Source organism: Armigeres subalbatus, chromosome 2, assembly GCF_024139115.2.
Source record: "Armigeres subalbatus isolate Guangzhou_Male chromosome 2, GZ_Asu_2, whole genome shotgun sequence".
Classification (NCBI taxonomy): domain Eukaryota; kingdom Metazoa; phylum Arthropoda; class Insecta; order Diptera; family Culicidae; genus Armigeres; species Armigeres subalbatus.
Window position 1 is genome coordinate 417349783 of NC_085140.1, and position 72089 is coordinate 417421871.

The window sequence follows — 72089 nt, forward strand, 5'->3', positions numbered from 1 at the left end:
CAAATTTTTACTTTCTACAAATGCCCTTTGGCAATTGTCATCCCAAGCATATTTCGTATTATTCTTTAATAGGTTGTACAAATGATGTAGTTTAGTGGACAACCGTGGGATAAATTTGTGATAATAATTTATCAATCCCAAAAAAGATTTCAATTCGCTTTCATTTTTTGGAGGATTTGCTCTTTTTATTGTTGATATTTTATCTGGACATGGCTTTAGACCATCTTTACTAATAATATGACCCAAATGGGTGAGCTCTGTTACAAAAAATTTACATTTTTCAAAATTTACTTTTATATTTGCCCCTGCCAGTCGCTCTAATACCAATAATAATTTTCTTAAACACTCCTCTGAAGTTTTGCCAGCTATTAATACGTCATCTAAATAACATGACACATTGTCAATTCCTTCCAATATCTTATCCATTACTTGCTGAAAAATAGCAGCACTAGATGACGCTCCTTGTGGAAGTCTGTTGTATGTGTACAGCCCTTTCATTGTATTAATGACCACAAATTTCTTGGACCTCTCCGTCAATTCCAACTGTGTGTAAGCACCTTCCAGATCTAACGCACAAAAAAAATCGCAACCCGCAAGATTTGCAAAAATGTCTTGGGCTGTAGGTAATGGATAAGTATTTGCGACAATAGAACGATTTATGGACACTTTACAATCAATTACTAGGCGAATATCATTATTTTTCTTCATCACTATGACAATAGGCGACGCCCATTCACTTGTGTCTATTGGTGTAATAACTTTCTCTTTCTCTAATTTGTCCAAATAGTTGGCAACTTTGTCTCTTAGTCTATAAGGGACGTCGTATGCTTTTTTTAAAAATTGGTGTATCATTCTTCATTTCCAACTCTGCCTTAAATCCTTTGATAGGCATTGTGAAATTCTTTTCAAACACATGTTTATATTTACTTTTCAACTCCTCTACAGCAAGTTTGCTTGGCTCATTTTGTAAATTGTTGATGATCATTGATTTTGAGAAAAAAATTCTCCATGTAGGATAAAACACATCCAACCAAGTCCGGCCTAGCAAGGGATAGAAATTATTCTCACAATCTAGAACCAATAAGTCCATAAAAAGCTCCTTACCCCTGAGTTTAACCAACACATTTGCCTTTCCTTCTATTTTAAGTTTGGATCCATTAACGACTATCAATTCATTATGCTCGACATCTAAAGGTTTATCAAATTTAGCAAAATATTGCTTCTTGCTTATCACAGAAACTGAAGCACCACAATCGATTTCCATTTCAAGGTCATTACCTTCCACCATAACGTGTACCAAACAGGGATTGCTAATCTTATTTATGGACGATACCAACATACATTCCAAATCACCTGTATCGCTGTTATCCTCGTCTGAATCAGTAGTTTTCATCCTACTAAAGAGCTCGTTAATATGACGATCTGCTGATGGCCCAGGTTTATACGACTCCACCAGATTCACTGCGTCCCGATGGAGATTCTTCAATTTGAAGCATTTCTTTTTGATGTGTCCCTTTACACCGCAATAGTTGCATACCATCTGCGTGTAATTCGGCCGTTGTCTCTGTCCCATTGAATCATCTCGTCTTCCGCCTGTTCTGTAGTAGCCACCCCTTGGTCTTCATGGTGAACATCCTCCTCTTCCTGGTGGTGTTGCAGCCTCATAGGGTCTGCGGTTTTTTAACTTTGATATTAACTCATCAAAATCAATTTCTTCGAAATTGCCTGTCGGGTAGAGTAATTTAATCTCTTTAAAAATTGTAGGCCCACTAAGGGTTATAAAGAAAGCCATCCTATCGTCCTCTTTTACGTTATTTACTCGGAAAAGGTACTTTAAACGGGTGAACCAGTCGTAAAATTTGGTTCCCTTGCGGTAGGGCTCCATGGTCAAGGCTACGTTATTACTCATCACGGGCACTTCAATATGATCAATGTATTTTAATTCAAATCAAATTCAATAGATATCGGCAAATTATCACAATATAAGTTCAATGAAATAAAATATGTTACCCAGGCACGTTTTGAGGCCAATTGAAACAAAGGAAACAAAAGGAAATATAAAAGAGGCCAATTAATAAAGGCAAAACTGCAATTGTTCACCGTTGAAAGTATAATGTCCAAAGGAAACAAAAAAGGTAATAATTAAATGACTTACCGACCAAATCCAACTACCACAATTCGCTTCTTAGCTACCAAACCGGTTTGTTCTAGTCGCCTCAACACGCCTTTGAAACGACCTTGGCTTATAACTTTGAAGGGATTTGCCTCAAGATGAGTACCACTTCTCCGATTCACTGCGAAAATGTTGATTTTTGTTTTTGCTGGTAATTATGTTGTACAGTGATAAAATCACCAAATATTATCCGCCGCTGCTATACCTATCTATATTCGTACAAGAAAAAAAAACACTCTTAGTTTACTCGGTAGGATAAAAACATCTGGTCACTCTATAATCTTTAATAAGGAACAATCAAACTGAACAATGGCCTGCTTCTCAAAGGAACAATAAAACGACGCTATCAGGCAAAATGGCTGCCTTGTAAGAAACAGTTTCTGGATTTTTAACTTACACTGTGCTCACAAAAATGAAATAGGATGCAGTGGCTCCGGTGATCAGGTGAAAAGGAAGATCCAGAATAATGGAAACGCTTTGTATCTCCGCTCCTCTAGGTCCCCCGCGGTTGTAACCAACTGGTGATACCGATAAATCCGGCAATGCACTTCCACCGTAAGATTACAAACTGGCTGGAAAGCCAACAAGGTGAACTGGCTACCGACTGGATTAAATCAGTTTTACTGCACGCGAAATTGTTCTCACAGTTTGGTTATACTGCTATTCTCAACTTCTTCTCGTCGCCACTTTTGAGTTGAACAACTGAGACCGTGACGGAAAGGTTTCTTGTTCGATTAATAAAAAAACTGTCTTCTCAGTTTGAAGTCACAAATCAGACTACTCATAATCTTTTATTTTTAATACCACGAAGATAAATCTTCAGAACACTTCTATACGAAGTAACACGAAGTTTGACATTTATGATTTCTGTTTAAACATCGAATGCGCAGGGTACGCTGAATCCATAACAGTACTATTAGCCAATAACTCCAAACTTATGCACGCAAAAAAAAGCGTTCATGAATTCGTGAACTAACGAGTTCACGGTGTATTTTTTCGTGAACAACAGTCACGGATTCGGGAATACAATCACGTTTTCTGGAACGTTCTGGAAATCGTGACTAGTGTTCACGAATCCATGAATAAAAATCACGGTGTATTTTTGCTGGTTCACGAATTCGGGAACGCTTTTTTTTGCGTGTGACTTTGTGAATGCTGCAACGTTTTTGAGCTTCATGAATGTTGGATATCTCATCCAAAGGGTAATTCCGCTACGACTACTAAGTCAGCATATTCCAAAATAAACTTCAAGCTAATATATTAAGCCTTCCAAAAAACTTTGTAGCATACGATAGATCTCCATATCTCTCAGATTTCGTTAGAACTAGCTTAACTAGTAGTCTCATGTACACTAAAGTCGCCAAGTTATACATTTCAAACTAAATTTATTTTAACCAAAATCAATGCTTCCATGACCACCCTAGGGATTTTCTAGATTGTCAACCCTTTTCTCGGCAGTCTCCCAGACACGCCTTGTTGTATTGCAAACCACAATCCATTTCCAGCGGTCTTCCAGACACGCTTTGTGATTTTCTAAACCACAATCCATTTTTCAAGACGCGCTTTATGATTTTCCAAACCACAATCCATTTTCCGGCGGTCTTCCAGACACGCCTTGTGATTTTCCCAACCACAATCCATTTTCCAGCGGTCTTCCAGACGCGCTTTGTAATTTTCCAAACCACAATCCATTTTCCAGCGGATTTCCAGACGCGCTTTGTGATTTTCCAAACCACAATCCATTTTCCAGCGGTCTTCCAGACGCGCTTTGTGATTTTCCAAACCACAATCCATTTTCCAGCGGTCTTCCAGACGCGCTTTGTGATTTTCCAAACCACAATCCATTTTCCAGCGGTCTTCAAGACGCGCTTTGTGATTTTCCAAACCACAATCCATTTTCCAGCGGTCTTCCAGACACGCTTTGTGATTTTCCAAATCACAATCCATTTTGCAGCGGTCTTGAACCACCTTCTTTATGATTATTCAAACCACAATCCATTTGACAGCGTTCTACCAGACGCGCTTTGTAGCAATACAAACCCATTGCCTTGTGTTTTTGACGTAGAATACGTCTTACGGGGAAATAAAGGGGGGTCATTCTGCAGAATCAAATTTGAGACCGTCACGAAAAGTGGTCAGGAAGTATGAGCTAATAACTCAGCCATCTTCCAACCGATTTTAATGATATCAATCGATCGACAAACTCTTTAAGATTTTGCACAACTATTAGGAACAATAGGAATAAAGGCGCTAAACTATTAAAAATTTGAATTTCGTCAGGCACTATTGAAAACTTGTTATAGAGAGTTAATTGCCTACATTTCGGTTATTAGTCATCTGGTGCGTGAATTGATGAATGATAAAAATCAAATTCGAAAAATGATTTAAGCAAGGAACCTTAATTACTGTTCTGAGTCACTGCACTCTAATACGTAATTCTACGTTGATTTTGCGGTCGTGTCTCTGATACATCCTTCCACTTTTTTTAATCATCAAATATTTTAGCACATTAACAATTAAATTCAACTCACCTTTTAAAATCAACGTCAGGATCCAACAAATAACCTGGCAGAATCGCCAAAATGTGGAGCCCCAAATGGTCGGAGCGAATGGTTATGACAGCAGCTCTCCGTGGGTGCGTGTGCACTAAAGTGATTCAAATTTTGACTCTTTTGCCCCCCGATGCTTAAACGATTGCATTTGCCGTTTTAATTTTTAAATTTTAACAAATTTGGATGTAATTTGACTGTGCACATGTATTTTAAAGTTTGTATGGAAATTACTGTGAAAACTGATCCTAATGTGAAAGTCCGTTCCGTGAGGTGGCACATGAACTATTTAAATATAATGAACACATTGAGTAGACAGAATTCTTCTCAAGCTGAAAGGCAGTTGTTTTGAAGCAAAGTTATGAAGAAAACGAAAATGCTCATTATTTATATTGATGTTATTCTTTTACGGGTTAAATCGAATTTACCACGATTCAGTATTTCTTTAATAACTTTTCCTACGAGCATCAAATCGTTTCGCAACAAAGATGGCCCGTTTCCTTGTAAAATTTCATGTGTTGCCGATGTACTTATATGTTTTTAGAGCTTAAAGGGAAGCGTTGGGGAACGATTTTCCATGAAAGTTACTGTTATCTTAGTAATTTTCATACAAACTTCAAACCGCGCGTGCTCGCTCAAATTACATCCAAATCAGCTAAAAATTTGGGATGATTATTGAAAAGGCAAATGCAATCGTTTAAGCATCGGGGAGCAAAAAAGTCAAAATTTGAATCACTCTAGTGTGCACGCCACGGAGGTCTGACCAGAAGAGGCCGAGTCATGGCTTGCTGCGCACTGATCGACACGCTGAGGTGTTAATGTATAATAACACGCTGATGGTAACTGACTCAAACCCCACAATGGACAGTCCCTTAGCATTTAAAAATGTTAGAACCTGATAATCCAACATTTTCCCAGCCTTAAACAACGGCTTTCCCCGAATCCTCCCAATACTCATCACCAATATTGGACAGAATAGCAACTGAGAAGCACTGAACCGTTGAAAAGACGTGCATATCCTTCCAACCACCCAAATGTCGTACCACCCTATCCCTGTGCTAACTATATGAAAATAGAGAGAATCGAACATCTGCAAGCGTAGCAGCGACCGATACTAATGTGCGCCATCATCGTCAGCCAATTCCACGAAGAGAGAGCATAAATCAGCTTCCATACGTGCCACATCACAATCGCATTTTGAAACTCACCCATCAGCCACACGAAACGCCAGATGGTGGAAGTCTACGAAGAAAAGGCGAGAAAATCAAAAATGGAAACACTGTAACAAACCGAATAAGAAGATTGCAGCTGCCATCCACACCGAACAACCGAAGTAAGGTATGTCTTTATCGTTAGTGTGACAAGACTAGCAACAAGAGCTATACTTCTCCAATGTAACCGAACCAATGCGAGAAAAGGCAATTAAGCCACGCCTGCTGAGTTTCCAGCTTGAAAGCATGAGAGCACATCATCGCACACTCATACATAGTTAAACTATATGTGATCAGAAGAGATTTTCAATCTGTGGCGATGTTTTTTGGTCTTCGTATAGAGGGCTCAAGTATTCAGATGTTCAATATGATTGAAACATTTGCTTCGTTCCAGTGATTGGTTTGATCCGATCGTTTTTACTCCGGTTTTCACAGAATGGAATTTACAACTTCATTGATGCATGTCCTAATAAAAAATCCCAAAAGAATTACAATAGAAATTATTGTAACAGTACGTTGAAATTAGAGGCCTTTATAAGAGAAACGCAGATAGAAAATGTAGCTCTGACAACAGTTCAATCTTCTTAATTAAAGAACAACACATGATAAGGGAGAAATGTTTTATATAGGTAAAGTTTTACATACCGCTATTTAATGTTTTCACATCACATGACAAAAGAATCCAATAAACAAAGCATTTTAATTTCATAATCTATCATTGATTTGATAACAAATGCAAAATGCATTCAAAATTTGTTCTAAATCGAATTTGGCCCAATGAGGGCATTTACTCAATTGATCATATCAGTGCCGTTCGACGGTATAAAATTCGGGATTTTACTCCAATAAGCGATTGAAACTCATGGCGAGTATTTCCAAATGAGTTTGGTCACCCTCAGATGGTCAACCTGGAGTCGGTTCCGGTGGAAATTGAAGGAGGTCACTTACGGATTTGATCATATTGGTGTCGTTCGACGGCTTATATTCCATGTTTTTTTTTTCACGAATAAGCGAATGGAACTCATGCTGAGTACTTCAAAGTGAGTTTGGTCACCCTCAAGTGGCCAAATTGGGGACAGTTCCGGTGGGAACCATACGACGGCTTAAAATTCGGGATTTTCCACGAATAAGCGATTTGAACTCATGCTGAGTACTTCCAAGTGAGATTGGTCACCCTCAGGTGGCCAACTTTGAGCCGGTTCTGGTGGGAGCCCAATGAGGACATTTACGGAAAGCTTTAGGTGGTTTTAGAGGAATTTCACATGAGTTTTAAAAGAAATTCACAAGAAATTTCTCGAGAGCTCTCAAAACTTGTGTTAAGTTATCGAAGTGTAGGTGTTCACAGAGCAATTTCAATGGAGGAACATCCGGAGCAATTCCTAGAGGAACTTCCGGAGGGATTCCAAGAGGAACTTCTGGAGGAATTCCAAGAGTAACTTCCGGAGGAATTCCAAGAGGAACTTCCGGAGGAATTGCAAGAGGAACTTCCGGAGGAATTGCAAGAGGAACTTCCGGAGGAATTCCAAGAGGAACTTCCGGAGGAATTCCAAGAGGAACTTCCGGAGGGATTCCAAGAGGAACTTCTGGAGGAATTCCAAGAGTAACTTCCGGAGGAATTCCAAGAGGAACCTCCGGAGGAATTGCAAGAGGAACTTCCGGAGGAATTGCAAGAGGAACTTCCGGAGGAATTCCAAGAGGAACTTCCGGAGGAATTCCAAGAGGAACTTCCGGAGGAATTCCAAGAGGAACTTCCGGAGGAACTCCAAGAGGAACTTCCGGAGGAATTCCAAGAGGAACTTCCGGAGGAATTCCAAGAGGAACTTCCGGAGGAATTCCAAGAGGAACTTCCGGAGGAATTCCAAGAGGAACTTCCGGAGGAATTCCATGAGGAGCTTCCGGAGGAATTCCAAGAGGAACTTCCGGAAAAATCCCAAGAGGAACTTTCGGAGGAGTTCCTGGAGGAACTTCCGGAGGAGTTCCTGGAGGAACTTCCGGAGGAGTTCCTGGAGGAACTTCCGGAGGAGTTCCTGGAGGAACTTCCGGAGGAGTTCCTGGAGGAACTTCCGGAGGAGTTCCTGGAGGAACTTCCGGAGGAGTTCCTGGAGGAACTTCCGGAGGAATTCCTGGAGGAACTTCCGGAGGAATTCCTGGAGGAACTTCCGGAGGAGTTCCTGGAGGAACTTCCGGAGGAGTTCCTGGAGGAACTTCCGGAGGAATTCCTGGAGGAACTTCCGGAGGAATTTCTGGAGGAACTTCCGGAGGAATTCCTGGAGGAACTTCCGGAGGAGTTCCTGGAGGAACTTCCGGAGGAATTCCTGGAGGAACTTCCGGAGGAATTCCTGGAGGAACTTCCGGAGGAATTCCTGGAGGAACTTCCGGAGGAATTCCTGGAGGAACTTCCGGAGGAATTCCTGGAGGAACTTCCGGAGGAGTTCCTGGAGGAACTTCCGGAGGAGTTCCTGGAGGAACTTCTGGAGGAGTTCCTGGAGGAACTTCCTGAGGTGTTCCTGGAGGAACTTCCTGAGGAGTTCCTGGAGGAACTTCCGGAGGAGTTCCTGGAGGAACTTCCGGAGGAGTTCCTGGAGGAACTTCCGGAGGAGTTCCTGGAGGAACTTCCGGAGGAGTTCCTGGAGGAACTTCCGGAGGAGTTCCTGGAGGAACTTCCGGAGGAGTTCCTGGAGGAACTTCCGGAGGAGTTCCTGGAGGAACTTCCGGAGGAGTTCCTGGAGGAACTTCCGGAGGAGTTCCAGGAGGAAACTTTGAAGGAGTTCCTGGAGGCAACTTCGGAGGAGTTCCTGGAAGAACTTCCGGAGGAGTTCCTGGAGGAACTTCCGGAGGAGTTCCTGGAGGAACTTCGGAGGAGTTCCTGGAGGAACTTCCGGAGGAGTTCCTGGAGGAACTTCCGGAGGAGTTCCTGGAGGAACTTCCGGAGGAGTTCCTGGAGGAACTTCCGGAGGAGTTCCTGGAGGAACTTCCGGAGGAGTTCCTGGAGGAACTTCCGGAGGAGTTCCTGGCGGAACTTCCGGAGGAGTTCCTGGAGGAACTTCCGGAGGGGGTCCTGGAGGAACTTCCGGAGGAGTTCCTGGAGGAACTTCCGGAGGAGTTCCTGGAGGAACTTCCGGAGGAGTTCCTGGAGGAACTTCCGGAGGAGTTCCTGGAGGAACTTCCGGAGGAGTTCCTGGAGGAACTTCCGGAGGAGTTCCTGGAGGAACTTCCGGAGGAGTTCCTGGAGGAACTTCCGGAGGAGTTCCTGGAGGAACTTCCGGAGGAGTTCCTGGAGGAACTTCCGGAGGAGTTCCTGGAGGAACTTCCGGAGGAGTTCCTGGAGGAACTTCCGGAGGAGTTCCTGGAGGAACTTCCGGAGGAGTTCCTGGAGGAACTTCCGGAGGAGTTCCTGGAGGAACTTCCGGAGGAGTTCCTGGAGGAACTTCCGGAGGAGTTCCTGGAGGAACTTCCGGAGGAGTTCCTGGAGGAACTTCCGGAGGAGTTCCTGGAGGAACTTCCGGAGGAGTTCCTGGAGGAACTTCCGGAGGAGTTCCTGGAGGAACTTCCGGAGGAGTTCCTGGAGGAACTTCCGGAGGAGTTCCTGGAGGAAACTTCGGAGGGAGTCCCGGGAGGAACTTCCGGAGGAGTTCCTGGAGGAACTTCCGGAGGAGTTCCTGGAGGAACTTCCGGAGAGTGCCTGGATGAGCTTCGGGAGGAGTTCCTGGAGGAACTTCCGGAGGAGTTCCTGGAGGAACTTCCGGAGGAGTTCCTGGAGGAACTTCCGGAGGAGTTCCTGGAGGAACTTCCGGAGGAGTTCCTGGAGGAACTTCCGGAGGAATTCCTGGAGGAACTTCCGGAGGAGTTCCTGGAGGAACTTCCGGAGGAGTTCCTGGAGGAACTTCCGGAGGAATTCCTGGAGGAACTTCCGGAGGAATTCCTGGAGGAACTTCCGGAGGAATTCCTGGAGGAACTTCCGGAGGAATTCCTGGAGGAACTTCCGGAGGAATTCCTGGAGGAACTTCCGGAGGAATTCCTGGAGGAACTATCGAAGGAATTCCTGGAGGAACTTCCAGAGGAATTCCTGGAGGAATTTCTGGAGGAATTCCTGGAGGAACTTCCGGAGGAATTCCTGGAGGAACTTCCGGAGGAATTCCTGGAGGAACTTCCGGAGGAATTCCTGGAGGAACTATCGAAGGAATTCCTGGAGGAACTTCCGGAGGAATTCCTGGAGGAACTTCCGGAGGAATTCCTGAAGGAACTTCTGGAGGAGTTCCTGGAGGAACTTCCGGAGGAATTCCTGGAGGAACTTCCGGAGGAATTCCTGGAGGAACTTCCGGAGGAATTCCTGGAGGAACTTCCGGAGGAATTCCTGGAGGAACTTCCGGAGGAATTCCTGGAGGAACTTCCGGAGGAATTCCTGGAGGAACTTCGGAGGAATTCCTGGAGGAACTTCCGGAGGAATTCCTGGAGGAACTTCCGGAGGAATTCCTGGAGGAACTTCCGGAGGAGTTCCTGGAGGAACTTCCGGAGGAGTTCCTGGAGGAACTTCCGGAGTAACTCCTGGAGGAACTTCCGGAGGAATTCCTGGACGAACTTCCGGAGGAATGTCTGGAGGAACTTCCGGAGGAATTTCCTGAGGAACTTTCGGAGGAATTCCTGGAGCAACTTCCGGAGGAATTCTTGGAGGAACTTCCGGAGGAATTTTTGGAGGAACTTCCGGAGGAATTCATGGAGGAACTTCCGGAGGAATTCCTGGAGGAACTTTCGGAGGAATTCCTGGAGCAACTTCCGGAGGAATTCTTGGAGGAACTTCCGGAGGAATTCCTGGAGGAACTTCCGGAGGAATTCCTGGAGGAACTTCCGGAGGAATTCCTGGAGGAACTTCCGGAGGAATTCCTGGAGGAACTTCCGGAGGAATTCCTGGAGGAACTTTCGGAGGAATTCCTGGAGGAAAGGAATTCCTGGAGGAACCGGAACCATTACGAAAATTCACGCCCTCAAACCATTTCCTTAAAATATATCAAATTTTCGATCCAACCATGCCTGTTTTGCTAAAATCGGTTGACCATTGACGAAATTGAAGCAAATTGAAAAAAAAATTCAGTCGTTTTAGTCTGCTGGTATCGTAACCTTTTCTCATCGCTGGGTACTTTATTTCTTCCATTTGAGTGATTATTTTTCAGCGTGTATTATTTCTTCTATATATGCCCTCTAGTAATTTCTTATATCTATCGACTACGGTGTAACGTGTAACGAACGCGTTACTCCGGGGCTGCTCCGGGGAACTGTCAAATCATCGACTCAAATCGAACACGTACTCGCTGTGAATCAAAACAAAACAGTTCCTACCAAAAATAAATTTAAAAGTGAAAATCACTCATAAGGTGACGAAATTGTTAAAAATGTGAGTATTCATTTTATTTCTTAACTGTAGTTGTTATGTTTTCACTTATCAAAGCGTTTTCAGAAGCCATCAGTTTCGCTTCATAATGAGCGACATTCAAACCTGGTACAAACAGGTGCCTCTGTTTACCCGACTGTGGCTGTCGGCTACCGTCGGAATCAGCTTACTGTCCCGCTTCGGAATCCTACCGCCTCAGTACCTGATTCTACAGACGTACCCTCTATTCAAACAATTCCAGGTTGGTGTGTAGAATGTATTCTAAAATGACGACTAATAAACCTAATTTCAGTTATGGAGACCGATGACAGCGGTGTTTTTCTACCCGTTGAATCCGGCCACCGGATTTCACTTCATGTTGAACTGCTTTTTCCTGTACAACTACTCGCTCCGCCTTGAGACGGAACAATTCAAGCAAAAACCTGGAGACTACTTTTTCCTGCTTTGTTTCAACTGGATTCTATGTGTGTTGATTGGTCTGCTCATTGACCTTCCGGTATGAATCACTCATTTAGGATAGGCGTTCATTGTTGAAATAAAACTTTTTATTGCAGATCTTGATGGATCCGATGGTGTTATCCGTGTTATATGTTTGGTGTAAACTGAACAAGGATGTGATCGTTAATTTCTGGTTTGGTACCCGTTTCAAAGCCATGTACTTGCCTTGGGTTCTTTTGGGAATGAACCTGATTCTTTCTTCTGGGTAATTTTCAAATCTAGTTTATAATAGTTAAGAGAAATTCAATCTCAATTGTATTTGCAGAAGTATCTTTTCAATCGTTGGCATTTTGGTGGGTCACGCTTACTACTTCTTGAAGTTCATCTACCCACAAGAGCTCGGAGGACCTAGCTTGATTGAAACTCCTTTGTTCATGTAAGTAACGATTCTATTTCAAATAATGATGAAAAATTACATTGTTTATGTCACGATAGTAAACGCTACTTCCCCGATGTCTCCGGTGGAGTGCACGGTTTCGGTGTACCTCCAGTTGGGCAGCGAGCAAACCCACAACAACAACAGCAGCAGGGCAATGGTTTTGGATTCCGGCATGCATGGGGGCGTGGTCATGTATTAGGTCGCGATTAAGGTAAGTCTCTGGAGATTGTAAATACATGCAAAGTAGCTTTCTACTCATCATCAACCTTGTGGAACACCTACCGAAGTTCTAATCTCGTCGAAATTCACGCGTTAGTTATGTATTTTTTTAATGTAAATCTATACTATGGATAACAGTATAAATCAGAAGAGTGCAGACATCACGAATAATATTCTAAAGTAAATTTGATGTTTGATCACTTGAATGGGATTAATTGAACTATTTATTTTATATCACATTTTCATTAATATGCACAAATTTGGGCGAATTGCAATCCAAGTTCAAAGTTTAGAAAATATAATTGTTTTTGACTGTTGCAGAATGAGTTCTTCTTTTTTAACCCTTCCTTCGGAAGTGTCTATAATTTCTCTTATCTATTCATATATTTATCAATTTATGAAATAAAATGTATGGTACTTAAAACAAATTTACTTTGATATTGAATATATAACTATTACAAATGATATGATATGCAAATATAATTATTTTTCTAATTTTTTTCATAAAAACATTTGATATTAATTGAGGAACGTTTAGAAGTATGTACAAAATTATCTTCTTAGAAAAGCGATCGCCATTCCAAACGCCTCCTACAATGTGATATTCTGGAACATATTTCATCGACTGTTGCCCGTAGTTAGATCGCCCTGATATCAGATCTCAACGTACCATCTCTTCCTTGATTTCGAGCGATGGAAAATTATGGACGAGAACAGCTTTTCCGTGGAGCTTACTAAGAGGCAAGAATGGTTGGTTTTTAATTTACTTACTTACTTATGGATCTGTACACCTCCGGTGGTGCAAAGGGCCGACTTGAAAGATCTCCATCCTGAGCGTTGCCCGGCTATCGCTTTAACCTGTTGCCAGGTTAGATTTCGGTCGACTTCTTTTATTTCTTTATTGAGGCTTCGCCGCCATGAGCCTCTGGGTCTGCCTCTGCTGCGATGTCCCGCTGGGTTCCAGTCTAATGCTTGTTTACAGTTCTCGTTTCCGCCCCTACGTAGAGTGTGACCGACCCAGCCCCACTTCCGATCCCGAATTTCTGTTGCTATCGGCCTCTGGTGACAACGACGATGGAGCTCGTTGTTTGAGATCCAGTTGTGAGGCCACCAGGCCCGAATTACCCCCCACTGATACACACCATGTTTCGCTAGCGTATAACAGCACAGATTTCACGTTAGAGTTGAAAATTCGTATTTTGGTGCGTTCACTTATCTGCCTGTTTTTCCAGATATGTATTTCTTAAACTCGCAAAGACAGCCCTTGCTTTCTTTATCCGTGCGCCTATGTCGATCTTGGTACCGCCGTCTGACGCCATTTGGCTACCAAGATATTGGAAGCTTTCAACATTCTCCACTGGTTGCCCGGCTACTGTGAAACTGGAAGGAGTCACCGTGTTTACATCCAACGATTTGGTTTTGTTGACGTTGATGACTAAACCTGCCGAAGAGAAGCGCTCGGCAATGTCGTTGAGCTTACTCTGCATATCAGAGCGCCGTTGCCCGAGGAGTGCAACATCATCCGCCAATTCGAAGTCATTTAGGTGCTCCATGGTTATAGGCTGCCATAACAGCCCGCGGTTTGGTTCACGGTCAATCGCATCTACCAGAATCTCGTCGATTACGATGAGGAACAGTAACGGTGATAGAATACATCCTTGCCTCACACCAGCTACGACCCGGATAAGGTCGGACAAGATCCCATTGTGCAGCACTCTACACGAGAAGGCCTCGTATTGTGCCTCGATGAGGCCGATGATTTTCTCAGGAACTCCCTTGCGTCTCAGGGCGCCCCACATATTTTCGTGATTGAGACGGTCGAAAGCTTTTTCGTAGTCAATGAATACCAAGTAAAGGGACTCTTGGAATTCGTTGACCTGCTCCAGAATGATGCGGAGCGTTACAATATGGTCCACACAGGATCTTCCGGCACGGAATCCGGCTTGCTGCCGCCGGAGAGTCGCATCGATCTTCTCCTGAATCCGGGCTAGGATAATTTTGCATAGAACTTTGAGAACGGTACACAGCAACATAATGCCTCGCCAGTTATCGCATACAGTCAGGTCACCCTTTTTGGGCACCTTCACTAAGATACCTTGCATCCAGTCGATCGGGAAAGTTGCGGTGTCCCAAATATTACGAAATGAACGATGCAGTAGTTGAGCGTACGTCATGGGATCAGCTTTGAGCATCTCGGCTGATATGCGGTCGACCCCTGGGGCTTTATTCGATTTCATGCTTTGGATGGCTGTTTGAATCTCTAGCAGTGATGGAGCTGCGGTATTGACGCGTGTTATACGTCGGATCCTAGGCAGATCATGCCGAGGTGGTGATGGCCTGGCTGGCACCTGAAAAAGTTGTTCGAAGTGCTCGAACCAGCGTTTCAGCTGGTCAGTTGGGTCGGTCAATAACTGATCATTCGCGTCTTTCACAGGCATCGTTGCATTCATCTTCGCCCCGCTTAAGCGTCGTGAGATATCGTAGAGGAGGCGAATGTCCCCGGTCGGTTTGCACACAATTAAAACACCCCAGAAAGCGGAGAACCGGGTGTACCAACAAAAAAAACACTAACTTTCATCTACTCAGTGACTGAGTAAAATTGTATTGTCGTCTCTTTTCTTTCCATGTTAATTTTACTCAATTTCCGTTTTGAGTAGTCCCGCTTTCGACGGAAATTGAGTGAAATTGCCGTGAGAAGAAAAGTGAGGGCAATAAAATTTTACTCAGTCACTGAGTATGTGAAAGTTAGCGTGGATGGTACAATTTCCAACAGATTCAGCCAATTTGTTTGCTTTGCAGATGATAACGACAGGGTCAGTCGAATTTTTGAATAGGCGGTTATTTTGCTTTGTTTTGAAAATTTCATTTAATTTACTTATATTTACTTTAATTATCTTAAAGATAAGCCGTCCAGTTCAAATCTTTGTAAGGGTATGAGGTGAAACCACCATCATCATCATCACTAGGTCCGTACACACGTTTCAAGCGTGAGGAACCAATGGTTGGACTGGTGGTGAATACGTCGGGTGTCCTACGAAAGGCAGAAACACGAAAGGCAAAGAGCACATAAGGCGGTATACGAAAGACAGAATGAACGAAAGGCGGAACGATACAAAAGGCTAACACGAAAGGCGGAATCACAAACAGCATAATCACGAAAGACAGAATTGCATTAAGCTGCTTTAACTTATGCGGACATTTTGAACCAATAGATCCAATGGCGTGATTCTCTTTTCGCTATAAAAAGATATACTTTGGCCGTTGTTCGGCCAGATGCATGTTTTCTTGTTGTTTAGTGTGGAGACCTTCCGTAGTTCAGCGATAAGGCATATGGCTTTGTACGAAGCATACCATGCTGAAGGTGACTAAAATCGAATCTATATACAGTCTGTTTTTGGGTTGCAAATTTTCTCGCTTTTCCGAAGCATGGAAATCGTACACTTTGCTTAATAGATACTATGCTAAGAGACTGTTAGTGTTTCAGTTGTGAGATGAGATTTCAATGGAATTAAAGGGGCTACCCCGTTAGGCATAAAGTCATTTGATATTAGGCCGTTTGGCATAATGGACATTTGGCATAACGGTCGTTTAACATAACGCAATGAAAATGATCTTATTTTCAATAATTATATTCTTTACGCAACTTCAAACTGGACATCAACATAGACTTCTTGATATTTACAATGAAGAAAGCAAGATGCATGCTTTCAAAGAAGGCGTCATCAACTCTCTTTTCCATTATCCGGAGCAATCGCGTATCACGGTGCTTCCAGAAGCGAATATTATCGCACTTTCATGAACCTCCGTGGTTTTCTCACAAAAAGAAAGCTTTGAGCACCAGGAAAAGGATACGGGGAGTTTTAAAATCTTTCATCGGTGAAATTTTGAATACGCCCTATTTTTAAATTGTATGGTTTTCCCCATATACATACATGTTAGCTGCAAAATATAAATATATAGTGCTTTCCTTTTCAATAGTAATTAAATCAAGTATTGTTGAAATGCCAGTAGCAATACAAATAAATGAATGTTTTTCGACATTCGGGTAATGTGTCCAGCCCAAGTGAGTTTGTCATACAATAAAACTGGTCGAACTATGAATGTGATGGAACAACAGTGCTGAACGCGTAAGTTTTTGCTCTTAATTGCAAAGTTTACTCTCCAGATTAGACAATCCAATGTTTTCAAGGTAATAAACCCATATGTCAAGACATGTTATAATATTGAGTAAGTGATATGTTCCTAATGATCATGAAGATCGATCACGAAAAGCGCCGCAACTTAGTTTACGCTCTGTGTATGGAAAGGAAATTCTAATAAAAGATTGAGCAAAGGCCAATTCACTATTGCATTATCACGAAAAATTCAACGAATTTTATTAACATAATAAATTAAAACAAGCATAAAATATTCGCTTTCCTAATGCATCAGTAATTGTCTGAGCACAGAGATGTAAAATTGAATGATTAAAATAAGAACAAATCACTGGTTACAAAAACTTACAAGGACAGATAAATCAACCCAAAACATGAGTTCAAAAAACCTACTGATGAGAACATCGCAACAAAATTTACCCAAAATTTGGGTAGTTTTTCCTGTCTTTGATTCTGATAGAACGAGAGCAAGATGCAAGCACCTCACTGGGGTAGTTCGGCCCAATAACCCAAATTTGAGTAAATTTAATATTCTCAATTTTCTGTGTATCAAAGTTTACTTTGGGTAAATTAAACTTAGCTTTCAGTATTTTTTTTACATGTGATTCAAGGCAAACTACCTAGTGCTAGAGAAGTAATTTTATTTAAAATTGGGTTATTGGCCAAAAGTACGGTTTTGACTAAAGACAACCCACTTTCGGGTAGCTTTGGTTTTCCGTGTAGCAAAAGACTCAATACTTATGCAATCTTTAAACGATCAGCTTAGCAAGTATTTTCCATCAAAATTACTTGATTTTTAAAACATGGCTAGTTTCACTCACTTAAATAAATAGATCCTTTCACTTTCCCGAAATGGGTAAATTTCCCAGCAGACGGAAAGAGATAGCAAACAAAAGTACCCATTAATGGGTAAACATTGGCATTTGCACACATCTTTTATTAGGATTGGCTTTCCAAACACAGAACGTAAACTGAGTTGCGGCGCTTTTCATGATCGATCTTCATAGCTATTGGGAACATATCACTTAGTCAATATTATAACATGTCTTGACCATAGTTTTACCATTATTAATGTATGACAGACTCACTTGGGCTGAACATATTACCCGAATGTCGAAGAACATTCATTTATATGGAAGATTTCGTATTGCTACTGGCATTTTAACAATACTTGATCTAATTACTATTGAAAAGGAAAGCCCTATATATTTATATTTTGCAGCTAACATGTACTGCCGTTCTACGCATGCTTGTACCAAATTCAAAAAACGACAAATGAGAAAATGGCATTTGAAGTTGAACACTAATTTTCATTGCTGGCGTATAACCATAATGTAATATAAGATTATTACATCACAGGACCATTCAGAAGACTTATTTTCATTGAAATCATTCTTATTTTTAACTCACAAATAGAATTTGCGACAACGATCATGAAAATAGTTTGGCGGGACAGTTATGCCGAGAAATAGAGCACTTGTTTTATGGTTTATACGCATATCAGCCCCGTTCAATGTATGATTTTGTGAATGACTACTGCGATTGACATATGTCTCCACATACTTTATCTATGGAAGTGAACCTGCCACGTGGTTGAAGTGATTATGTCGCTTAGAATGAGTATTGTACAAATTGCCTCCATTAAACCAGTGTAACAGGCTAAGATTGCAAGATCTAAACAGAAAATGCTATTTCAATGTGTGTTGCTCCATAAAATAACAGAATCCGCCATAATAATGAATTTAATCACCGCGAGACAATTATGCGTAGAAATTAAGCAATGGGACAAATAGACTTGATGTTGTTTTCAATGATTTTCCGAACAAAGTTCGAAATCTGTTAGAGTTTTCCAAAAGTATACATCAAAATAGACTGATCTATGATGAAAAGTCAAAATCCACAAAAACTAACATGGGACAACTATGCGTAGAAGGGCAGTGTATGTATATGAGGAAAATCATACAATTTTAAAATAGGGCGTATTCAAAATTTCACCGATGAAAGATTTTAAAACACCCCGTAACCTTTTCCTTGTGCTCTAAGCTTTCTTTTCGTGAGAAAACCACGGAGGTTCATGAAAGTGCGATAATATTCGCTTCTGGGGGCACCGTGCGTATATTTAAAGAAAAAATAATCTCCTCCCTTTTTGCATTGCACAGAGCAAATGCGTGCGTTGAAAGAAGGTCGCATCAATTCTTTTGCATTATCCCGAGCAATAGCGTAATATAGAAGGAGGCATCATCAACTCTGTTGCATTATCCTTAGCAATCGCATAATTTAAAAGAAGGAATGATCTCACCTTTTGCATTGCTCCGTGCTTTAAATGGTCTCCTTGGAATTTTTAAATTTATTCTGGGAAAAAGATTCAAATGCAATACATTTTTCGACAGACAGTTTTCTGGGAAATTGAAAAGAACCTAAATCGTTGATAAAATTATCATTTATTAAAGTGTAGCTATCTAAACTAAAAAAAAACAGCCTATGTGCAGGTGAAGGAAAAAATCATTTTGTAATTAAAATTTATATAAATGCCAATAATAACTATTCTGAAAAAAATTTAATTTTTCGGGGCATATATTATTTTTAATCAATTATGCCAAACGACCATTATGTCAAACGGCTATTATGCCAAACAACTATTATGCCAAATTATTTTATACCAAATGACGTACCCCGATAGAAAGTAGAAAAATATACGGAGGGACGTGCTTTTAAAGAAGGAATCATATCCTCCTTCAACTTAGACCGGGCATATGCGAGTCTTCAAAGAATAAAATATACCCCCCTTTACCTCAAGCAGACGGCTATGTAAACCTAAGAAATGACTGAATTCTGACTTTTGAAATTTCGCCTTTTGCAATTACGCCTTATGATATATTCCGCCTTTTGTTACAAGTATAATAAGGTCTGCCTTTCGAAATTCTGGCTTTTCTGAATGGAAAAGGTGGAACCATCATCATCATCATTAGGTCCGTACACACGTTTCAAGCGTGAGGAACCAATGGTTGGACTGGTGGTGAATCCGTTGAAGACAAAGTTCATGCTTGTTTGGTGAAACTGTGAACGACAGGGCTCGCCTAAAATGCAGTGTAATGATAAACGAGGATACTTTCGAGGTAATCGATAAATTCGTCTTCATTGAATCCTAGGATATTGGATCCTTGCTGACAAGTGCAGAGAACGGTGTATATCGGCGAAGAACATTATTCAGAAGGTGACTAAACCTGGAAGGATATGATGGGCAGGGCATCTTACACTAGTGCCGAATAGCCACTCTGCAAAGATGGTGTTCACTGGTAGAAGGTATAAGAAGAAGGAATGTCAACCCAGGCAAAGGGAGTTGATGTGCCTTATTATACAACCAAAATAAGTCATGTATAAATTGCTGTGACCAAATCGGACTAAATTGTGTTACAGTCGCCTCTCGACATCTCGATGTTGAAGGGACTATCGAAATAAGGAGAGATCAACGAATGGAATGTAAATTGAAATGGGTACAAGTTCCAAAAAAAGCTCGTTGCTATGAAAAACGCCCAGAAAGCCCAGATGAATGTAGATTAAAGGGACTGCGGAAAGCATCAACATAGGGAAAGATATCGAGATATAGAGAGACGACTGTACTAGGAAAAATATTGATGCAGTGTTATCTTTATAGATGAAAGCTATGTTAATTAGTTCAGTGGTTCTCAACCTTTTTCTCGAGAGGTATACCCCTTCGTGTTTTTGTATTAATTGAGGTACCCCCTATTTTAATAAACGTAGTTCATAAGATTATCTTGAAACAGTGCTTTCGAACCTATTGAAAAGAGACTTTTGAGCATATTGAAATGACGTTTCTGAACCTTTTGAAAGTAGGCTTCCTAGCTTCTTGAAAGAAGTATTCGATCCACTAGAAACGAAGTTTCTGAGCCTCTTGAAAGTGGGTTTCCGAGGCTCTAGAAAGGTGGCTTCCAAACCTTTTGAAAAGAGGCTTCCGAGCCACTCGTGGGGGTTGTCTAAAAGAATTCTGAGCTTCTCGGATGGAGGTTTCTGAGCCTCTTAAAAGGGGGCTTCCGAGACTCATGAAAGGGGTCTTTCGGACCCCTTGAAATGAGCCTTTGGGCATCTTGAAATGACAAGCTTCTCGAAGGAAGAATTCCGAGCCCCTCTTAAAATGGGGGCTTCCGACCCTTTTGAAAAGAGGTCTCCGAACCACTTGAAAGGGGGCTGGCTGAAAAAAATAATTCCGAGCCCCTCGACAGGAGCTTTCCGAGCCTAATGAAAGGGGTCTGTCAAGCCTCTTTAAAGGAGGCTTTGACTATCTGAAAATGATGTTGCTGAGCCTTTTGAAAGTAGTCTTCCAAGCTTCTTGAAAGAAGAATTCCGAGTCCCTCGATAGGGTTTCCGAGCCACTTGAAAGTGAGCTTCCGAGCCTCTTGAAAGAGGGCTCCTGGGTCTTTTGAAAGAGGGCTTTCAATCCTCTTGAAAAGGAAGCTTGTTTCCCTCTTAAGGGGGCATCTGAGCCTCTTGAATGAGAGCTTCCTATCTTTTTGAAAGGGGGCTTCCGAATCTCTTGAAAGGGGGCTTCTAACCCTCTCGAAAAGGGTGCTTCCGACCGTTTTGAAAAGGTCGAAAAAAGAACTCCGAGCCGCTCGAAAAGAGGTTTACGAATTTCTTAAATGGGTGCTTCCGAGCAACATGAAATAGGTATTTCGAGCCTCTTGAAGGGAGGCATTGATCATCTAGAAATGACGTTGCTGAGCCGTTTGAAAGTAGACTTCCAAGCTTCTTTAAAGAATTCCGAGCCACTCGAAAGAAAGTTTCCTAGCCATTTGAAATGGGCTTCCGAGTCTTTCGAAGGGGGCTTCCAACTCTCTCGAAATGGGAGCTTCCGAGCCTCCTAAAACTGGGCTTCTGATCCTTTTGAAATAGGCTTCCGAGCCACTTGTGGGGGCTGGCTGAAAGAATTCCGAGACCCTCGAAAGGAGGTTTCCGAGCCTTTTAAATGGAAGCTTCCGAGTCTCATGAAAGGGGTCTTAGGAGCCTCTTGGAATGACGTTGCTGAGCCTTCTAAAAGTAGGCTTCCAAGCTTCTCAAAGGAAGAATTCCGAGCCATTGGAAGAATGTTTCCGAGCTGATTGAAAACTCTCCTGAAAGGGGCCTCCCGCCCCTTCTGAAAAGAGGCTTCCGAACCACTTGAAAGAGGGCTGATAGAAAGAAGAATTCCGAGCCACTTGGAAGGAGGGTTTCAAGCCTCTTATAACGTAATTTGAAAGGAGGCTTTCGTACCGCTTTGGAACAAAAAAAAACGTTTATGCCTCAAGGCTTCTGAACCTTCAAACTCAATATTTTAGTTAAGAAGTATATTCTTAACATATTTCATAATTTTGTTTCGATCAAGTAGATTGCTTTTGAAGATTTTTTTGATCTTTTGTCCCACAGCCTTTCATATACTGTGTTGGCTGTGGTGGACATAATTCGATATGTTTTGATTTACTGATTGCAATTATATTTTGATTTATATAATTATTAAGACCTTACCAATAATGTTTTAATTGGAATTGTAATACGTCATTATGCATTTTCGTCCGAGGTACCTCCTGGGGTCAGCGAAGGTATCCCTGTGGGTAAATGTACCCCAGGTTGAGAACCGCTGAATTAGTTCAATTTGAATGCAATAAAAACCAGTTTCGCATAATTACGAATTAGCATTTTTTGTCAACAGTCAGTCTGAGTTAGAACAAAGTAAGAATACGCCACACAAAATGTTCACAAGAATATATTCAACAACAAAAAAAAACATCTATAACACTAATTAGCAGCCTTCTATTTTATATCACATAATAATGCAACACCTCGTAGAATCCAATGATCTGGTGCCTTCAATGTTTGTAACCAGAGGGGTGTGATGTAGTTGAGGTCAGTTCGATTCGATTTCTTATAAACTGGACATTCATAGAGCTTGGGATCTTTCGGTGCAGTGGAATTAATTGCATATATGTGTATAACGGGCATGGCAGTGTAGAGTACTTTGTTGATCGATTCTTGCAGTCGGTTGTTCCGTCGATCCCATCCAGCCCCATCCAGATACAAACCGTAGACAAAAACGCCCTCGTCGGGATGCTGCTTGCACTCTTCGGTTAGCATCTTGGTAACGTCATTATGCAACGTTACAACATCCAAGGCCCATCCTTTATGGGCTCGGGCTACTTCTTGTCGCATGGCAGTAAGGAAACCCTGCGGGTTGAAAAATCCCGTCATCCAGAACATATTTGGGCGACCCTTGAAGCACCACGTATAGAACTGGTTATTCCTCTCGATCAGCTCAGTAAACCAAAATCCCAACGAAGCCGATGCCCAGCTTCCTCGCTTCCAGACTTCTGGCACGCGAGCATCGTAAATGTTATCCAAGGCATCTCGCAGTTGCTCATTCATGATGATTATACCATCGATAGCCAATAGCAAATCCTTCAACGTTGTTCGAACCAATAGAATTATCTATAAAATAATAATGCTAAAAATTTGCTCAACTTTTTGAATGGAGTATAGCGGAACCTTTTGAATACGATCGATTTCCTGTCGAAGGAAAATGTTCATCGATCCCAAGTGACCCATTATCTTGAGGCGTTCCTTCACGGCGTATGGATCATACGGAGCGGGCACTTTTGTCAGCATATCGGTTACCAATCTGGCAACAGTAGCTTCGCGAGTTTCTCCGCCTCCACCGGAGGATTCTGCAATTTGCAAAATATAATCAGATAGTTATGCAAAATATTATTCAGTTTGGTCTGACTAGGCACTAGCCCTACAACCTAGAGACCTTCCCCAGAAGAAATGCTAGGAGGCAGTTCCTGGCAGAAACGATGGGCACTAGAACTATCTGTTTTGTACCTAAAAGTCGATTTCATTGGAAAGTTGAACTCCCTAACGACCACCAAGTTTGCGCTAATACTTAAGTTTTCTAATCTACCATTGAGCTCGAACTAATTGATTCTATATTCAACATTACTCATCTACTCAACAAGAATTTGATAATGGACATAAAATTTACCTTTTGGTTGAATGGACACGATCGTATCGAGAATCTCCTGCGTAGTGTTACTTTGATACGTGATATCGGCATTCGCATGCAAACCATAAACCTGCGGAGGATCTACCAGCGGCATCAGCTCGATTGCTTCCATGTACTCCTCCAGCGATTTGAATTTCATGATTCTATACTCTCTGAAGAAGCTGAATTCCTCCATGAAAATAGCATCGGAGAACCAAACCTTGGCAAACGTATTCAACAGTCGTTTATCATAATCATCCGTCACGCGACCCCCGTATTGCACCTCGCCCAACATGTAGCGCACAGTTTTCCAGCTGATACCACGTTTCGGATCCAAATCGTCCAAATGATTTTGAACAAACATACAACTTGCCAACCAATCCGCCGAGTTGAACTCATACGGGATGTTCCACCCCAGCGGGCCGAACTTTCTCCGCTCTTGGACCACGGTATGCAGAAACGAAATTCCAAAAACTAACGGCACATAGAACGGGGATTCGCTGTACTCAAACATTTCTACCGTCATCGACCCGTAGGTTCGCTTCAAACCGGCCTTCACGCCCGAAGGCGGCTCGTTGGTGAACTTTACCGACGTCTGGAGGAACGTGATCGGAAACCGTGGGTGTGGTTCTGTGGTCACCCAAACTCGGAAATCCTGATGAAATCCCGTGCCGGTTTTCTCGAGTTCCATTATCAGAAGCATAAGCTCGCTGACATATTCCAGCCCCAAATGACAGTTTTGCAAAAGTACCCAGGAACCTTCTTCCAGTGATGTCGCTATGAGCTTCCGGGCATGTACTTCCTGCCCTTGGCCCATCGAGATTGATCGACACTTGACGGCGTTTTTCTTGGCCAGTGCTTCAATGCTCGGTGTAGGATCCGATCCCATCGACAGGAAGCAAACCAGAGGAGTTAATGGGCGACTTTCCTCCAACATAACGTCGTAGTTTATAATAACCGGATCAGCAAACCTCTCCCCTAGCGACATCGCAAGGTACTTTCTGCTCTGAGATAGGGTTCTGTCGGGACACCAGGCTCGTATCAGAAGTAGTTTTCTAAATGCATCTATATTCTGGTAGCCGTCTGGAATAATTTCTTCCTCAGGAGCTTCCTTCGAGAACCAACTTTTCCAACCCTTCTCGTTGAGATCTATATGGTCTAGAATTTCGCTAAACTGTTGCAATGATGAAAGTTGAACCAAGTTCAACCACGCAATATCTGCAACCCATTTAAATGGCTTCGGTGGGCAGGTATTGATGTCTAATGCAGCTCCCCCTTTGATGAAGGCTTGAAATTCCTGATGTGTGACTGTCTTCTTCTCCAGATCAATGTTCAGTGCCATTAGAAGGACAAACAGATATTTGTGAACTTCGTACAATCCTCGACAGATATACTTGAAGATATCGTACGTTAAGTATTCGTTTATGTTGTTAATTCTTCGAGACGTGACAATATGTTTGTCCGAACGAGCCATGGAAACGTCGAAACGCTCCAAGAACTGCACCAGCGATGTCTGATACATACAGTTAACCATCGACATACTGCAAATCAAGAAGTACAGTACGCTACCTCTAGTCGCAACGGGTCGGTATTCCTCACGGGCTTTGTTGATCTTAATCTCCGTTTCCCGCGCAATCTTCAGTTTCTCTCTGACTTCAATTGAGGTATTTTTGCTTGTATTCAGTACCCCAATGACTGTCACATCATCGACCAAACTTCCTTCGGTTGTCGAGAGTTTGTGCAGCAGATTCGCCTCCAACTCTTGCATCTTTCTACGGTTGGATGTGACGTCCTTGATCAAGTTGGTTCTTTCCGATTCAAGTTCTTTCTTCTCCGTTAGAATTACTCGTCCTAAAAGCTGATCTTCCAAACCCTTGATCGTCACAGTGAAGTCGATTATCGATGTTCGTGCCGATATTTCTGGCGTATAAACTGGATTCGGAAGCTTCGTTGTGATGTACAACCGGAAATCGAAGTGAACGTCGACCTCTTTATCTCCGACCTTCACTTTGTACGTGTTACCCATCTTGATGTAATTCTTCTCAAGCACATTGTCCAGAATTGGATCCAGCTCCTCGCCAACATCTTCGATAAGCAGTGGCACTCCTTGTGATACGCAGTCTTCGATATGATTTCTGAAGAAACGGTGTTCCAATGAAGTAACGATCAGGCCATGTTCCTTTTCCTTATTTTTAATCCAGATTTTACCCTGGGACTGTGGATCAATCAACAAAGGATACCGTGCCGCTTTTGTCACAATGATACCATTCTGGACAGACAGTTCATCGTTTGGCAATCCTTGAAGATTCCACTCGCCAATGGTAGCATCATCTGTAAGTTGTTCCATCACGTTTATATTCAGCGAAACGGGTATTTTGCGATTTTGCATTTCCTGTTGCCAAGCCTTTTGCAACAAATTTCGATACTCTTGATTGAAAGGACCCGTGTATGAGAGAAAGCCGGTGAGAATCAGCACATCACCAACTAGACGGTCTGTTTCGCTCTTGAATTGAGACAGTTGCTCTGTCCAACGGACCCTTTCATCTGCTAAACCATTGATCAAAGCCGTCGCAGCATCCATTTTGTCCTGACACATTTTTGCGTCATCCAAAACAGCTTGCTTCTTAGACATTGCTTCGTCGAACTCCTGCTGAACCTGAGCAAGTTCTGCTTCTTTGGCCAACAGTTGTTCTTCAGCTTGTGCTTGCTGGGCTTGAGCTATTTTCGATTTCTTTTGCTGTCTTGCCAAATTCGCTTTCAAAGGAAGTACGTCTTTGTTGATTTCGAAAAAGTTACCCATAGCTACGGTCCACTGAAGAAGTCCAGCAACATTACCGCAAGCTGCCCTGGCTGCCTCAATAGTGTACAGTGGATATTTGTAGTACGGTATCAGAAGATCTATCATTTCGGCATTGATCAAATCTTTCTTGAAATTCTGGAGTTTATTCAACAGACCGGTTTCTGACATGAGCTTCAAAGAGGCCTCCCAAGAAGCGGACAGGAACTGGCGTTCGGGATCTGGTTTCACAGACAGTACTCGTTTCTGGAACAGGATCAACACAGCATCCATAATCAGCGTGATCAAGTATGGGGGCTTGCCAAGTTTTCTGACAGTCGCGATGTCCGACTGTTGGATGGTATCGAGTGCAGCTGCTGCGGCAAGAAGTGCAGGCTCTGCAGCTTTCAGACTTTCGTTTGCTATCGCTTCATCAACGGCAATTTGAGCAACCAAAATATCCGCTTGTTCTTTAACAGTCATGACTTGTGCCTTGACAACCTCTGCGTCTTGCTGTGACTTGGTTACCGACGCCAGCACGATTTCCGCCGCATCAGTAGCTATGATTATGTCCTTCTCTTTTTCTTCCAATTCGACTCGCAGTATGTCCACCGATTCAGCAGCTTCAATCAGCTTGACCATACCGGTTTGCATCCTACTGGCCAGTACCGCAATATTGTCGTGTTTCTCCTTGTAAATTACTTTGTAGCCCTCCAAGAACGACAGGAACGACTTCGGCGTAACGTGAGCTTGCCGTCGGAAACGTTCGTAGTAATCAACGCATATTTCTGCAACTTTATCCTGCACGAACGCCATGATCTCAATCAGATCCTTCTTGACTTCCGGTTTGCAAACCACGCTGTAGTCTTTAAGGAAGTGATTCGATACGGCTATCAAAGCATCCTTCGGCCAGCGCTGGAACCAATCGATTGTGCATCCGGATATAAGGCCAGGGAACTTCAACGATCTGTTGCGGAACTTTTCTCCAACCTGAAACGACACACAGTTGAGTTATGATCTGAAATGCGTTTGGCTTTTGTACAACTTACTGGTGAAAAGCATAGAACGATATGCAAGTTTGCACGAGCACGTGATATGAAGTAATCATATAAGTTATCTTGAGTAGGAATGCGTTTTGGGGCCAACTTTTTCATTATTGGAATCAAGTCATTTAGTATTTGATCTGTAATGTGAATATCAAACTAGTAACAATCTTGAATAAAAAAATATTTATTGTTACCCAAATCATCCTTCGGAAAAAGGTTTGCGATTTCGCCGGAACTCAACACATTGTTGATGTATTCCAAGAACCCTTCGTCCTTAATATCATTATCTGTGAAAATGAATGAGATTCCTTGACCTTCCAAACCAGCAACACGATACAAGTAACGTAGATCGTCCATCAAATTGTTTATGTTGTATGCCCTTGTTAACGTAATTTGGTAATATTTGTAGCCGGCGATAAACGACGCTAGTTTCGTCAAACTCTGCTTTCCCGAACCTCCGACCCCTACCAGCAATGCATTGCCTCTAGGAGTCCGTATGATACGGGAGATTATCATTAGATGGATCAAAGCATCACGGAAGAACACGAGGTCCATCTTTGCTCCTCGGACCTGCTCGTTGAATTGTTCCATGAACATCTTCACTCGATCTGTAGTGTCATCGAAACCAGGAATCTCTTCGTACAACTTCGGAGGTTCCAAACTCACATCTTCACCTTCCTCGCCTGTTGGGTCCGGTGCATCTCGTAGAAAGTCTACAAAGAAGACTTCCTCGTCTGTATATGATTGCATTTCTACTCCGTCCAGAAATTCTTCGGCCAGTTGTCTCATTTTTGCCACAAACCAGTCTCGATCGGCAAAACTTGTGCATCGATCAGCGATGACGCGGGTACATTCATGACGCCACAACTGAAAGGTCCAATACGGTTCAATTATCGCAAAATGTTTTTGAAAACCCTACACTTACATTGAGCACTGTTTCAATAGTTTTGCACTCTTCCGTCTGAATCGTCAACATACCCTGCCATATTCGGGACAGATCTCGTAAGTTAAACACGTAATGGAATTTCGCTGGAGTTGGCAACATTTTGATCTTGGTTGCTTGCCAAAGTTTTCGTGTTAATGGAACCAATTTCGGAATAAAACCGACTACTGTCGGATTGAAACGTGACTCACAAAAGTAGCCTTCACCTAAAACTCCGAAAATTTTATCCATAGACTTGTTGCTAGGAATCGCACAGTTGAACACGCAGAACTGGCGTTTCAATCGCGGAGGGATATCATTGCGGCCTCCACCTGGATGAATCATAGCAGCCAGTAGTTGAATATCCAAAATAGTTGAAAAATCTCCAGGTTTGTCCAGAGAATAGAAACCGACGTTCTCCATCAACTGACGCACGATTTCGTTCGTCACCTGGTCGCCCCATTCGTTCACAATCGGCATATTTATGTCATCAATAAAGATGGACATTTTTCGCTGCCCAGGTGGACCGTAAGTAGTTCCCACGCGCTTCTCAACGTAAGATTCGATAATGCGTTGGAACATGTTCGGAGTTGTAGCAGATGAGAAGTTGAAACTTTTCGACAGATGAAACTCCGGATCGTATTTAAGCATGTATCCTTGAATCATGACCGTCTTACCCGTTCCCTGCTCGCCAATCAACAGAACTGCCTTAGATTGTTTTGCAATCAGGTCGATTAGATAAGCAGTTCGCACATTGTCTACATTTGGTACCAGAATACTGGCGAACTCTGGAACGCTATCACTTGGGTAAATGTACTCTTCGACTCGGGTATTCCAATGCTCCCACGTTCCTTCCTGTGACACAACGTACTCAAATATAGTTTCACCTGGTTGGAGTTTAGGCCACTTCATTTTAGATGGATGTTTAGCTATGAACTCGCCCATTTTCTCGCGATCTTCCAACTCAAGAACGGCTCCCAGCGACCACATCACCGAGAATAGAAACAGTCGTTCGAGATGCTTGTCGGGTAATTCAATCGCTGTGCCTTCTTCTTTAGGAGCAATAAGTCCTTCCAAAATATCACAACACTGTCTAATGTAGATTGATTCTAATATTTTCATCTTGGCCGCCAATTTTGTTTGTACGAATGTATGCAAATCGTCGTAGATTTTATGGAAGAACTTCCTAAGCGAATCCGCTACTTCCGCTGGTTTTGCTTTTAGCCATCCATTTAGGATCGGTTCCCATTTCAATACAGAGGCACTCATGAACACCATACCCATCCTACTGACCGTAGCTGGAGAAGCATTGTCTACATTGTCCGGCTCGAAAACTAATTTGGCATTGGGGGCCATCGTGATGCGATCACCATTGGCTAGCGTTAAGGTTTTGTTATCATCCAGAACCGAATTCAAATTCTCAATCCACACAGCATCTACCGGACCATCTAGCACCAACCATACGTACTCCGTTTTCTTGAATTTGAGCGTTCGGCGCCACAAGGTGGAAAAAATTCCATCCGTCCAATCATTGGTAGCGACGTCCAGACGACCGAACATCTGCGGAGCGGTGATTGCTTTCGGGTTCATCCGGATCTCTTTGTGTGGCATACCCAGTTCCGTGAAACTCTTCAGTAATGTGTGGATACATCGGGTCTTGCCCGCTCCCGTGGGACCCAAAGTCATCAAACCATGCCGCACCAACGATGTTTCGTACAACTGAATGACTTTCAAATTCCACTCTGGATGATTGATCAAACCAAGGGTCTCCGCACTGTTTCCAATAGCTCGCTGTAGATCTTTGTAGCTCGAAGTACTCAACTTAATGCCCGGGAACAAATCTTCAATCAGCGAAATGAACAGCGGTTCGTCTTCATCCACCAGTTTCGACACGTTCATGTCACGCAAGACCCGCATAACGATGGTTTCCTCCGTGTCGGATGGATTGGCCCGCTTCTGTGCGCCCAGAGTACGCAATACGGAGAGGATGTTTCGTAAACCGAAATCATAATGAACTTGCTTCGAAAGTTGTTCTTCACAAAGTTTGTACAGTGTGAAAAACTTTCTAGCTAGAATTACGTTATCTTTGAAGCCACAACTGGCCAACTTTACGCGCATAATGATTTGACGATCGGGAACCATCATCGCCACGGATCTACAAGAAAAACAGATTCAAATATTTAAAAACTATTTGGTGGTACATCTTGTTAATTGAGTGTTCACCTGAACATAATTTTCAAATTTTCCGGCAACTCTTGTCGTCCGGCGTAACCGGGATTCATTGTGATGAACAGGCCGAACTCAGGATTCAACGAAACCGTATCACCGTCACTGAAAATGAATTCCTTTTTCTTTTCCTTGCGGGCGCTCAGGACAATGCTGTGGAAATCCATTGATTATTAGTCTTTGAGATAGTGCAAGTTATGGGGATTAATGTTTTTGAACAAATATCGCTTAAATCAGGCCGACGATGAATAGATTTTCATCCAAATATTAAAAATGAATTAAGAGATTCAACGCGGATTAATTTAAGTAATGGGAAATGGGACAATTATTACGAAACATGAACTTACTAAATCTGTTGTGCAGCAACCGACAGTACCGGCAATTCGATTCGGTTGAACTCATCAAAACAGCCCCACGATCCGGACTGGGCCAGACCTTTGTATATACGTCCCAGACCTCGGAAGTCCATCTGATCTGAACAATTGAACACCACTACTAGCTTCCCGAGAGCTCGACCCATATCCTTCGTTGTTTCCGTCTTACCAGTACCAGCCGGTCCAGCCGGGGCACCACCCATGGACATACCAATGGCTTGCGCTAACGTAATATAGCACCGATCCGTAAGCGGGGTAATAGCCAAACGTTCAGTTACTCCCAAGTACTCATTCTGATAGATGAAATCTACATCCGTTATCTTCACAATGACGTCATCTGTTTCTTCAATGTAATAGAATCGAGCCTGCTTCTGCCATTCGAAATCCAACGGTGTTCTGATTTTGAACCGCACCAAATCGTCGAATATATCTCGCTGGTGAACGTGAATGGTAACCATAGTCTCAAACCGAATTCTCTCCAGCTTGGTCAAGTCTTTCACAGTCAGCTCAATCAAACTATTCAGCAAATCCAAAAACCGTTGATTTGTTTTCCTCATGATATTCTTATCCGTTCGACACTTCCGCAGGGCATACTCTGCGTCTCGGGTCCAAAGAAGTTGTACTCCCACTAGACCCGCTTGACCACAGTATGTTTGAAATCCGGAAATAAACTCAAACTCCGGATTGTTCAGGTTTTGCGCCATGTTAGCTAAAATATCGCGAATTGTGTCCTGCATCTCAACCAGCAATCGATTCAACCAGATCTCAACGCCACCGGTACAGAGCACGGGTCTACCCAAGGGAACCCCTTCGCCATTGTCCGAAAACAAAGAGATAATCTTTCCCAAAGTATTTTCCTCAAATTCAACCTTGGCTACAGCATCGAAAATACTCAACAGGTGACTTTGAATCGAAGTAGGATCAGAACTCTGTCCCAGAATTTCCAACAGCACCGGATCCGAAATGAAGAAAAAGCGAGGGAATATCAAACGTTTCGACTCCAGATATCCAGTTAACGACTTCTGACAGGACTCCAACTGTTCAAGCAAAGCCGTTAAAGTACTCGCCATCGTTTCTTCACCGGTACAACATTCGACAGCATTTGGGTTGTCTCTTGCTCGGAACATGATTCGAACCCAGGTTTTATCAATTCCCGCGAATCGTTTCGCATCCTGCGGTAGTTGTTTCGATATGTCACCTCCTACGAAAACCGCTTCCAAATATATCCACAAGTTCTGTACTTGCAGCCATTTTTCCAGAATCTCCCCTGTATTCACTAGCTTGTGTAACCAGCGCATAATCTCCTTCTTAAAATGCGCATTGAATCGATTAGAAGCCAGTGAGTTCACTATCATAATGCTATCCTCTAGCTGCGAAACGATTTCAATTGTGTCAGTAGGTTTGATCAACAGTTCGCCACGATTTTTAAAGTGCGCAAACTGTAAATTCACAACCGACCATTCCGCAACAATCTGCCTCAGCTTCGTATCGATGTCATTCTCCTTAACCGCTCCTATACATATGTCTTCGATGTCGTCTTTGTTCTCCAGAAGAGGAGCTTGCATTACTTGACCAACCGTAAAGTCCGGAGATTCAACCTCGAATTTACACCCCAACAGGTTTTCCAACTTTTCCCAGTGTCGATCCTTCATGGCTTCGTTACACATCAATTCCAACAGAGGGCAACTGTCGTTGAAATCGTCGATCTTCTTTTTCAAATCGATGTACGCCAACCAATCCTTCATTCCTTTCGGTAGCTTCCTGCATCGGTTCTGGAAATCTGTCAACTCCGTATTGATCTTTTCGATATCGACATTGGCCCAAGGGGTTTCGTAATATTCGTCAATGCTGCGCATCACTTGCAGATACAACGAATAGAGTTTATTGAGCAGATTGAACTCCTTCTTACGCTTGTGCAGAATCGGGTAATCGTTCACTTTCAGACCCAGGAATGCCTCACCACTGGCATACATTTCGAATCTGCGCCATAGTTCTTCGAATCTTCCCTGGAACATCAGTACGCGATCGCTAGCCTCCTTTGCGGAGATTCCTTCCTCCATGGGACCTTTTACTTCAAACTCCTGATCAAACTCATTTATTTCGTCCACGAACTGCTCCACTCCCTCGGCTAACTCTCTCTGCAGCGGTACTTGAAGGGCAATGATGTCATTTTCCACTTTTTCAACCTTTTTGGCCATTGTTTTAAAACTGTCTCGTAATCCATAAACGTGATCTTTGTCGTCTTTAGTAATACCTAAATCAAATTCAGCAAGGGTATTGTAAGTAGCCTCTATGAACCCAAGATCTACATCGATAAAGGTGAAATTGTCTTGAACAATTTGTAGGCATTCCATCGCCATTTTGATATCATCCAAGTCCTTCAGTGTTCGATTAAGGACAGTATCATGTTCAGTTATAAAATTGCTTATCTCCGTTATCCGCTTGTTGTAGAAGTCCAACAGCTTAAGCAATACGGCCTTGATGACATGTCCCGATCGGATCAAAATTGGACCAACATGTGTGATGAATTCAATCTTCCCCAAATCCAGCTGGATTCGTTCGAACAAGCCGGGCTTTTCTTCGAGTGGCACTGCAAATAGATCACTCTTCCACATGTATTCATAACGAGAGTACATAAGCGTAAGTTCGTGTTGGATATCCGGTTTAACGAGCAACAGCCCTCCGTCAAACTCATGAATAAAACGGGATACTTCTTTGTGTTCCGAAATCGTTCGAAACCAAGAACGCTCGTGACGGATCTCCTCAAGAACCGGTCGGCGCAGTTTTCGCTCCTCGGTCTTGGCTTGCCTACCCCAAGTCGATACAGCGTAGAATGTTTCCACCACGTTTACGATGACCCGCTGAAAGTAGGCCTGTATTCCTTCCAGTGACGGTCTAATTTCACACTCTTCGGGTTCCAGTTCCATCTCTGTTACCAGCAGTGGCTGAATGTCTCGCAGGGTTGCTGCTTTGTTCATTTGGAGGCTGTTGAAGGAAAGAGATAAATCACATGGATAGAAAACCTTTTAAATGGTGATACTAACTTCAGCAGTTTAATGCGGGTTCGTAGCTTTTCCAAAGATGCCTTTACCATTCGGACGAAAATTGATATTACCCGGTGGTTGAAGTAAGCGAACAATTCCATACAATCAATGTGAAGTAACGTTACGTCATAGTTCAGTCCAGTATAATCTTGGAATACTGTAAAACAATTATACAATAGAACAAGCTATGCGGTTTTTTTTACATTATAGCACTATCTTACATGCTTTCCTATGCATTTCCGGCGACGGATACGCCAAAGCCTTATAGATTTTATCGAAGCTTATCCAATCGTACTTGTCAATCGGTAAGACCTCCTCCCGTCTTCTGTTCTCATCGGTGATCTGATCCAGGGGGAGCTGGAACTTTCGGTTGCCCTTCTCGTCGAATACTGCCACTTCGATGTTCTCGACAAACTTGTTTATCAGCTCGATCGTGGCCTTCTCCATGGCTTGGGATTTCTTTTCCAAATATTTTTCTGAGGGACAATGAAAAAATGGTGTAATAAAATGTAAGGTTGTTTTCGAAAAGAACTGCTGTTACCACCAGTGTCAAACATTACTGAATTCGGAATCTAAATGCAAATTTAGGACTGAGAATTTGCACCTAGTGGGACTCTGAAGAGCTTAGAAACCTCTACACCAGACATTTGATGATATCGTCGCATAAAGCTTTTCGAAGCAGTTTACCAGCCATACACGGATCATGTCCAAGCAGACGGTGTTGCAAAAGACTTGAAAGGAGCTTTTAAGAAGTTTGGACATAGAGTAGAAACCTCTGCACCAGGCCTGTGATGATACCGTAGCATAATTTCATTCGAAGCAGTTTACCAACCGTACACGGAACATGTCGTCCAAGAAGACGCTGTTGCAACTGAATCAGAGGGAATTACGTTCATAAATAGTCAGAGAGGTCTCATGCTAACTAACATCGTTCATAGTTTCAAGTCATTTTTGTCAATTTCTTGTCAGAGTCAAATTATTTGGCCAACTTTTATGCTATTTAGACGTCTATTGTCATTGTACGCGCTCAAAATCGACCGAAGCAGTTTATGCGAGTCACATGGAACAAGTTGCCCAATGCTTCATCGTAGAAACTGAGACGGAAGTTTTTTTTATCAAGTATAAGGAAGTGTTCAATCCCCGATTTAAAACAAATGACAAGTTAATAACTTTTGAAGCAGTTTTCCAGCCGTACAAGGATCATGTCGTCCATTAAGACACTGTTGAACTGGCTCAAAAGACATTACATTTACAACTCTAATAGATACTCTCTCCCATTATCTCATTCCTATTCATATAGATTTTTTTCAATCTTTCGTTTATTTTGGAGGCTCAATTGCCGAATCATATAGATTGATCTGTACGATGTCATTCTTGTCTTTATGGTCAGAAGGTATGAAGTATGCGTTCCTTGAATTACTTTGTTTGCCTAAGTTATCGGTTCATCCTGTGTCAATACTATCAAACACAATGTAAGTTATATCTTGTAAAAAGTGGAAACTGTCTAGTCTATTTTAATGTTATTCCTTTGTCAAGGTCTTACTATTTTTATGTTCTATTCTAATAAGTAGCTTGATCGTTTCCAAACTAACTGTCATTATCTATCATGTACTAATGATCAGTTATGAGTCAGCTATAGGATTCACTTTTCGGTGGCAAAGAAAAGCTTCATCACGCCTATTCCCTACTATTAGTAAAAATTATCGTGAATGAAGCCGTCATAAGATTGTTCATATACCATCATTATAATGTGTGGTATTTTTTAGCCGTGCGGTAAGACGTGTGGCTACAAAGCAAGCCCATGCTGAGGGTGGCTGGGTTCGATTCCCGGTGCAGGTCTAGGCAATTTTCGGATTGGAAATTGTCTCGACTTCCCTGGGCATAAAAGTATCATCGTGGTTGTCTCATGATATACAAATGCAAAAATGGTAACCTGGCTTAGAAACCTCGCAGTTAATAACTGTTGAAGTGCTTAATGAACACTAAGCTGTGAGGCGGCTCTGTCCCATGTAATGCCAATAAGAAGAAAAAGAATTTTTTATTATTGCTCTTCGAAGTGAGGCATAACAAAATAAAACTGGCACCACGTTTCTAGTTTTGAAAAAAACTTCTACTCAGTGAATCCAGCAGTCGATTCCCTACGAATGTCTTGAATACTTTGTTTTTCAATAAATGCCTAGCTAGCTAAATGTAAGCGTGGCAACAAATCATCGTCACAGGGAACGCATCAGAAAAGTATTGCCGAAAAGAAGAGAACTCACATCATTATCACTGATGAAAAAGGCCTCTGCCTGACTGCACTATCATTCAAGGCTTCAGGACACGAGATCCGTTGGATCACATGCAAATGCCGTTGCGTCAATACCAGATATGTAACGCGGCACCAAACAAAAATAGTCAGCATGTGATACCACCACGACAGGATATGTCTTTGGTTGCCATATCAGTGCTAATGGCGTAAGCCGAACCACCGCGGCAAGGTAACATATCCGAGGGGAAGGATATATATATATATATATATATATATATATATATTGCCTCAAGCTCGGAAGCCTCCTTTCAAGAGGCTCGGAAGCCTCCTTTCAAGAGGCTCGGAATCCTGCTTTCAAGAGGCTCGGAATCCTGCTTTCGAGAGGCTCGGAAGCCACCTTTCAAGAGGCTCGGAAGCCTCCTTTCTAGAGGCTCGGAAGCCTCCTTTCAAGAAGCTCGGAAGCCTCCTTTCAAGAGGCTCGGAAGCCTCCTTTTAAGAGGCTCGGAAGCCTCCTTCCAAGAGGCTCGGAAGCCTCCTTTCAAGAGGCTCGAAAGCCTCCTTTCAAGAGGCTCAGGAAGCCTCCTTTCAAGAGGCTCAAGCCTCCTTTCAAGAGGCTCAGAGCCTCTTTCTAGAGGCTCAGAAGCCTCCTTTCAAGAGGCTCGGAAGCCTCCTTTCAAGAGGCTCAGAGCCTCCTTTCAAGAGGCTCTGGAATCCTGCTTTCGAGAGGCTCAGAAGCCACCTTTCAAGAGGCTCAAGCCTCCTTTCAAGAGGCTCTGGAAGCCTCCTTTCTAGAGGCTCGGAAGCCTCCTTTCAAGAAGCTCAAAGGCCTCCTTTCAAGAGGCTCAGAAGCCTCCTTTCAAAAGGCTCAGAAGCCTCCTTTCAAGAGCCTGGAAGCCTCTTTTCAAGAGGCTCGAAGCCTCCTTTCAAGAGGCTCGAAGCCTCCTTCCAAGAGGCTCGAAGCCTCCTTTCAAGAGGCTCAGAAGCCTTACTTCGATTACAGCGGCGCATTTTTCGTAAGGCAGCATGTTGTTAGTTTGGCCGTGTTGCAGGTTTGAAAAGTTGGTATTAGGCTAAAGCAGCGGTTCTCAACCTTTTTCTTGACAGGTACCCCTTAAAAATTATGCTTTCATTGAGGTACCCCCAATTTTATTTTTTCTATAAATGATAATAAGCTTATATCATACGATATATTAAAAACAAACCAGAAAAAAAACTGACAGGATATATGGCACCCTAGAAAATTGTCTGAAGTTTTCGTTAAACTTGAATTTGAATCAGAAATCAAATTGATTTTATACGTCAAGCTTTCCACAAAACTTTCAGAGGCTTCCGAGTCGCCTGAAACTAGGATTACGAGCCTCTTGTTAGGGAGTTTCCGAGTCTCCGAGCATATCGATAGGATGCTTCCAAGCATCTTGAAAGAAGCCCTCTTCAAAAAATTAGCATCTTGAAAGGAGGCTTCCGAGCCTCTTGAAAGGAGGCTTCCGAGCCTCTTGAAAGGAGGGTTCCGGGCCTCTTGAAAGCAGGATTCCGAGCCTCTTGAAAGAAGGATTCCGAGCCTCTAGAAAGGAGACTTCCGAGCCTCTTGAAAGGAGGCTTCCGAGCCTCTTGAAAGAGGGTTCCGAGCCTCTTGAAAGGAGGCTTCCGAGCCTCTTGAAAGGAGGCTTCTGAGGCCTCTTGAAAGGAGGCTTCCGAGCCTCTTGAAAGGAGGCTCTGAGGCCTCTTGAAAGGAGGCTTCTGAGCCTCTTGAAAGGAGGCTCTGAGCCTCTTGAAAGGAGGCTCTGAGGCCTCTTGAAAGGAGGCTTCTGAGCCTCTTGAAAGGAGGCTTGAGCCTCTTGAAAGGAGGCTTCCCTCAGAAGGAGGCTCCGAGGCCTCTTGAAAGGGAGGCTTGAGCCTCTTGAAAGGAGGCTTCTGAGCCTCTTGAAAGGAGGCTTCTGAGCCTCTTGAAAGGAGGCTTCTGAGCCTCTTGAAAGGAGGCTTCCTGAGCCTCTTGAAAGGAGGTTTGAGCCTCTTGAAAGGAGGCTCTGAGCTCTCTTGAAAGGAGGCTTCTGAGCTCTTGAAAGGAGGCCTGAGCCTCTTGAAAGGAGGCTTCTGAGCCTCTTGAAAGGAGGCTTGAGCCTCTTGAAAGGAGGCTTCTGAGCCTCTTGAAAGGAGGCTTCTGAGCCTCTTGAAAGGAGGCCTGAGCCTCTTGAAAGGAGGCTTCCTGAGCTCTTGAAAGGAGGCTTGAGCCTCTTGAAGGAGGCCTGAGCCTCTTGAAAGGAGGCTTCTGAGCCTCTTGAAAGGAGGCTTCTGAGGCCTCTTGAAAGGAGGCTTCCAGGCCTCTTGAAAGGAGGCTTTGAGCTCTGAAAGGAGGCTCTGAGCCTCTTGAAGGAGGCTTCCGAGCCTCTTGAAAGGAGGCTCTGAGCCTCTTGAAAGGAGGCTCTGAGCCTCTTGAAAGGAGGCTTCTGAGGCCTCTTGAAAGGAGGCTCTGAGCCTCTTGAAAGGAGGCTTGAGCCTTGAAAGGAGGCCTCTTGAAAGGAGGCCTGAGGCCTCTTGAAAGGAGGCTTGAGCCTCTTGAAAGGAGGCTCTGAGCCTCTTGAAAGGAGGCTTCTGAGCCTCTTGAAAGGAGGCTTGAGCCTCTTGAAAGGAGGCTCTGAGCCTCTTGAAAGGAGGCTTGAGCCTCTTGAAAGGAGGCTCTGAGCCTCTTGAAAGGAGGCCTGAGCCTCTTGAAAGGAGGCTTCTGAGCCTCTTGAAAGGAGGCTTCTGAGCCTCTTGAAAGGAGGCTTCCAGCTTGAAAGGAGCCTGAGGCCTCTTGAAGGAGGCTCTGAGCCTCTGAAAGGAGGCTTCTGAGCCTCTTGAAAGGAGGCTCTGAGCCTCTTGAAAGGAGGCTTCTGAGGCCTCTTGAAAGGAGGCTCTGAGCCTCTTGAAAGGAGGCTTCTGAGCCTCTTGAAAGGAGGCCTGAGCCTCTTGAAAGGAGGCTTGAGCCTCTTGAAAGGAGGCTCTGAGCCTCTTGAAAGGAGGCTTTGAGCCTCTTGAAAGGAGGCTCCGAGCCTCTTGAAAGGAGGCTTCCGAGCCTCTTGAAAGGAGGCTTCCGAGCCTCTTGAAAGGAGGCTTCCGAGCCTCTTGAAAGGAGGCTTCCGAGCCTCTTGAAAGGAGGCTTCCGAGCCTCTTGAAAAGGAGGCTCCCGAGCCTTTTGTCAGAAGGCTCCCGAGCCTTTTGTCAGAAGGCTCCCGAGCCTTTTGTCAGGAGGCTCCCGAGCCTTTTCTCAGGAGGCTCCCGAGCCTCTTGAAACGAGGCTCCCGGGACTCTTGTCAGGAGGCTTCCGAGCCTCTTGAAAGGCTTCCGAGCCTCTTGAAAGGAGGCTTCCGAGCCTCTTGAAAGGAGGCTTCCGAGCCTCTTGAAAGGAGGCTTCCGAGCCTCTTGAAAGGAGGCTTCCGAGCCTCTTGTCAGGAGGCTCCCGAGCCTCTTGAAACGAGGTTTCCGAGCAAATTAGGAGGTTGCTTTTGAGCCTCTTGAAACGAGGCTTTCAAGCAGAAGGATTCCGAGCTTATTGGCAGGAGCCTTCCTAGTTGCGTGAAAAGAGGCTTACGAGTTGCTTCGGAAGGAGCCTTTTGAAAGGAGGCTTCTAACCTTCTTGCAACGAAGCTACTGAGCTTCTTTGAAAAAAGGATTCATGTCTATCAAGTAGAGGCTTCCGAACTTTTAGATTCTTGATTTTAGTTCGGAAGCATAATATTTTGTCTCGATCAGGTAGATTACATTGAAGAATTTTAAAATTGTTTCATTCGACGTTTTGTCTTAATGATTTTTTGTCACAGCCCCTCATATACTGATTTGCTTAGGGTAGACATGATTCAAAAGTCTTTGATCTACTGTTTGCCATGTATATGATGTACAATACAATGTTTTGGAATAGGAAGTTTTAAAACTTCATCAAAAAGTTTTTATTGGAATTGTAATACATCCGCCATTACGAATTTTTGTTCGAGGTACCCCCTGGCGCCAGCAAAGGTACCCCCAGGTTGAGAACCGCTGGGCTAAAGTGGCCAGACGTCCCGGATTATGCGGGACAGTCCCGGATTCAGTCGACATGTCCCGCATTGCCAGGCGTCCCGGAAAACGTCCCGCATTCCATGATGAATCTGTAAAGTCTGGAGAATGTATGGAAATAGGATGTCTAGAAAATCTAGATCCGAATAATCAGAAGAAAGAGGGTGCTTCAATGAAGATTTGAATAATTTTAATAATCTTGAAAATTTCCGTAAGTAGTAGTAGTAGAATTTCCGTAAGTAGTAGAGAATCTAGGCATTCTGAAGGATCAACAAAAGTTGAGTTGAATCTGAAGCATTATAATAACTTGGATGGTCTAGTGAATATGAGAATAATATGCATGTGTACAATCTACAAAATCAGAAATATCTGAAGATATTATGTAAAGATTAGGCCATGACAATACTCCAGAATTTGAGAAAAAAGTGGGATACCGTAGTCGTTCGATACCTGCAAGCCATTTAACTGCAATGCTTTCAACTACAACTGGATAGTTGCAACAGTTTTGCAGTTATATGATCGCTAATTGCATTTAACAACCGCTTAGCATCTAAAATGCTTTAAAGTTTTTCGAAGTTAAAGAGATTCCATGACTGGAGCATGAATCGAACTTAAGCCTCAAACAAAATACACAACACGAGGTTTAGATTGTAAAACTTTTTTTCCCAAAGATATTAGGGTTTTTGTTTCTGTGAAATCGAGTAGTTACCATTATACCGATCATACAGACAAAGAGTGTTGTATTGTAGGCCAACATGTCTAACATAAAAGGGGAGATCTGTGGCTGCTCGCTTTAGCCTTGAACTTGGCCCAGATCAGATTCCTGTCGACTTCTTTTATTTCTTTGCTGAGGCAACGTCGCCACCAGCCCCTGGGTCTGCTTCTGCTGTGTTGTTCTGCCGGATTCCAGTCCAGCGCTTACATTCTTACTTACGCATATTGCATCTCCGCTATTTCGTAATGTGTGGTCGACTCACCTCCATTTTCGGATTTCTGTTAATATCGTTTTTTTTATGGCTTCGTCGATGGAGCTCAGCATTCGAGATCCAGTTGTGAGGCCACCATGTCCGAATTATAAAACATAGACATCAGTTGATAAATACTTGCAGTTTTTGCGTGATCTCTGCTGATACACACCAAGTCTCACTGGCGTATAGCAACACTGATTTTACATTATCTATATATTTCTTTTTTTTTAAGGTTTACTGGCGGGACTCTGAATAGAGTAGAAACCTCTGCACCAGGCCTTTGATGATACCGTAGCATAATTTCATTCGAAGCAGTTTACCAACCGTACACGGAACATGTCGTCCAAGAAGACGCTGTTGCAACTGAATCAGAGGGAATTACGTTCATAAATAGTCAGAGAGGTCTCATGCTAACTAACATCGTTAATAGTTTCAAGTCATTTTTGTCAATTTCTTGTCAGAGTCAAATTATTTAGCCAACTTTTATGCTATTTAGACGTCTATTGTCATTGTACGCGCTCAAAATCGACCGAAGCAGTTTATCCGAGTCACATGGAACAAGTTGCCCAATGCTTCATCGTAGAAACTGAGACGGAAGTTTTTTTATCAAGTATAAGGAAGTGTTCAATCCCGGATTTATAACAAATGACAAGTTAATAACTTTTGAAGCAGTTTTCCAGCCGTACAAGGATCATGTCGTCCATTAAGACACTGTTGAACTGGCTCAAAAGACATTACATTTACAACTCTAATAGATACTCTCTCCCATTATCTCATTCCTATTCATATAGATTTTTTTTTCAATCTTTCGTTTATTTTGGAGGCTCAATTGCCGAATCATATAGATTGATCTGTACGATGTCATTCTTGTCTTTATGGTCAGAAGGTATGAAGTATGCCTTCCTTGAATTACTTTGTTTGCCTAAGTTATCGGTTCATCCTGTGTCAATACTATCAAACATAATGTATGTTATGTCTTGTAAAAAGTGGAAACTGTCTAGTCTATTTTAATGTTATTCCTTTGTCAAGGTATTACTATTTTTATGTTCTATTCTAATAAGTAGCTTGATCGTTTCCAAACTAACTGTCATTATCTATCATGTACTAATGATCAGTTATGAGTCAGCTATAGGATTCACTTTTCGGTGGCAAAGTAAAGCGCCTATTCCCTACTATTAGTAAAAATTATCGTGAATGAAGCCGTCATAAGATTGTTCATATACCATCATTATAATGTGTGGTATTTTTTAGCCGTGCGATAAGACGTGCGGCTACAAAGCAAGACCATGCTGAGGGTGGCTGGGTTTGATTCCCGGTGCCGGTCTAGGCAATTTTCGGATTGGAAATTGTCTCGACTTCCCTGGGCATAAAAGTATCATCGTGGTTGTCTCATGATATACAAATGCAAAAATGGTAGCCTGGCTTAGAAACCTCGCAGTTAATAAGTGTTGAAGTGCTTAATGAACACTAAGCTGTGAGGCGGCTCTGTCCCAGTGTGGGGATGTAATGCCAATAAGAAGAAGAAGAATTTTTTATTATTGCTCTTCGAAGTGAGGCATAACAAAATAAAACTGGCACCACGTTTCTAGTTTTGAAAAAACTTCTACTCAGTGAATCCAGCAGTCGATTCCCTACGAATGTCTTGAATACTTTGTTTTTCAATAAATGCCTAGCTAGCTAAATGTAAGCGTGACTACAAATCATCGTCAAAGGGAACGCATCAGAAAAGTATTGCCGAAAAGAAGAGAACTCACATCATTATCACTGATGAAAAAGGCCTCTGCCTGACTGCACTACCATTCAAGGCTTCAGGACACGAGATCCGTTGGATCACATGCAAATGCCGTTGCGTCAATACCAGATATGTAACGCGGCACCAAACAAAAATGGTCAACAAGTGATACCACCACGACAGGATATGTCTTTGGTTGCCATATCAGTGCTAATGGCGTAAGCCGAACCACCGCGGCAAGGTAACATATCCGAGGGGAAGGATATATATATATATATATATATATATATATATATATATATATATATATATATATATATATATATATATATATATATATATATATATATATATATATATATATATATATAGCCTCAAGCTCAAGCCTCCTTTCAAGAGGCTCGAAGCCTCCTTTCAAGAGGCTCGGAATCCTGCTTTCAAGAGGCTCAGGAATCCTGCTTTCGAGGCTCAGGAAGCCACCTTTCAAGAGGCTCAGAAGCCTCCTTTCTAGAGGCTCAGAGCCTCCTTTCAAGAAGCTCAGAAGCCTCCTTTCAAGAGGCTCGAAGCCTCCTTTCAAGAGGCTCAGCCTCCTTCCAAGAGGCTCGAAGCCTCCTTTCAAGAGGCCTGAAAGCCTCCTTCAAGAGGCTCGAAGCCTCCTTTCAAGAGGCTCAGAAGCCTCCTTTCAAGAGGCTCAGGAAGCCTCTTTCTAGAGGCTCGAAGCCTCCTTTCAAGAGGCTCGGAAGCCTCCTTTCAAGAGGCCTGAATCCTGCTTTCGAGAGGCTCGGAAGCCACCTTTCAAGAGGCCTGGAAGCCTCCTTTCAAGAGGCCTGAAGCCTCCTTCTAGAGGCTCAGGAAGCCTCCTTTCAAGAAGCTCGAAGCCTCCTTTCAAGAGGCTCGAAGCCTCCTTTCAAGAGGCTCGGAAGCCTCCTTTCAAGAGGCTCGAAAGCCTCCTTTCAAGAGGCTCGGAAGCCTCCTTTCAAGAGGCTCGGAAGCCTCCTTTCAAGGGGCTCGGAAGCCTCCTTTCAAGAGGCTCAGAAGCCTTACTTCGATTGGCAGCGGCGCATTTTTCGTAAGGCAGCATGTTGTTAGTTTGGCCGTGTTGCAGGTTTGAAAAGTTGGTATTAGGCTAAAGCAGCGGTTCTCAACCTTTTTCTTGACAGGTACCCCTTAAAAATTTATTTTTTATTTTATTTTTTCTATAAATGATAATAAGCTTATATCATACGATATATTAAAAACATTCAGGATTCCGAGCCTCTTGAAAGAAGGATTCCGAGCCTCTAGAAAGGAGACTTCCGAGCCTCTTGAAAGGAGGCTTCCGAGCCTCTTGAAAGAGGGTTCCGAGCCTCTTGAAAGGAGGCTTCCGAGCCTCTTGAAAGAGGGTTCCGAGCCTCTTGAAAGGAGGCTTCCGAGCCTCTTGAAAGGAGGCTTCCGAGCCTCTTGAAAGGAGGCTTCCGAGCCTCTTGAAAGGAGGCTTCCGAGCCTCTTGAAAGGAGGCTTCCGAGCCTCTTGAAAGGAGGCTTCTGAGCCTCATGAAAGGAGGCTTCCGAGCCTCTTGAAAGGAGGCTTCTGAGCCTCTTGAAAGGAGGCTTCTGAGCCTCTTGAAAGGAGGCTTCTGAGCCTCTTGAAAGGAGGCTCTGAGCCTCTGAAAGGAGGCTTCCTGAGCCTCTTGAAGGGAGGCTCTGAGCTCTTGAAAGGAGGCCTGAGCCTTGAAAGGGAGGCTTCTGAGCTCTTGAAAGGAGGCTCTGAGCCTCTTGAAAGGAGGCTTCTGAGCCTCTTGAAAGGAGGCTCTGAGCCTCTTGAAAGGAGGCTTCTGAGCCTCTTGAAAGGAGGCTTGAGCCTCTTGAAAGGAGGCTTCTGAGCCTCTTGAAAGGAGGCTCTGAGCCTCTTGAAAGGAGGCCTGAGCCTCTTGAAAGGAGGCTCTGAGCCTCTTGAAAGGAGGCTTGAGCCTCTTGAAAGGAGGCTTCTGAGCCTCTTGAAAGGAGGCTCTGAGCCTCTTGAAAGGAGGCTTTGAGCCTCTTGAAAGGAGGCTGAGCCTCTTGAAAGGAGGCTTCTGAGCCTCTTGAAAGGAGGCCTGAGGCCTCTCTTGAAAGGAGGCCTGAGCCTCTTGAAAGGAGGCTTGAGCCTCTTGAAAGGAGGCCTTGAGCTCTTGAAAGGAGGCTTCTGAGCCTCTTGAAAGGAGGCTCTGAGCCTCTTGAAAGGAGGCTTCTGAGCCTCTTGAAAGGAGGCTTGAGCCTCTTGAAAGGAGGCTTCTGAGCCTCTTGAAAGGAGGCTTCTGAGCCTCTTGAAAGGAGGCCTGAGCCTCTTGAAAGGAGGCTCTGAGCCTCTTGAAAGGAGGCTTCCGAGCCTCTTGAAAGGAGGCTCTGAGCCTCTTGAAAGGAGGCTTGAGCCTCTTGAAAGGAGGCCTGAGCCTCTTGAAAGGAGGCTTCTGAGCCTCTTGAAAGGAGGCTTCTGAGCCTCTTGAAAGGAGGCTTCTGAGCCTCTTGAAAGGAGGCCTGAGCCTCTTGAAAGGAGGCCTGAGCCTCTTGAAAGGAGGCTCTGAGCTCTTGAAAGGAGGCTTCTGAGCCTCTTGAAAGGAGGCTTCTGAGCCTCTTGAAAGGAGGCCTGAGCTCTTGAAAGGAGGCTCTGAGCCTCTTGAAAGGAGGCTTCTGAGCCTTCTTGAAAGGAGGCCTGAGCCTCTTGAAAGGAGGCTTCTGAGCCTCTTGAAAGGAGGCTCTGAGCCTCTTGAAGGAGGCTTCTGAGCCTCTTGAAAGGAGGCTTCTGAGCCTCTTGAAAGGAGGCTCTGAGCCTCTTGAAAGGAGGCTCTGAGCCTCTTGAAAGGAGGCCTGAGCCTCTTGAAAGGAGGCTTCTGAGCCTCTTGAAAGGAGGCTTCTGAGCCTCTTGAAAGGAGGCTCTGAGCCTCTTGAAAGGAGGCTCTGAGCCTCTTGAAAGGAGGCCTGAGCCTCTTGAAAGGAGGCTTCTGAGCCTCTTGAAAGGAGGCTTCTGAGCCTCTTGAAAGGAGGCCTGAGCCTCTTGAAAGGAGGCTTCTGAGCCTCTTGAAAGGAGGCTTCTGAGCCTCTTGAAAGGAGGCTCTGAGCCTCTTGAAAGGAGGCTCTGAGCCTCTTGAAAGGAGGCTTCCTGAGCCTCTTGAAAGGAGGCTCTGAGCCTCTTGAAAGGAGGCTTCTGAGCCTCTTGAAGGAGGCTCTGAGCCTCTTGAAAGGAGGCCTTGAGCCTCTTGAAAGGAGGCTCCTGAGCCTTTGTCAGAAGGCTCCCGAGCCTTTTGTCAGAAGGCTCCCGAGCCTTTTGTCAGGAGGCTCCCGAGCCTTTTCTCAGGAGGCTCCCGAGCCTCTTGTCAGGAGGCTCCCGAGCCTCTTGTCAGGAGGCTTCCGAGCCTCTTGTCAAAAGGCTTCCGAGCCTCTTGTCAGGAGGCTTCCGAGCCTCTTGTAAGGAGGCTCCCGAGCCTCTTGTCAGGAGGCTCCCGAGCCTCTTGTCAGGAGGCTCCCGAGCCTCTTGTCAGGAGGCTCCCGAGCCTCTTGAAACGAGGTTTCCGAGCAAATTAGGAGGTTGCTTTTGAGCCTCTTGAAACCAGGCTTTCAAGCAGAAGGATTCCGAGCTTATTGGCAGGAGCCTTCCTAGTTTCGTGAAAGGAGGCATACGAATTGCTTCGGAAGGACCCTTTTGAAAGGCGGCTTCTAACCTTCTTGCAAGGAAGCTACTGAGCTTCTCTGAAAAAAGGCATTCATGTCTATCAAGTAGAGGCTTCCGAACTTTTAGATTCTTGATTTTAGTTCGGAAGCATAATATTTTGTCTCGATCAGGTAGATTACATTGAAGAATTTTAAAATTTATTCATTCGACGTTTTGTCTTAATGATTTTTTGTCACAGCCCTTCATATACTGATTTGTTTAGGGTAGACTTGATTCAAAAGTCTTTGATCTACTGGTCGCCATGCATATGATGTACAATACAATGTTTTGGAAAAGGAAATTTTAAAACTTCCTCAAAATGTTTTTATTGGAGTTGTAATACATCCGCCATTACGCATTTTTGCTCGAGGTACCCCCTGGCGCCAGCGAAGGTAGCCCAGGTTGAGAACCGCTGGGCTAACGTGGCCAGACGTCCCGGATTATGCGGGACAGTCCCGAATTCAGTCGACATGCCCCTCATTGCCAGGCGTCCCAGAAAACGTCCCGCATTCCATGATGAATCTGTAAAGTCTGGAGAATGTATGGAAATAGGATGTCTAGAAAATCTAGATCCGAATAATCACTAGAAAGAGGGTGCTTCAATGAAGATTTGAATAATTTTAATAATCTAGAAAATTTCCGTAAGTAGTAGTAGTAGTAGAATTTCCGTAAGTAGTAGAGAATCTAGGCATTCTGAAGGATCAACAAAAGTTGAGTTGAATCTGAAGCATTATAATAACTTGGATGGTCTAGTGAATATGAGAATAATATGCATGTCTACAAAATCAGAAATATCTGAAGAATGCTTGATATTATGATATTATGTAAAGATTAGGCCATGACAATACCCCAGAATTTGAAAAAAAATTGGGTGCCGCAGTCCTTCGATACCTGCAAGCCATTTAACTGCAATGCTTTCAATTACAACTGGATAGTTGCAACAGTTTTGCAGTTATATGATCGCTAATTGCATTTTACAACCGCTTAGCATCTAAAATGCGGTAAAGTTTTTCGAAGTTAAAGAGATTCCATGACTGGAGCATGAATCGAACTTAAGCCTCAAACAAAATACACAACACGAGGTTTAGATTGTAAAACTTTTTTTCCCAAAGATATTAGGGTTTTTGTTTCTGTGAAATCGAGTAGTTACCATTATACCGATCATACAGACAAAGAGTGTTGTATTGTAGGCCAACATGTCTAACATAAAAGGGGAGATATGTGGCTGCTCGCTTTAGCCTTGAACTTGGCCCAGATCAGATTCCTGGCGACTTCTTTAATTTCTTTGCTGAGGCAACGTCGCCACCAGCCCCTGGGTCTGCTTCTGCTGTGCTGTTCTGACGGATTCTAGTCCATCGCTTACTTTCTTACTTACGCAGATTGCGTCTCCGCTATTTCGTAATGTGTGGTCGACTCACCTCCATTTTCGGATTTCTGTAATATCGTTTTTTTATGGCTTCGTCGATGGAGCTCAGCATTCGAGATCCAGTTGTGAGGCCACCAGGTCCGAATTATAAAACATAGACATCAGTTGATAAATACTTGCCGTTTTTGCGTGATCTCTGCTGATACACACCAAGTTTCACTGGCGTATAGCAACACTGATTTCACATTATAGTTGAATATTCGAAATTTGGTGCGTTGACTTATCTGATTGGATCTTCATATATTACCTAAACTCACAAAAGCATCCCTAGCTTGATCCGTGTGGATCATGTGTGCTGCTAGCGAGGCTGCCAGAGCAGCCCACGGTTTAGTACACGGTCAATCGCATCCACCATGATCTTGCTCAGTTATGCAGGACTCAGCGTAGTAAAAGCTTCATACTGCGCTTCGATGAGGCCGACGATTTTATTCGGAACTCTGTTGCGTCGTGACTATATGGTCCACACATGATCTTTTGGGGTGGAAACCTAACTGCTGCCGTTGGACCGTCGTTTCTATCTTCTCCTATATCCGATTCAGGATAATATTGCACAAAATTTTGATTGGATCTTGGCAATTAGGCCGATACAAATATTTAAAAACAATTATGTCTTAACCCCTCGGTTTTTTTTTACCAAAAAAAATATTTTGAGGGGGCAACAAAAAATATTCGGGCAATTTTGAGGATTTTCAAAACATTCTTTAACAAATCCGAGGAGTGTTATTGATTTTTTTCCATTTTAATATTTATTTTTTATTGCCCAAACTCCCCTCCCCCCCACGTTTTTTAATTTCAACTTCCTTCCGCAAAGAGAGAAAAGAATCGCACAGCACGATGCGGTCAGTGTGGTTTGTTTTTCATATAGGGGAAAATACCTATTCTTGGCAGTCTAAGACATTCGCCAAATTGAATGATAAAAATAATGAATAATTACACTAAAACACAGGTATAGTTCAACTGGTATACATTCGTATGCTCTTCCTTTGATGATTGGTGTTCACTTAATATAATATCTTTTACCACAAACTTAGTAAATTTAATATAAAGTAACAGGTCAACGTTTCTTCTATTGGCATAGCAATTTCTATTATCAGCAATGGTTTTGCTCCTTTCAGCAACTAGACATGGAAGTAGAAAACTAGTAATGTATTGGTGCCAGATGCTGGTTGTTCATATCCTCTAGTAGTAAAATTCTTTCATAATAATGGGCCGCACGCTCATCTCGCTTCACTCAATTTTGGAAGAAATTTTATTACATCATTATTTATCACAAAACAAAACATGAATTTTAGCCTTGGCATCAATTTTATGTCACGTGGAAGATAGGCAAAAACATTTAAACACATTGTAAAACAAATTTTACCCCTTATGCGGCCAACAAAAAACAGACGTGAATGGCATATAAGGTACCCGTGTACCCAGATATTGACAATTTCATAACTTTTACCATTTTTAACCTATTTGAATAATGTTGGCCATTTTGGAGAAGGGAACTTACATATTTTTCGTCCGCAACCAAGATTTACATCTTTTGTCTTTTGTAATGCCTTAGAGTCTTCACGCGTAAGCAAAAGTCTATCAATCAGTTTAAAATATACAACTTGCTCTTTACGGTCCTTAGATTTGAAGGTCCTTACATGATATGTTTGTTTCATCAAAATAATCATGGGGGTTGTGTACAACGACGTAAGCTATGTAAAACCAAATCTATACACATAAGATTGAGCTGGAGCCACCTCATTCGTACACTACGTTTCACAGTTGAATAATTGATAATACCCTAAAAGTAGGCAATTATTTATGTTTGTAATGCGCTATGTAGGAACGGGAATGGTTATGCTTTTTTTGATGAGCTTGGAAAGTATTAAAGTTGCAAAAGGAAAACGGTTCTGTCAGCCACATAAGGCTTAAAATACTACGGTGTGGCTATCACTTTTGATAGAATTCATGGTCTGAGTAAAAATCTGAATAGAAGCATTTGTATTCTAACACTTTTTTAAAATAAATGCCAACGCCGGATATTTTGTTCGTAGTTTTGCTAAAATCAAATCACATGGAATTGTGCGTGGTATTTTTTTTAGCGTGTGTTTGATATGCTCACAAACACATTCTCTCGCTCTATAGGTCATTGCGCGCGGCAAACCTAACCTCACTATTTTGACAGGTACTGGTCCTGTTGTTTACGTTTCGGACTTAGAATTTTTTTTATCCAAATTAAATCTGCATATTGCACGATGTTGAAGACATTCTGTACATTCCGCATTCAAATATTGGTAATTATCGATAAGTTTAGGTAATTATCGATCAGAAAATCCAATGAATCATAGAAGAATCTCAAAATTAAAATAAAGTCGTCTGTAAACAACAGGACCAGTACCTGTCAAAAGTCGTGCGTGACGTCACTGTGCAATGGAGTATTCCGAAGTGCGCTGCTGCCAAAGAAAACGAACAGTCCCAATTTTATTTAGTGAAACATAGAGCAAATATTGGATAAATTTGCTATTTGTGGTGATAATCAAGTGGTAATAAAGTGTAAAAGTAGTTTACGTACCTAATTTGTCGTATCATACACGATAAAGAGAAGAAACAGGCGATCCAAAAAAGTAAGTAACAGTTTGCTTTTCGTCTGCTGCTTTCTTGGGCGATGCAATAATGGCAAGGATTTCGTAGGTGCAAATTTGTTTCGGTGATTAATTCGTCAAATCTTGCTACTTTTACACAAACAACTTATTCAAATGAAAGCTTAGACTTGAAATTGTGTGATTGAATCAAATTTATGTTCATAAATAGTGTATGTTTGCTGGAAAACGCAAATATTGTTGAGGGTGCCAACAAATGTCGCACCCTGCCAAAGCCGTATTCTACCCTATCTTATGAATTACGATTATTTTCATTTACAGCAAAATAGGGGGTACCTCAATGAAAGCATAAGTATGAAGCGGTACCTGTCAAAAAAAAGGTCGAGAACCGCTGATACAGAACACCTCTATCTCAATCTTTCCCATTTCAACTACGCTCATGTTTTTCATATAATCATATTTTATATGAATAACAGTAATATATTCACTTGAATTCATGGAATTCATATACAAGCCTATAGTCAAGTTTCAATATACAAAACAACCCCTTTTTCAACACCCTCACATAACTTAGATACGTCCCATATTGTTAAAATAATCATATTGTATGATTGAAATTGAAATTGAAATTTTAAAAATAAAATTTAAAAAAAAATCAAATAAAAAATACTCCGGATAATCGAGCCTCCGTATGATCGCGTCCGACCTGTTTTTAATGCGGTTGGAATTTCTCGGCTAACCTGAACTATTACAGCGTTTTAAAAATACCGAATTTTCTATGATGTTTCGTGATTTTTTGTGGGGTTAACTCATTGGTTCATTGATGCTAAAGGTCTTAACCAGGGCTGGCATACTCCTCAGAGTAGTCGAAATGTGCGTGTCTTTTGCACTCCTCAAAAAGACCGCAGAGAGTGTGTTTCGCTTATCGCTCATTCTTTCTCTTCCACAACGCAGATGAGTCGTCTTTGTGTTTCTACTCTGCAGCGAATGCATTTGCCAGACACAAAGAGTTGAGGATAAATGATGAAATAAACACATCGTGTTCCTCAATGAGTTTTGACAAAACGGTGAATCAAACAGAATGAAAATTAACATTGCCAAATAAAGTTAAACGTAGCTGTTGATGTTGATACTATTTATGCGTAATAAGTTATTTTTGTTTTTGCTGGCTTTTGGGATGTCTGTGGGCAAAGCTATTTAGAAGCCTTGTACTACCAACATTATTTCGCCCCACCTGCTTTAAAATAAGTTACTGACGAGACGATTTCTAAATACAATTTCTGTCAGATAATCTTGGTAAATATAAAGGTTCTAAATTCGAAAAAAAAAACAGAAAACATTGAACTTATATAAAGTTCCATTATTTCATTTCAGTGCTAATTTTTTCTTGATGTTAGCATCATGCCCGATTAATATACTCCTGCTCTGACAATGGGTTTTTGTGTGTTTGTCGTCGGAATACTGATCAACCCTTATTATTAGATGAAGTTATTTCATTGTCTACAACCTTCAAAATAATGTTCACGGCCGTATGAAAGTGTATACAATTTCATTGCAAAACACTGTCTATTATGCACAACTCTGTGTTAAATAAATTTCGAAAAGATGTATGATTTACGCCAAGCTAAAAATAATCAGTTTAAATTCCCCTTCCGTCTCTAGGCGAATACGGTTGCATGAAGAAGAAGAAGCGGAAAGATATTTGAAAAAAAAAATGGCACGGGAAAGCACTCGGTGAAATTTTTAAAACTCTTCTCACAAGTGCAATATCACAAAATAAAAATCAAAATCGAAATTATGTGTTTATTATACAATACAAGGAAAGTTCATCCCCGTACTGCTAACCGTTTTATCTAAATTGCTTCTAGAAATTTCGAGAAGCGTTTTAAAAATTTCACCTTGCTTTCCCGTGCCATTCCTTTCAAACATCATCTTTTGGCTTCTTCTTCTTATTCTTTTTTATTCAATCCTTATTTGCCAATGCTATACTTTTTAGCATGGAGCATTAAACTTTATTAAAACCCCGCCGTTTCTAACTGAGACGTAATTAACTAATTTTTCAAGGCGAAATATGTGTGTTCCAAAAAATTTCAGCCAGCCTGGTAGAAAACGATATCGTTTCCAAGAATATTGCACTAAGTGGCACAACTTTGTGTTGGCCCAACTCTCACCGGACTAATTCTCTCACTCTTCGTCTTCGTCCTCACTCACCGTGTTGGCTTTGTTACACGATGAGTATCAGCGTCACTCTCTGTGGTGTGTATTAAGGTGACTCGGGAAGGCACTAAACACCGTGTTATTTTTCATATCTTTCGTCTCTTTCTAGCATTTTCACCTCGCCACTTTGGAGCGGCGTATTTCGGTTTCCAGTTGTTTGATGTAACTGTAAATGTATCAGCATGTAGATTGCGAGTAAGCACGCGCCGGTGATACTTTTTCAAAAGCATATTTGTTGTAGAAAAAAAGTTAAGCATTCAATGATGAAAATGATGACGATTTGATGATTGTTAGTGCTTCCCGTGTCACCTTAAAATCTCCTCATTGTGCACAGTGTGTGAGGAAATGCCAGCTCTGGAGTCTTAACTTTTACTAAAAATACGGCTTCGACTTTTCTTTTCAATGAGACCAAAGCAAGCGTTTTTCAAGCCAAAGGAGATTTTTTTTTATCAATATTTTATCTGCGACTAGCCTTGAAAGATAAACGAGAATCTTGCCTATTAGGTAAAATCCTTTTCCATTTCATCACTTTTACCTCTCACTCACTTTTTGCGAGAATTATCGCAGAACAATTAAAAAATTGTGTGGCCGGGATTCGAACCCAGAATAGTAACAATAATAGCTATACCCAATCAGGAGAGAATAACAAAATTATATCATAATGTGTTACTGAGCTCAACAGGTTTTCTAACATAGGCTGTTATAAACTTGGTTCAGGATGTTGTTGAAATAACTGAATTTTCTAACAAAACAATGAAACATAACTTATTCTGTTATAATTTTGTTAAGAAAAAATGTGATAATAATTTATCATAGCTCGATTATTTCAACGGTTGTTATAAATAACTGATGCTGTTACAATTATGTAATAATCTTGTTTTGACTTCCTAGTCGGGTATGGATGCGCTTACTCTAGCCATATCACCACGCTATCTGTATGAAAGCTTCAAGCTATTTGTTCCACATAAGCCTACTACCATTTGCATTCATGATGCCACGAATATACTCGAATATGAAAAAAAAAAAAAAAAAACAAGCCAATGTATGGCGGCAATCGAAGTGTGCGAAAAATGGTTATCACTCTCCAGGCTGTTTTTCTTTCTCGAAAAGCGATTTCTCCCCAAAATTTTTCGTGAGGGAGCATCCTGTGCTCCTGGAATTGAGTGAGCATTACAAACCCTGTCTAAAACCAAACCATATAAAAAACTGGGTGTATTAGCAAACTGTTGAATCCGTAAAAAGACTATCTGAAAGATTGACGATAAACAAATAAACTCACCAATGGTCTGCCTGTATTTGACATTCATATCCGAAAATTGCACGGCAGTTATTGCATCTGTGGGCAGTACAATCAGATCCGTATTGGCAAAAGAATGCAGAACATCTTCAATTCGTGCTTCACGGATGTCGTTCACCTCCTTGACAAACTGCTCAACCATCGTAAGAACCTGGTCTACCTGGTTAATGTAGTCCTTCAAGTTCATAGACATCCACGTAACGACTGTCAATCCCGGTAAAAATATGCGCTCCAACCTAATCAGCATTGTGCGCATCAAAGGTAGAAAGATAATCGGTATTTGCAACCTAACTTCGTTATTACGCTTCAGCAGATCTTTAACACGTTCATAGGCATTGTAAAGATTTTCCTTCTGTAGCACCAGCAATACGGCAAAATCAGGTGCTGCCAAACCCCATTTCAGAACTGTTTCGGTCTCCTTAATAACTTGGCGCAGAAAAGGATGAAAGTTCACCTCCAACCAATTTGTATGGATGTTTTTGCGATAGATCGGAGCTTCCAGTTTCTCTCTAGCTTGATTCACAAAATCCCACCAAGCCCGATGGTGCAGCATCTCATAATGCAGAAGTACCTCGCATAGATAGTTGTAGTATTTCACACAGAGCTGGGCTTTCTTGTGCTCTATCACGCAGCTACGGATTTTCAAAACCTTAATCGTATCATCCATTTTACGGAACAGGGACCGTGCCCACATTATCCGGCCAACGCTGTTTGGAACACACCAAACAATCGGTGGATCGGCGCGGTTCTCATTGTAGTAATCTTTAATTTCAAATATCTGCTTCTCGAGCATGACTGCCACATCCAAATAACGACGATCAAGGCAGAGACAATCCAACTGGAGCTTCTCGAATCGGCTTAGCATTAATAAGCGGCTCTCTATAGTAGGAACCACGGATAGCATTTCTTTGGTGAATTTCTGTAATCCAGTTTCCGCTGCTTTGATTTCCTTTAGGAACACTTCGTAGTCAACGTCGAATTGATGTTGTCGATGAACCAGGGGATCATACGTTTTCGATGCAATCCAATTAAATGCCTTCTTGATGAGATTGGAGAACGTGTTTGTGCCAGCGATTCCAATACGATCGATAATCTGATACTTTAAGTAAAGCTCCATAATGTTTTTGATTTTATCCAGTCGTGCGTTGAAGGTGTCCATCTTTCCAAATATGTACATATCAGAGCATTCCCAAGGAGTCTCATCGGAGGCTTCTTCCATTTCGCTCACCGTTTTGTAATAATGGAAGCGATAGGTGGTATCCAAATTTTTGCAAACTTGTATTTTGTCTAAAATATGTTCTTTCTTTTGTTCATATATCGTGCTTTTTCTACGACATGTTATGTATTGTTGGCAATTCATAATAATTTGATTGGTCACCTTGGACAACAATCCGGTAATTCTATCGGATGTATTATAAAAGCTGGATGTTTTGTACACTTGCCTGATAATTGTCAATAAACTTGAAATTGTAGTAGCCACTTCTTCGGGCTCACAACGATATAGCGGGTCCCAAAAGCGTTCAATAGAGCTTATATATCGTACATTGTCTCTTGATTCATTAAGTTTGCTGGTTACTTCGTTGTCCATCGGACGCCATTTCTTCAATAACTTCGAACGCGAGAGTTTCAAACAAGTATAATATCCAATGAAAGGTCTTGATTCAATAAACTCCGCTATAGACGTGTACTTGGTTAACATACTACGCCAATATTCTAGTTCATGCAACGGTCCCACATCATATGGATCGCGGCGGATCTGATCGCCCTGAGTTAACGCAAACTGGATCTGTCGCATCCACCAGGCAAAGGCCCGCTCGGCCACGTACACTTTTTCACGGCTGCGACTCGTTTCTTCAACCTGAACCGCGGTCAACAGGAAACCTTTGTACAGATTGTGGTCAACCTCGAACATGATCCGCTCGGAAATGTCCTTCTCGGTACCTAAATAAGACATGCGTTTTAACTTACATCGAGACTATCTGATATGATCACACTTTTTAGAAATTCATTAAAAACTTTCAATATTGTGCAATATTCCCGTCCCTAGACATCCAAGTTAATATTTTTCTAAAAAGTGTGATCGAAAACATCATACTTTTCAGAAACTTGATGAATGTGTCAACTCCGTGAAAGAAGTAACTTTTCTGAAGGTCTGTACAATGTCCGTAATCCTTCAATGTTTCAAGCGCCGGTTTGTTAATATTTTCCAGCATAGATGTCAATGTATGTATAATTGAGCATCCCTCTCGGATAGATATTGCGATCAAAAATATATCCTAAAATGACCACCGGTTAGCTCCAGTAATCTCTTATAAACACAACCATACCAACCTCTCCCAAATTTTTAACATCCACGGCCCTCGTTTCATTATGTCGGTAGGCTCCGATGCAGACTTCGGTGACCTTCTCTCCCATACCATCGGTGATCAACGTCTGCATCAGTTTCTGGCGCTTCTGTTTGGCATTGTACCGTCCGGAGTCTAAACCCGGTGCCAAATACATCCCATAGTACACCAACAGTCCCTTGATGCCCTCCGCCTCGAACATTCGCTCCATCTGCTGAACCGATTCATTTTTGTCCGCAGCGCAGTCTACCAGCACTTCCGGATCCAAATTCAATATGTGGGCGCCTCCCTCCAGAATGAAGCGATGCTTCGGTCCGATGATGTTCAATCGACCTGCCCGGGCATCTTTGGCCCGATCAAGATGCTGCTGGAGCTCCTGTTCTTTGGTAATTTTGGGAGGACTTCCGCGACGACTCTTTACCAGCTGGGCAACATTACCAATTACAGAGGATACGCCCACGGTTCGGTAAAGCGCTCGCAGATGGACATCTGGATCTTTCTCCTCCATGATTTGGCAAGATGTACGAACTTGCTTTACTTGCGCTGACAGTTAAGACTACAATCGGATTAATATTTTTTCAAGAAATAACTGTGCTTGCTGCGATCAACAACTGCGTGAGATCAAGTTTCGCTAGTGCATTAGCCTAGCGAGCAATGATTTGAGAGTCCAGAGATTGCAAGTTCGATACTTGGTTGGATCTAGGATGTTTTATGTGGGAAACATTCTAGATTCCCTGCGCAGAGTGTATTGATTTGTGCCTACAACACTAAATATAGACTCTTGTTAATAGAATTTATAAAGTCTTAAAATTACCGTCTAAAAAAGTGTCAATGGGCCAGGGGGCTGAGATTGGGCAATCGCTCTCATGAACAATCTGTAACAAAATCGTTCAAAAAGTTTTCTTATTTCAGTTTTCTTGTCCTTGAATACATTAACATCAAAATGATTTTTTACCCGACAACAGTAGCGCGAGACTCGGAGTCACTCTAGGGTCGGCGCACTACTGGGCATTTTTTACAGATGCGTATTCCGACCACAACTGTAAGGTTATCAGTATCCCGTAACTGACTCGCCTAATTCGATGCTCTCAGATAGCAGAAGTATTCGAGGACGAGAGAAATACCAAATATTTGCTTGACATATATGATTTTTTTAAACTATGGAGAAATTGCCATGAAAAGGATCAGGCGGTAATTCTTTTGGTGACCAGAAATGGCCAAGGATACGGAGAGCTTCGTCAAGAAATGTGAATTGCGGCGTTATATAGAAGGAACCCTCCGATTACGTTTTAATCTCGTGAACTGTCGAACGGTTCGTGAGAAGTCTTTCAAATAGACTTCCTGACGGCAACGGGCTTTGGTTTAGAAAAGTTCTTAGTTGTAAGGGTTCATATTCTCAATATATCTATGTTATCGAAATAACCTGCGGTTAAAGAAAGTACGAATGCCGCTATATGTGATATTTTGTAACTTTGTAGCTGTTTAGCAATTATGCAAAGCGATAATGGTCCTCCATTCAAGTGCACGAATTTCTGCGATTTTTTGAATTAAACGAATGCTAAGATACGTAAGGCTGTTTCAATCCAATGGAATAGTAGAGCGGAAAAACCAAGGAATAATTAATTAAAGCTGTGGCGGCGACACGCCTTGATGGAATTCATTGGAGAATTTACGGTGAGCTGGAATAGTCATCTTCAGCGATGTAGAGTCGGTTCGGATGCACAGGTGCTTGCTCCCTTCTGACGAATCTAGTTGACGACGGCAAGGCGCCCGGATTCAAAACCAAAAAACAGAATCAGTAATACAAAGTGAACGTTCTGTCAGGTGGTCTTTATACAGCTTCTCGTACTAACTTTCCGGATTCACAAATTTACTTGATACTTGGCAGTCCACCAGCACTTCTGGTCCAAACGTTAATAACCCAGTTATTAAAGCCAACTGTTAAACATGGCCTTATTGGACTTCCCCATGGGTTTGAGCTTGGGTTTGAGTGTATACATAATTTGGATATTTGAATACTCGTATTACTCTACTTACTTATGGGTCTTGTACACCTCCGGTGGTGCAAAGGGCCGACTTGAAAGAACTCCATCGTGAGCGTTGCCCAGCTATCGCTTTAACCTGTTGCCAGGTTAGATTTCGGTCGACTTCTTTTATTTCTTTATTGAGGCTTCGCCGCCATGATCCGTCGGGTCTGCCTCTGCTGCGATATCCCGCTGGGTTCCAATGCTTGTTTACAGATTTCATTTCCGCCCCTACGTAGAGTGTGGCCGGCCCAGCCCCACTTCCGATCCCGAATTTCTGTTACTATCAGCCTCTGGTGACAACGACTATGGAGCTCGTTGTTTGAGATCCAGTTGTGAGGCCACCAGGCCCGAATTATATACCGCAGGCATCTGTTGATGAACACCTGCAGCCGTGTGTTCTCCACTGATACACACCATGTTTCGCTAGCGTATAACAGCACAGATTTCACGATGAGTATAAAATTCTTATTTTAGTGCGTTCACTTATCTGCCTGTTTTTCCAGATATTTCTTAAACTCGCAAAGGAAGCCCTTGCTTTCTTGATCCGTGCGCCTATGTCGATCTTGGTACCGCCGTCTGACGCCATTTGGCTACCAAGATATTGGAAGCTTTCAACATTCTCCACTGATTGCCCGGCTGCTGTGAAACTGGAAGGGTTCACCGTGTTTACATCCAACAATTTGGTTTTATTGACGTTGATGACTAAACCTGCCGAAGAGAAGCGCTCGGCAAGGTCGTTAAGCTTACTCTGCATATCAGAGCGCCGTTGCGCGAGGAGTGCAACGTCATCAGCCAACATATTCTCGTGATTGAGACGGTCGAAAGCCTTTTCGTAGTCAATGAATACCAAGTTGGCTTTCGTTGACCTGCTTCAAAATGATACGGAGCGTGACAATATGGTCCACACAGGATCTTCCGGCCTGCTGCCGCCGAAGAGTCGCATCGATCTTCTCCTGGAACCGGGCAAGGATAACATTGCATAGAACTTTCAGAATGATACACAACAACCAGAGCCGTAGCGTGGACTCCCAGCGCCCTTGGCGAATCGTTTGATGGGCGCACCTTTTCTACTAAGGGAAATCAAATGCTAAAATTTTACATTTGGAAAGCAATTTGAATCTCATACTAACAAAAAAAAATTTAATGATTCAAACATGCTTTAAATAGCGTTCAATATTCAGAGATGTAGTGGAACCTGATACCTGAATTACACATAGAAGGATTGAACAAAATGACGCAAATAAGCAAACTTGTAGAGCCGGGTTAGAATCTCATTAAAATTGCTGAAACTTTTTACGGCCATCTCTAAAGTATATTACGAAGAAGATGGGAATGAGTTTTATTTTATTTTTATTAAACAAATGAATTCTCCCTCTAAAAAAAAGTATTCCGGCACCATTCATGAAATTTTCTAAGGAATACCTTAAGGAATTTCTAAAAAGAATTTTTGAAGTAAATTCGCTGATATTACTGGATATATTTTTTGGGAGAACTCCTTGAAGACCTCGTGGAAGAAAAATTGGGAAAATTTCCAGGGTAAATTTTTTAGGATATTCTGAGGTGAGTTCCAGAAGGAATTTAGCGGAAAAAAATCCAGAAAGGTTTTCTGGTTGATTTCTTGAAAAACTGTTGGGGATTACCTGGAGAACTTTTTAGGGGAATTAAGGCAGTAATGTTTGGATATGGGTACCTAGTAATTTTCCATATAAGGAATCAGTTATAATAAGTAATAATAAATACGATTTTTGCTCCAACATTTCAATTAGCCGGATTTGATGAGAAAATTCCGGATGGATTCTCATAAGAATATCCAAAGATGTTTTTATAGAAATTTTCGGAAGAATTTTTGTAACATTTTCTGTAGGAATAACCCCCTGAATTTCTGAATTTTGTAGAATAAATCCTTAAGGAACTTTTTGAGCATTTCTAAACGTTTTCAAGTAGAGTTCTTGGAAATTTTTTTGGGGGAAATACCTGGAGGAATTTCCAGTAGAATTCTCGAGAGCTGGATGGTAGATGGGTATAGATAAATTCTAAGTAAGTGGAATTCTCATGTGAATTTCTGGAGTAGCTCCTAGTGGAACTCCTGGCGGAGCTTCTGAAAGGTTTCCTGAGAAAATTCTGCAAAAATACTGGACGATCTTCCGGAGGAATTGGGGGATAAACTTCCGGACATTAAGGCTGAACAAATTTCTGGATGAAATCCTGCAATAAATTCGTACTTTTGTTAGGAATTCTTGAAGAAATTTTCAGATATATTTCTGGATGAACTTCCGGAGGAATTCCTGAGGAACTTTTGGAAGAATTCCTCGAGGAACTTCCTGAGGAATTGCTAAAGGAACTTCCGTAGGAATAACTTGAGAAAATTCCGAAAGAATTCCTGGAGAAACTTCTGGAGAAATTCTTGCAGAAACTTTCAAAGAAATTCTTGGAGGAACATTCGGAGAAATTCCTGTAGCTTCTGGAGGAACTAACGAAGGAATTCTTGTAGGAATTACCGGAGGAAGGAAATTCTTGTAGAAACTTTCAAAGAAATTCTTGGAGGAACATTCGGAGAAATTCCTGTAGGAGCTTCTGGAGGAACTAACGAAGGAATTCTTGGAGGAATTACCTGGAGGATTCCTGGTATCAATCATAGGAGCAAAAGGGCCCTCGAAATTTGGTCAATCGCTTATTTGCAGACGTATTCATTTGAAGGAACCCACATGGAAAAACTGAATCATTTCTTCACTATTCACTCCACAATGCTGAAACATTACGATTCTGAAAAACTCTCGGTGGCCATAACAGTGATCAAAAATGTTACCAATCGTAATGTGGATATCATGATTTTCAAATAACTTAATAAGATGCTCTCAGATTTTTTCTTATTCTATTGGCTCCTTTAACCTGGTCCCAGAGGTCCCTGAGAATCCTGAATAGCAGTCAAAACTAGAACCAATCCATTTAATATGTAGATGTGAAATAATGGAAAATATTCTTTTTTTGCTTCATCAAGATCACGCATCTACCATATAGGGGAACTGTTCCGATCTCCATCTCACTGTACATATATCCATCTCATCGCTAAACAAAGAAATACGGCACCAAATTCGTCGCTTCTTTTTGTCAACACGCGTGCTCACTGCAGGAAAAAATCACAAAAATAATAAACAAACCAAATTCCTTTCCATTGCTTTGTTTTTGATGGGATGGAAATAGGAGCTATGAGATGAAGTGGCGAACCGTTCCCCTACCTATAGATCTTTGGACCAACCGATAGTCGGTTTGGTTATAACATGGCCTTTAAGTAATAAAACTGTTATATTTATTATAGAGCAAACAGTGATTTTGGCGCCCCCTGAAGGCTGGCGCCCTTGGCGGGGGCCAACCGCACGCTACGGCGCTGACAACAACATAATGCCTCGCCAGTTATCGCATACAGTCAGGTCACCCTTTTGGGCACCTTCATGAAGATACCTTGCATCCAGTCGACCGGGAAAATTGCGCTGTCCCAGATATTACGAAATAAACGATACAGTAGTTGAGCGGATGTCATGGGGTCAGCTTTGAGCATATTTATTCGATTTCATGCTTTGGATGGCTGTTTGAATATCTAACAGTGATGGAGCTTCAGTATTGACGCGTGTTATACGTCGGATCCTAGGCAGATCATGCCGAGGTGGTGGTGCCATGGCTGGCACTTGAAAAAGTTGTTCGAAGTGCTCGAACCAGCGTTTCAGCTGGTCAGTTAGGTCGGTCAATAACTGATCATTCGCGTCTTTCACAGGCATCGTTGCATTCATCTTCGCCCCGCTTAAGCGTCGTGACATATCGTAGAGGAGGCGAATGTCCCCGGTTGCTGCGGCTCTTTTCGTTGGCCAGAGAGTCCGCCCACGATGCTTGTCCCGTCGACATGAGCGTTTTACTTCCTTCTCCAGAGCCGAGTATCGTTGACGGGCTAAGACTTTGGCTCCCCTAGTTTTTGATCGCTCTATCGCGGCTTAGGCTTCTCTTCGCTCCTCTATCTTCCCTTAGGTCTTATCGGTGATCCATTGTTTTCTCTGGATGCGCAGTTCGCCCAGATTGTTCTCGCTGGTGGAAATGAAGGCATTATTGATGACTGTCTTTTGGTTTTCCACACTGCCACCTTCCGGAATATCTGTCTGCAGCACGCGTCTCCAGTTCTTCAACGAAGGACCGTTTCACCGTGGCATCTTCCAGTCGGCGTGTGTTGAACCGTCGTCCAACTCTCTCCTCATGCTGACGAATCCGCGCAATGCGCAGGCGTATTTCGCCGATGAGGAAGTGATGATTAGACGCGATATCGGCACTACGTTTATTCCGTACATCAAGAAGGCTCCGTTTCCATTTTCGGCTGATGCAGATGTGGTCGATCTGATTTTCTGTAAAGCCGTCACTGGAGACCCACTTGACTTTCTGAACCGGTCGATGAGGGAAGAGCGATCCCCCGATCACCATGTCGTTATTACCACAGAATTCTGCGAACAGCTCTCCATTTTCGCTCATTTCTCCGAGACCATGGGGTCCCATAATGCGCTCATGGTTCGAGTTGTCGGATCCGATCTTCGCATTAAAGTCGCCCATACAGATCTTGATATCACCCTTCGGAATTCTATCTACGACGACATTGATTTGACTGTAGAAGTTCTCTTTGTCTTGCAGATCGGCAGCATCGGTTGGCGCATAACATTGGATTATAGTAAGGTTACGGACCCGTGTTCTAAATCTTCACTTATAGGTTCCCACTTCATAAGCGCAGAGTATGCCAACTCCGCGATGCCGGGGAGCGTGTTCACCTCGTAAACCAGAGTATAGCAGAACTTGTCCCGACGGCGTTCTGTGTTCTCCAAAGTTTGGCCAACGGACTTCACTCAGTCCCAGGATCTCAAGCTTCATGCGGCGTGCCTCATTGGCGAGTTTTACCAATTTACCCTGCTGGGCTAGGGTTAAAACGTTCCATTCTCCTATTCGTGTCCGTTGTTTCGCGCTAAGAGTCGTTGCCATAAAATAAGTCAGTATTCTTTCATTATCGGATTCTCCAACAAATTGATTTTTTTGATAACAATAGGTTATTGGCCCAAGGTTCCCCATGCACTGGGATGGGGCTGCCATCTTAGGTATAGCTTCGAGGAACAGCATTTCATACTCAGCCGCTGGATGCCAGAACAGACGCTGTTGGAGCCGCACCTTCTTGGTGAACGAACGCTCAATCAGTCGGGTCAAATTTGCTTACAGTCCCACCCAACACCAGGACTAGGCTAGTGCGCTTTAAGCGATACACGGTCGCTTTGATAGGGCCTGCTTGCGGACACATGCAGTTTTTAATAGAAGTTCAACCCACTGCACTGCACTAATCTACTTTTTATGTTTCGAATTTCTCAAAAAAGTCGTCTTCGGGTGACTTTTAGAGCTCAAAAAATGCAACTTTTGATGGGTAAATATGCTCAATATCTTTTTCCGATCAAAAGTTTTTCTGACAAAATTACATTTTTTCTAAAGTTGATATCTCCGGCTAGGGCATACCCAAAAAAATGTTTACACGGCATTTGAAAGAGATTATGTCAAAAAATTGGAGAAATGTTATTTTTTCATCTCAAGTTTTACCAATTTTATTAAAATAATGTTTTTTCACGTAAATTGATATAACCCGACAATGAAAGAAGATACAGGCGATATTCTTATAGCAAAACACGCGTTTTGAAAAGCCCCAAAAGTCTTCAGATCCTAGGCAGACCCCACAGGACGCACCCTCTCACTCTAGCTGATGTCAGAAGGACAACAGTGCCCAGGCTACACTACCAGCTAAGTATGCAACCCTTAGCTGGCGGTCAATTGTCATCGGAAGACCCGGGGAAGCGTGAGTATTGGAACATATGACGGCCAGAGCTATGTTAGGCGCTCTTTACTGGATGTCTACTCACCATTTCGTTTTACCTATTATTATTTACTCAGACTAAGGCCGGAGTGGCCTGTGCAGTATACATAAAAGTCTTCTCCATTCAACTCGGCACATGGCTGCACGTCGCCATCCACGCAGTCTACGCAGGGTCCGCAAATCGTCTTCCACCTGATCGACTAGTCCAATCAGCTTAGCTTCCCTTTTCAGTTTAATGTAGGCTTCCTCCATCTTCTCAATAATATCCATGTCGTTGGCGAAACCAAATGGCTGAACGGGCTTTGTGAAAATCGTACCAGAAACGGAAACCCTGAACCCGGGTTGTCAAATTATACTTCACTGTAATTAAAAAAAGCGATGCAAATAGTTGTTTATGAAAATCCCAAGTCAATGTTTTTTTTCTTTTTTAATGAGAGAAGAAGAGAAATGTGAGGGTGAGATATACTAGAAATTGGGCAATCCGCTTCCAGTGTGCATTGATGACAGATATGCAAAGACCATCCGTATAACGATTCGGTTGTCATCATTGATTAGTGAATAGCTGGCCATGACCTTGGCTCCTTAGCCGTGCGGTAAGACGCGCGGCTACAAAGCAAGGCCATGCTGAGGATGGCTGGGTTCGATTCCCGGTGCCGGTCTAGGCAATTTTCGGATTGGAAATTGTCTCGACTTCCTTGGGCATAAAAGTATCATCGTGTTAGCCTCATGATATACGAATGCAGAAATGGTAACTTGGCTTAGAAACCTCGCAGTTAATAACTGTGGAAGTGCTTAATGAACACGTAAGCTGCGAGGCGGCTCTGTCCCAGTGTGGGGATGTAATGCCAATAAGAAGAAGAAGACCTTGGCTGCTTCCTCACACGAGCAACCAACGGGGTTGCACGTTCCATAAGACAGCACACAGGCGACCAAACCAACAGATAGCTCGTCCGGCGGAATTAGGCCACACAACACTATTCCTCATTTTATACAAAAATCATCGCAATCTTCTATTGTACTAAGTCTTAGTTAGGTTAGGATTAGTTTAAGTTGAACACCTTTATAATTTCTAAACAGTTCAATTTAATCAACGGCAAACCTTTAACTGGCAGAGACAATTTAACAAACATAACATACAAACTCAATGTTTGTATGTTTGTATGTATGTTCCAGCATAACTTCTGAACCCATTGACCGCTTTCAACCAAATTTGGAACACACATTTTTTATCTTGAGGAGACGATGATAGGGGGATTTTGGATGCTTTTTGGAAAAAGAGGGAGGGTGTGGGGGAGGGTTATTGCTAAGTTATTGATCAACTCAGTGTACCTTATGAACCCCTTGGCCGATTTCAACCAAATTTAGAACACACATTCTTTATCTTATGGAGACGATGATAGGGGAGTTATGGATGCTTTTTGGAAAAAGGAGGAGGGTGCGGAGGGAGGGGTATTGTTCAGCAATCGATCAACTCAATGTAAGTCTTGAACCCAATGACCGATTTGAACCAAATTTGTATCAAATATTGTATGTCCTAAGGAAACAACTCTAGTGGATGTGGGTAGGTCATTTTAAAAGGGGTATTGTTTAGTTATCGAACCATTCAGCATAACTTTTGAGCCCATTTACCGATGTCCATTTAATTTGGAACCCATATTCTTTGTTTAAGGAAGACTATATCAGACTGGATAGGAGTGTCATAGCTGAATGAGAGAGAGGGTATATTTATTAAACGAACAGTTTAGTGTACCGTTTTACCGCATGGGTCAATTCAAAACAAATTTGTAAACACGTATTCTCTGCCCAAAACTATTATAGAGAAGCTGGGAGAAACTTTTGGAATGCGGGAGGTTATTGGGGTTGGGTATTGTTTAGAAAACGACTTAATTTAAAATCCTAAATAATATTTAGTTCATTCGAGGTTCTTTCACATTGTACAATGCTCAGAAAACAAATTTTTCGAATTCCTCAAAAATAAGAAATCCTCGACAATAACATTTTTCCGGTAATATTGTACGTGGATTTCCCTATTGGACCTGACCGTTCGAAATAGTCGCTCCTTGAACGGTCGTTAAAATCGCCGTTTTCACCTTCACACCCGTTTTCATAGTAAAATCTGTTAAAAGTATAACAAGTCTGCGGACTTCTCTTTTTCCTTTTCCGATGTTTTGACATCTGTTTTGACAGACAAGGAGCAAAAAACAAGGCAATCTACCAAACATTTATTGAGTTTGGCAAACCTTGCTGCAAAAGAGAACGTTTGAAACAGGCAAGTGAACCGACCTTAGAATCCATTGGTCAAGTAAATCCACAATAACATTTCCCCAAAAATGACTTCAACGAAAATGATATTTCCCAAAAATGATTTTTACCGATAGGGGAAAAGTGGGTAAAACCGACACCTTAAGCAACTTTACAGTTTCCCAATCTATGAAGCAATTTTCCGGTCTAGAAATTTCATACAACCATACTTTGGCTCTCCATGCATCCGTCCATGAGGTCTCACGACAATATTTCTTGATAGAATTTGATTTATGATAAAAACGCGTACAGTCCATCTTCCAGCCCAAACAACTGGGGTGCGGGTAAGATCGACACCACATGAGGGTAAAACCGACACATAAAGTCGTTATGGAATCGAACATCAGAACAATTCTAAATGATGTTACAACATGATTGAAAATGTTTAACAACATTCATTTTGATATTTGTGTATGAAATTCATTTTTAGGGGTCACTCATAAAAAATGGTTGAACTAAATTTTATATATTCAAAATCATCACCACATACCATATTTTATTTAGTTTCTTTAGTGGGTGAGGTGAAAAATATATAGAGTATAAGAATGTTAGTAACAAATTTACTAACTACTGTAAATATTGACCTACATTTAAATTTCACTTATTTTAAAAAGTTGATTATAACGGCGATTCAAAATAAATACGTATGGTGCAGTTATGACAAGAAATGAAAATGACTAGTTCCGTAGGTGACAAGCTACATGTTTCTAGGGGTGAAAATGGATCACGAAAGAACAACACTTGAGAACGGATTGAACATAAAATTTCAAGTGACTGGTGTCTTGCGGTCATAGCCTTCGCCAAAGTGATAAGGGGAATTTTTGAAAAATTCAAAATTTTGATGATTTTAGTGTCCTGGGGGATGCACTACGGCATCAAATATCGAAGTTTCATGCATCTACAGGACATTTGGGACCATATACTATACTCATATACTGTAATGATACTAGTCATTACAAGACTAGAGAATGCTACCTTTCATATCTCCTCTTCAACCTAAGAGCAGAATAAGCCTAAAAATACGGTTCTTCTTTGAGCGCTATTGTTATCCGACCTGTAGGTTTTCCTTGATGACTTAATATTACCCCCTAGACCTATTGTCACGTCCAATGATGATATGGTATGTAATCAGTCTATGATTAAGTTATATTCCCCGGCGCCTCGTTTTCCAATTCTTGAATTATATTATGCGAATGATGAGTCTAATAAAACAGAGGTATTTCGTGAATCGATGGCAGGTGTCAAATTTACCCCAACTGATAACATAATAATGATGAGATACATGTGGATGTTTATAATTAAAAAAGTTAACTATTTTTCCACAACATACACAAAATGATGTTCAACTATGGATCAGAGATGGATTAAATACTGAAAATCAACAAATTATTGTCGTAAAAGCTTATACGCCGATGCCAAAATTTTACATAACTCATCTCCTCAATGGTGATCAATGCTAATTATATGTTTATTATGACTCTTACACGTCTCCACCAGTTACAAAATGACAAGAAATACAAGAAATGAAACGTTTGTTCAAAGTGTGTCGAAATTCTGTCCGATAATCACTTGAAATTAGAGATTTGAAGTGGTGTCGGTTTTACCCGCAGTGTCGGTTTTACTCATAATTCCCCTACACATATCCCAGAATATGACATTTCCCTGAAAATGACATATCCCTGAATGAAGCAGGCCATTAACATAACACTATTTGGCTTAAGGTCATTCGACATGAAGGGCATTTGGGATAATTATGAACAGCATCAGAAAAATCTTTCATAGAAAGCATGCATTTGCTGGGTATAGAGCAATGATAATTGTTACCCTTCATCGGAATCATGGTTTGCCCAGTGAAAAGCAATGATAAATGTGTTTCCTTCGGGATGGTGAATATGATTGCTTCTTTAACAGTAGGCATTTTCCCGGAATGAGGCAATGGTAGGTGTGATCCCTTCTTTAAAAATGGGCGTTTGCCCGGAATAAAGCATCGGTGGATGGTTTTCCTTCTTTAGCAATTGACGTTTGCCCGGAATAGGGTAACGATGGTATTTTGGACATCTGAATATATTTTGGACTTTTGGCTATATTTTGTTTATTTTGTTACATAAATGTGGTTATAAATGTGATTATGAAAGAGGTCAAAGAGACACATGATTCCTATTTATTTAAAGAACACTAAGTCGAAAATCACGCAAAATGCAAGTGAAGACATTCCACTAAAAAGCTAAAAATAATTTTCTTAACGCAAAATATAAGCAAAAGTCCAAAATATATTCAGATGTCCAAAATATATCATTTACCCTAAGCCTATTCAAACCAACAAGATCAGTCAATGCTTCCAAAAGCCTTCTTTTAATCAAATGATGAAGTATCAATAAGTTGACACAATTACTCTGCTGACCAATTGGTTTTATCTTTTTCTGATTGTAAAAAAAACTGAAAACCAAACTGGCAAGTCCGAGCAAGGCCGGGTACATAAAGCTAGTTAAAGTATAAAAATGTATCATAGTAAGTAAGGATGATAGTGTTAATCTAAAACGGAGCACCTATTATAAGATATTAATTGTATAAGATAATTAGTAGGGGAAAAGACGGCTTTGGCAGGTTTTGTTCTATTATTGGCAGGGGGGTTTTTGTCGACCGAATTTAATGAAATTTGGCCACAATATTCTTTGATATGCAAAGAACGTTTAGGCCAAATTTGAGCATAATCAGTCATAAAACCCCCCTGACAATAATAGAACAAAACCTGCCAAAGCCGTCATTCCCCCTAAATAAAAGAAGTTAGGCTATACTGCCGCTAACCGCAAGTCGAGCACATCTGTATATGGAGGCCCATATACAGATGTCACATAACATATAGGCATCTTTACCGTGGAATGTGGTCCTTCGATGATTTTGGAACGCTAGCGAACCTAGCGGTGGAAGTCAAGCTTTACTGAACAACGCACATTAGACAGAGCAGCATCGCATGCTTTGCTTTCTCTTTCTGTCGCCCTGGACATATGGGAGTGCCGTTCGTCGATTGTTGATACACAAGAAGCCTACTTTGAAATTTGCAGTTTGTTCTATGATGTCTATCTGTTTTGTGCAGATGTGCTCGAATTGCGGTTAGCGGCGGTATACTGCCGGTGGAAGCATAATTGGGGGCCGTCCAGAAACCACGTGGTCATATATGGGGGGAGGGGGGGGGTTTGGAAAATGACCACGATAAGCCACATGGGGGGGGGTGTTGCTCTCGAACCACGTGGTTTTTACACGAAAACTTTTGGTGAATAACAATAGCGGTGTTAAAAATACAAATCATTATAATATAATGATTTAATCATTAAACGCAAAGCGCATCTTAGGGCCGATGCCCAAGTATTGTTTTTACAACTTCAACTAAAAAATACAAATCATTAAAATTTAATTATTTAATCATTAAACGCAAAGCGCATCTTCGGGCCGATGCTCAAGTAGTGTCTTTTCAACTCAGCGTTAAAAGACGCAGGTGTGCATCGAGAAAACCGGTAACGCAGCGTCGGTCGTAACGCCGATGCATATCTGCGCTATTTGACCATCTTAGCCTTAGATTTTTTCCATAAAAAATAAACGAAAAACAGGTTGCGATTCAGTCTCAATTTCCACAACAAAAATTTGGTAAAAAAAAAGGGGAAATATAAAAAAAATTCCGCCGCGCCGCGCCGCCGCAGATGGTTTTTGGCATCACGCCGCCGACACTTTTGCACCAGCGAACTGCAGCTACAAATTTGAAAAATATTCATGTTTTTACAATAATCCAAGAAAAAAACTTCAAAAGAATTTATTGTCGATATTCAGGAAAAATCCAGTAAAGAAATTTCCTGTAAAAACTTTGACATTACTTTATATAATCCTGATAAAGTGTTGGCATTCAGAATGATTTTAGAACAATTCGCTCTGAATAATTTTGCTTGGAAATTTTGCTACAAATTGTTAATGAAAGAAAAAACAAAACATTTTCAGTGTAAATTCCGAAAAAAAAATTCCATGTGAATTCTGTCTGAAAATTCAAAACAGTACCGTGGGAAATACATATAATTTTCGGCTGAAAAAAATGTTCATCTTTTCATATTTTTTTTTTACATTCTAATGAATTTCTTCGACAAGTTCTTCACCAGAAATTCTTCCTCATTTCCAAAAGAAGTTTTTCGAACATTAAGGAGTGCACTTCAAAATATTCAGTCTCCAGTTATTCTTGAGAGCAAAGGCGAGATGTTTTTGGGTGGAAAACATTCTCGACACCCTAGGTATAGTGTATCCATCGTACTTGTGTAGCAAACAAGATATATAATCGTGCAATGGATGGCATATAAAAGCTTTCAATTTATAACTGAGGAAATGCTAATAGAATATACTAAGTTGAAAAGCAGACCAACTTCCAGTTGGAATATAGAAACATAGAACAAGAAGACTTCTAATTTTTTCAAGAAAAAATCTTCTGAATTTCCAAGAGATATTAAACAGCCAATGCCACATGAAACACTTTTATAGTTCCATAAATTTTTTGTTTTTGGATTTTTTTTTTTCAAATTTGGAATTTTGAAATGAAATTTTTTCGGAATACTTTTTTACGCTCTTTGTGAATTCTATCACATTTTTTTAAATTTTCCAAGTATTTTTTCATTCGAGGCATTATTTAGAATTTCCACGGAAGAGTCTATGGATTATCTTCAAAAAAATTATTCGGATTTTCAAAAAATAAATCTTTAGAATTCTCAAGGTTCTTGTTTTTTAAATTTGTACCATAAATGCTTCCAAAATTTCATCGGGAATTCATTCTTTTTCGGGAAGTCATTTCGATTTCTTTGTAGGTTCAGCTAAACATTGCTTTAAATCTTTACCATGCAAAGATGCACAGGAAATGATTTAGAAATTTTCACATCAGAAAATCTTTAAAATATTGATTTAATTTGTTAAGGAATTCCTTCAATAGTACAATTTTCTCGTTATTTTCACTTGTAAAAACATAGGAAATTCCTTGGGAAATTCATTATTGGTGTTTCAGATGAACTTTTTTCGATTTTCTACTGGAAAATCTCAGGAATTTCCATCGGAAATATTTTGGCATATTCCGAATAATTTCTTTTGGAAATTAAAGAAAAAACTGCTGAAAATGTCTAAGAATTTCTGTTGGAAAACGAAAAAAAAATTCCATTGGAAATTTAGAAGAATTTCCTTTGAAGATTCATTAAAGTTGCCCAGGATTTTGAAAAAAATCTTTAGAGATTCTGTAAAAAAAGTGAGCTGGATTTTTTTTTCTAATTTATGCTGAAAATTCTTCGGAATTTGATGTTTAATGGAATTTCGTAAATATGCATTTCGGATCCTTCTACGGATTCTTCTAGTTCTTCAAAATTTCTAC

General features: G+C 41.9%; 2 protein-coding genes across 3 annotated transcripts; one reads left to right on the forward strand and one right to left on the reverse strand.

Annotated features, from left to right (window-relative positions):
- Window positions 1-11166: 11166 nt before the first annotated feature.
- Window positions 11167-12626, forward strand: LOC134217706 (derlin-1). 2 transcript variants are annotated; one of them, XM_062696518.1, is made up of 6 exons: window positions 11167-11322; window positions 11386-11560; window positions 11612-11815; window positions 11874-12022; window positions 12083-12193; window positions 12253-12626. In XM_062696518.1, the coding sequence occupies exons 2-6, from the start codon at window positions 11408-11410 to the stop codon at window positions 12404-12406; spliced, it is 771 nt and encodes a 256-aa protein (XP_062552502.1). In that variant the 5' UTR covers window positions 11167-11322; window positions 11386-11407; the 3' UTR covers window positions 12407-12626. The 2 variants fall into 2 exon arrangements, with proteins under 2 accessions (XP_062552502.1, XP_062552503.1); XM_062696519.1 differs by having other exon boundaries at window positions 11179-11322; window positions 11377-11560.
- A 9700-nt stretch (window positions 12627-22326) lies between these two features.
- Window positions 22327-57058, reverse strand: LOC134213414 (dynein axonemal heavy chain 8). Its single transcript, XM_062692453.1, has 13 exons — window positions 56484-57058; window positions 56248-56428; window positions 54135-56093; window positions 34209-34463; window positions 33988-34144; window positions 30917-33928; window positions 30567-30722; window positions 28347-30498; window positions 27616-28288; window positions 27425-27558; window positions 23600-27365; window positions 23104-23282; window positions 22327-23046 (listed from the first exon to the last, which is right to left on the reverse strand). The coding sequence occupies exons 1-13, from the start codon at window positions 57003-57005 to the stop codon at window positions 22375-22377; spliced, it is 13818 nt and encodes a 4605-aa protein (XP_062548437.1). The 5' UTR covers window positions 57006-57058; the 3' UTR covers window positions 22327-22374.
- Window positions 57059-72089: the final 15031 nt, after the last annotated feature.

Coding starts and splice junctions, on each gene's coding strand:
- LOC134217706 (XM_062696518.1), top strand. CDS start 11,408: ATGAGCGACATTCAAACCTGGTACAAACAGGTGCCTCTGTTTACCCGA. Junction 11,561..11,611: donor CTCTATTCAAACAATTCCAG/GTTGGTGTGTAG, acceptor ACCTAATTTCAG/TTATGGAGACCGATGACAGC. Junction 12,194..12,252: donor ATTGAAACTCCTTTGTTCAT/GTAAGTAACGAT, acceptor ATGTCACGATAG/TAAACGCTACTTCCCCGATG.
- LOC134213414 (XM_062692453.1), bottom strand. CDS start 57,005: ATGGAGGAGAAAGATCCAGATGTCCATCTGCGAGCGCTTTACCGAACC. Junction 30,723..30,916: donor GTTGCTGCACAACAGATTTA/GTAAGTTCATGT, acceptor GGATTTCCACAG/CATTGTCCTGAGCGCCCGCA. Junction 27,366..27,424: donor TCGTTCTATGCTTTTCACCA/GTAAGTTGTACA, acceptor GTGTCGTTTCAG/GTTGGAGAAAAGTTCCGCAA.